Source organism: Cynocephalus volans, chromosome 1, assembly GCF_027409185.1.
Source record: "Cynocephalus volans isolate mCynVol1 chromosome 1, mCynVol1.pri, whole genome shotgun sequence".
NCBI classification, from domain to species: Eukaryota; Metazoa; Chordata; class Mammalia; order Dermoptera; family Cynocephalidae; genus Cynocephalus; species Cynocephalus volans.
Window position 1 is genome coordinate 17562334 of NC_084460.1, and position 61500 is coordinate 17623833.

General features: G+C 46.0%; 1 protein-coding gene across 1 annotated transcript; it reads left to right on the forward strand.

Annotated features, from left to right (window-relative positions):
- The first annotated feature begins 18226 nt into the window (after positions 1-18226).
- On the forward strand, positions 18227-53961 carry JAG1 (jagged canonical Notch ligand 1). Its single transcript, XM_063090202.1, has 26 exons — positions 18227-18728; positions 19178-19483; positions 27980-28031; positions 33278-33532; positions 35371-35431; positions 39333-39463; positions 39730-39849; positions 40304-40417; positions 41647-41760; positions 42393-42506; positions 42923-42969; positions 43304-43477; positions 43928-44078; positions 44925-45089; positions 45590-45703; positions 46234-46347; positions 46448-46561; positions 46726-46842; positions 47324-47351; positions 47799-47884; positions 49057-49170; positions 49767-49876; positions 49971-50204; positions 50400-50531; positions 50776-50926; positions 51770-53961. The coding sequence occupies exons 1-26, from the start codon at positions 18648-18650 to the stop codon at positions 52225-52227; spliced, it is 3657 nt and encodes a 1218-aa protein (XP_062946272.1). The 5' UTR covers positions 18227-18647; the 3' UTR covers positions 52228-53961.
- Positions 53962-61500: the final 7539 nt, after the last annotated feature.

Sequence of the window (61500 nt, forward strand, 5' to 3'; positions counted from 1 at the left end):
GGGGTGGCTCATTGTGGAGGACAGGGTCGTGGGTTCCTTAAACCAACCCATAGCCTACTACTTAATACCTATAGTGATATTGGCTCTCGACCAACATTTGTTTCTTCCTAGGGAACAGTTCTCCTTGGAAGACTGAAGCAGACTATAGACAAAACATAGAGAGGAAATAAAAAGCTCTCTGAATGGGGAAGACAGGAGCCATTCTCCCACATCCTCCAAATGCCTCTTTGACAGAGAAACAGGATGTGTTCCCCAAGGACTTTATGAGACAGTCAACCTCTTGGGACAGCAGTGACCAGGACCCTCTCTTTGGAGGGTTAGCCAGAAGGATTCAATCTGGGAATCCAAACAAACTTGGGAAAACAATAGACAGGACCAGGAAGGAATGGGAATTATTTGTCTGTTTTTAATAGAATCCTGCCTTCAAATTGCAGCTTTGCTCTAGGGGGGGAAAAAAAGTACAGTTTTCTTTAAAGTTACACATGAACAATTTCTGGCTTCAAAAGATAGAGATCAAAATCAACTCCAGTTGTTGCCTAAGAACCACCTCTTTTGCAAGGACACCAGGCCTTACTCAACGTAGGCTGCCTTGGGACAGGTAGAGAGCCCACAAAATGAGACTGGTTAAGTAAGACAGTTCCACACTGAGGCTTCACAGCTACTCAAGCAATTACAAACCCAAATACGAATTAAGGTGGACCTGTTTTCTCCAAACTCTGGGCTGTTCTGATTTCTCAGATTAGCCATCCATAGGAAAACCTCTGAGCCTCTGACAAACAACAGAACCTTACACCCGCTTCAGTTACCAAACCCCAAAAGTCCATGTGTTGGAAAAAACCAGGACTATTGTTAAACAAGAGGGCTTTGTTTTGGCAGAACATTTAGATTACACTTCGCTCCTTAGAAAAGGCATCTATCCACGTTAAAAGTGCAAATTATGAGGACCAGAAAGAAAGTGAGGTAGGGTCAAACCAAATTGACAATTTTCTCCTGGTGGATCAAGGAGAAACCAAAGGATCCCTTGAGGAAAGTTTGGTTTTGAGACTCAAACTTCAAAGGAAGCTCAACAGAATGGACAAGATTGTCAAAAAGATCATTACAACATCTTAGAATGTAAAAAAATAATAATACATTCATTTTTAAAAAAGAAAAATTTAATTTTACATAAAAAATACAAGATTTATGTGGCAAAAACAATGAAACTTTGGAGAAAGAAATAAAAAATAACCCAAAAAATAAAGAAAGATCATTAAGAGGAGGGGAATTTCTTCCTTCTCAAAAATCCCCTAGGTGCAAAGAAAGAGATCACTGGCATACAGATTTTAAATTTACAAAATTTTGTAACATATCTCACCCTCATCTTACACCTTCTTATCTCACATGCTTAGATGGAACACCGTAGACAATGGAAGATTGTTGACACTACACATTGTTTTCCACAAAATCTCCTCCAAAAGGACAAACATTTGAGTCCTATTAATAAACTTCCACTGGGAAACCCCATCTGAAGCCAGAATCCCAACTAACATCCCCTAGAGACTGTACTAAAGTTTAATCCCTCCCCTAGGAGATAAGCAACGGCACACACTCAAGAATTCTGGGGGGAGGGGGAGGGAGGTCAGGGCTATTTCACGTGAGGATCTCAGACTAGCATAGCAGCAGTACCTGGGTGCTCTGGCCCCGCCCCAGACTTGCTGAATCAGAATCTTGGTAGGGGGAGGGGCACAAATCTGTTTAATAACTTCTCAAGGTGACTCTTTTGTATACATACATGCACTAAGCTACAGGGATCTTAGGGAACTCTCCAGTAGCTCTTTGAGAGGTCAGCCCCCGTAATATTTATTACTGTAAATATTAATTTACAGAAAGCCCCCAGCCTTTCTGTAAATAGCAGAAAAGGCATTGCAGGAGGACAGGTAGAAGAAAGCAGGTGCCTAGAATCTCAGAATGCAAAGAGAGGTTGGTAATTTCCACCTGTGCCTTGGTCTGAGGCCATAAAACCAACAAGGGTCCATTACGTTTGATCTTTGGAGGAACAGGAGACCCTTCCCGCCACCCTTACATTTCTCCTTTGGCAGTGCAAAGGAAGAGCGGGTTCAAGGGCCAGAAAACCTAAAGAACAGCTTCAAATAAGAGCGGGCTCTTCACCAATTTTAGACCATCTTGACTTTGCCCTCAGCTGCCATCCAACTCTACTGTTTATGACCTACCAACAACTACACACACGCACACACACACACACCCATATCCTCTTTCTCCTTATGCATCTCACTCCTCTTTCCCAGGTACATTCACTCCAACGGAGGACTCAGCTCTCCACCTACCCCCATCCACTCTGCTATTCCCTCATGCAAAGCCACGCTTCCTCCAGGAGTCTGTTACTGTTATCCTAGATGCTTCCATTTCAACTCAAATCAACTTGAGTTTTTAATTGAGCAACTATTACATATAACCTACTGGCCCATTCCCAGGCTAAATTCTATTCCTTTCCTCTGAAAACACAATACAAACACAGACTTCTTCATAGATAAATGAAGCTTCTCAGAGCTCAAATGTGCCAATCACGATGTCTTTTGTAAGAGCTCCTTTGGCCTTAGTTTCTGGGATATTTTTATCTTTTTTAGTTCCCACTCTATTCATTCAGAAGAAACTTTACTCATTTCTTATTCCCCTATACCCTTTGATTAAGGTTGACTTTAGGTCTCCAACCTATAACAACAATGACGGCCATGGTGATGATAATAGTAATGGCAATTCAAACACGTGGGGAGCTTACCATGTGCCAGGCATTGAGCTAAGTACATTATTAAATTTTCCCAACCATCCTATAAGAAAGGTACTATTATTGTTTCCATTCTATAGATGGGGAAACTGAGGATTAGAGAGGTTAAATTACTTGCCCAAGGTTACAGAGCTAATCAATAGCAGAGCTGGGATTCTAAACCAAGTCCATCTAAATTTTATTCTTTATGCTTGATTGCCTCTACATTTATAAGGGGAAATAAATGTGAAAATAATTTTAACCTGTGAGGCATTACCACAAGAAACACATTTTTCTAAGGACCCTCCTTCTCTGATTCCTCCCTTATTCAATCCCATCCTCCCCTGGATAAGTGTCGACGTGGCATTTTCTCAGTTTCTCTCTTACCCCAACTCCAGATCTCAGTCTCATGTATCCTAAAGCTTCCTCTCACCTATCTTTCCTGGACCATTGCACCGCGAGGCACACATCGGATGGGCCATCTGTGGAAGGGAAGGCTCTGGTAATGTCATTATTTCATTCACTTGCTTAGTGCCTGGTTTATGCAGCTAGAGCAGTGGGTTTCAACTTTGGCAACACATTGGAAGATTTAAACAGTCTCAGCACCTGGGCTGCAACCTAGATGAGTTAAATCAGGATCTTGGACGGTAAGGGCTGGGCATCACTAATTTTTAAAGTTCCCCAGGTGATTCCAACAAACAGCTAAGGTTGTGCATGTTGACAACAAGGTTCCATATCCTTGCTACTGCTCTGATACCATTTTTTCATGTACTCTACAATTACAAAGCCCTCCAGGATAGCCTTCACATTTGTGTTTTTCCAGGATGCCTTCTGGACCAACCTACATTCAGTAGAAGTTTAATAAATATTGCCTGCCAGGGGATTGAGATTTTTCATGGGGTTCTGATAATAATTTTCCTTATAAGGAAGTCACCCTTAATTAGCCACCTGGGATCATTTATTCTCCAAATACTGCTCAGGTCCTGAAACAAAACAAGAAGGAATTTATCCTTTGAATGTGGATGAAGTTTCCCATGCTCTTTTGCTTCCTCTGTTACTGTAGGATGGAACTCTTATTGGGAGTCTTCTCCCAGCCTGGAAAGACCTGAGAAGGTCTGAGAGCACGTTGCTAGTAATGCATAGCAGTGAGTTCTGGAATAAAAAGAGAATAGATGTTATGTTCACTCTGCATAGAGCTACACAGTATTAAATGTGAAGCTCTATATTAAATGTCTTAAAATTAAAGAACGTAGCTATAAGAGCTTATACTTCTTAGTGGCAAAATATGTGGTCGCGATTTGCAATAAGGTAAAATGGCCTTAGAGTTTTCTTTTTCCATGTCTAGAATAAAGTGTAAAAAATCTAGTAGATCCTTAAGCTGAATGACGCTTAGGTGAAAGGTTACTCAGCCCCCCTCAAATCGTCTCTACCTTGCCTCTGCTCTTTTGCTATCTTTTCTGAAGTGAATGCACAGTAAAGGAAAACCCAAATGTTACCTTCTCTTGAAAACCTTATTTTAACCACTTTCAAACAGGGGTTGTGAGTGGAAGCTTCTAGATTAAGGAAGAGTCAGCTTCCTGAACAGAATGTCAAATCATGTGACACCCTTCATCTGCTTTCCAACATATGAATTAAGCCCAGGTTTACCTCTGCCGACCGCACCTCAGTGAGAGAGAGCGAAGAGGATTTTCACCAGGATTAAATGATATGAATAGCCTTCAGGTTTCCACCAGGGGCAGAGCTGGGGGTGGGGGGAGCGGAGTGCTGCAGCAGCTGCTGCTCAGAGGAGAGAATAAAAGATTTGCTGGAGCTTTGTGACTCGGTGTATCTGCTGAGAATTGATCTGAGAGCCTTTCTGATCCTCCTTTTGAGGGGAGGGGAAGGGCTTCTTTTCAAAGTCACATTATCTGGCAACAAAGCCTAAACCAGGAGGGTGGCATTTTGGGGATTGCACACTTGCTGGGGAGAGAGGTGGGCTCAAAGCCGCCTTCAAGGAGAAGGCACAAGGGCCTAACAGATGGGACTAAAGGCTGGGAGGGCTTAGGGGTGATACATCAAGTTTCTCTGGCTTTCCCAGAACCTCTGAACCAGCATTCACCCAGGTGGCTCGTGCTCATGGCAGCTACTGCTCTGAGATCCCTGAAGTGAAAGGTGAAGGGTGTCCGTACATTGTGTGTCCAGGGACTGGGGGAAGGGTGTGGCTCATGCAGCTCAGAAAGATCACGCATCCATTGCAGGGGTCAATGCAAAATGGTGCAAACAATTTGGAAAAATGGTTTGGCAGTGTATTATAAAGTTACACATACACTTCCCATATGACCCAGCAATCCCACTCCCACATATTTACCTAAGGGAAATGAACAAGTATGTTCACACAAAATCCTGCACACAAATGTTTATAGCAACTCTATTTGTAACCAATAAGAAATGAAACAACCCAAAGGCCTCTCAGCTGGGGATGGACAAGAAAACGGTGGCACATCCCTATAATGGAATACCACTCAGCAATAAAAAAGGATCAAACTGTCAAAACACACAGAAACATGGATGAATGGCAAATGCACTATGCTAAGTGAAAGAAGCCAGACCCAAACGGCTGCATACTGTTTGTTTCCATCTATGTAACATTCTAGAAAAGGCAAAGCTATAGGATATAGGGGCAGGGGTTTAGTACCAACAGGCAGCATGAGGGGACTTGGGGGATGAAGAAAATATTCTTTGTCTTGATTATGGTGGTGATTACATGACTGCATGCATTTGTCAAAACTCAGAACTGGACACCAAAAGTGAATTTTACTATACATAAATAAGGAAAATAAATTAGTAATAAGAGCACCCTGAAAGGTATGAAGAGGGGCTTAAGAACTCCGTCCTTCTAGCTGCTTTCCCTATAATTCCACACATCCTTTTCCTATCAGAGGTAACTAGGAGGGCACTGGATCGTTCTAGATTCCCTCCACATACTCCTGCATTTGAACAGGTGACCTTATCTCTTAGTGGCTTCCCAGAGCAGATTGTAGCAGGGCACAGACAGTGGGTTTTCTCACTCTAGCCGCCCTACTTCCTTCCTCTCAGCTCAATTCCTTTCTCTCAAGAAGAGTCTAAGACCTTGGCATCTCTCCTCGGGCTCATTCTTTTTAATACAGATTCCCCTTTGTTCCCTTTTCAAATTCTTCATTGGGAAAATGAAAAGCAAATTGTGCTGAGTGTGTGGCATGTGTAAAGGACCATTCAGGACCTCCACTTCCTGCCTTCGGACACCCCAGGCTCTGCACCAATGCTAATGGGGTTGAGCATTACTTTTCCAGGTGTGGTCTGAGACTGGTAGCCTAAGCATCACCTGGACGCTTGTGAGACAGAATCTCAGGCCTGTCCTAGACTTGTAGAATAAGAATCTGCATTTTAGCAACGTGTCCAGGAGACTTGCACGCACATTAAAATCCAAGAAGTCCTGTTTTAAGTATCCCTCTGAATGCCAATAATTTTGATCCACACTAGCCCTAACCCTGACTCTGCTTACCTTGTGTCCTACATCTAGATGAGTAGTTGTAAAAGCAAACGACATTTCTGAGCCTCAGTTTTCTCATCTGTAAAATGGAGACATTGATATTAACTTTATAATGTTTCTGCGGGGGTTAAAGTATAAAATGTAAGAAAGCAGTGCTACCGTATCTGGCATATAACATCTCAGTTGCCCCACCCCACTCCTCCACCAATCCAGCCAGTTCAATACTTGGGGCCAGAGCATAAAGCCAAGTCCCAAATCTGGTGAGTCATTTGAAGGAACTAAATGAGCTGGGGGTGAATGGTCAGAGAGAGAGGCAGATGACCTTTGTAGTTCCCTATTTTCAGGGTATACTAGGGTCAGTGACTGTCAAAGTTTGATCCTTGAAATAGCATCATATAGGGAATTCGCTAGAAATGTCCAGTTCCAGGGTTCTACCTTAGACTTACTAAGTGGAAGCTAAGTGATGGAGCCTAGCAGTCTATAGTTTAACAAGTCCTCCAGGTGATTCTGATACTACTTGCTAGTGGGACATTGTCAATAACACCAAAAACCTGCTATTTTGACTTTTGTTGAAGTCCATATATAAAGAAGCAATGTTTAGAGAGGTTTGCTAGAAAAGTAAGCCATTCCTTTGGCTTCTAGGTTACTGATTTTTTAATTCAGTATTAAAACACCATGTTGTGTGAAAACATGTCTGTTTTGATTGTGATGTTTATTGCCAGAAATTCACAACTAATTAGTTCAACAAATTCATTCAGCAAATAATAATAGTGTTCCTGTTATGTGTCAGGCACTGGTCCAGGCTCCACAAATAAAACAAAACCTTCTTAAGTGATGCAATTATCACCAGTAATTGGTTGGTTAATCAAAAATGTTGGTTAAAATGAAATTATAAAACATGGCACACAAATGTTTTACTTTAACATAAAGCATATTTATTTGTTCATCTTTTTTTTTAACTAGGCAATGATTTATTTCATCCACCCCATAGATATTTTGTGATGATAGAATGAGAAAAGGTATATAACAGCACCAGCATGGTATATGACACATAGTAAGTGGTCAAAAAATGAAAGCTGTTATAATCATTAATCTAGGCTATAAAGGTCAAAAGAATTTGGAATTTTGAATAATGGTGTTTCAATCAGGGTATCCAGGGTAGTAGAACCAATAATATGTGTATATGGAGGAAGACAGAGAGAGAGGAATTCATTTTAAAGAATAGGTTCATGACTGGTAGGCTCAAAGTCCAAATCTAATGGGGAAGACTGGCAGACTGGAGGACTCAAGAAACAGTTTGAGTCCAAAGGGCACCATGCCAGAGACCAGGAGGGGGCTGACGGTGCAGGTGAAGTCAAAGGCAGTCTGCTGGCAGAATCCTCGCTTGCGAGGTAGTTACTCTTTTCGTTCTGGTCAAACCTTCAACTGATTGGCTAAGACCCACCACATTATGGAGGACAATCTGCTTTACTCAACCTGTGCTATTATAAACGTAAATTTTATCCAAAAGCACCCTCACAGAAACATCCAGAGTGATGTTTGACCAAACAGCTGAGCACCATGGCCCAGCCACATTGACACATCAAGAAGTAGGACTTGGAATCATTATGTTGATTAGGAAAAAAGCAGGTGTCAAACAAAGGCCAATAAAGACTTTTTAAAAAAAGCAAACTTTTTCTTTAAGTTGCCAGTATTACATCTTATCACATCCAAAACACATCATTTTATAATTTTTATTCTTAAATTGGGATGAAAGTTAAAAGATACTTGGAAAACAGTCTAAATGCAGAATCCTAGATTTTTCAGATTTTTTTTTCTATTCTTTTAAAGTTGTTTTGGTGACATCCGTTGAACAAAAATTTAGTTTAGCTACTTACATTTATTTTTATCGAGTTATATTCAACTTAGTTTGCATAGAAGCAACATATTTCTTTTAACATTCATATTTCATCGGTTTATGTAATATTGAATTAAATGATGTCATTATAATAATATGTACAATTGGACGGGTTGGGGGACCCACTCAACCAACTATTGGGAAGTATCACATCCCACCCCTCTTTGGAACAGGATTGCTTGGGAGCGTGAGAACTCTGTCCATTAACTGTAAGAGTTCTCCATGCTATGTGGAGCAGTCAGTATTTATTTTAAAAAAGGAATGAGAAACACTGATCAACCCAGTGATTAGATTAAGTAAAGGTTGGTTATAAGTTTATTAAAGTCGTTTAAGGGGAAGCTACAAATAACTTATTTTTTAAGATAATTTGGAACAGACTCAAGATTATTCCTATAATAATGCCACTTTAACTCACAGTTCAGCTTGCTTTCTCAAGTGGAGGCCATTGAGTGAAAGCTGTTCATCCTAGGCTATGCATAACTCACAGTAGTTTGCTAGTGGCAATATCACTCATTGAATGCTTGCAGATTGACATTTCATGATTTTGTTTTCTTTAAATTTTACCCATAGAGGCTGTATCAGTTATCTATTACCACAATAGTGATGCATAACAAACCAACTCCAAATTAAAAGAAACCAGTTGTTATTTCTCACAAGTCTATGGGTTGGCTGGAAGGTTGGGCTGATCTGGGTTCATTAGGCAGATCTCAGCTGGGCTTGCTCATGTGTGTCAGTTGATAGGTCAGATAGAGGATGATCTCTCCTGGGACTACTCAGTTCTCCTCCAAATAATTTCCCATCTTCCATTTGGTTAGTTCAGCTTGTCCCACAGCAATGGCAGAGTTCTGAAGCAAGAGGGAGAATAAAAACGTGCAAGACTTCTGGAGGCCCAGGCTCAGGGCTGGTGTGTTGTGACCTCTCCTTTGCTGTGTTGGCCAAAGTCATGAGGCCAGCACAGATGCAAGGACTAGGGAGATGGACTCCACCTCTTGATGGGAGAACATGCAAAGTCACATCCCAAAGGGCTATGGATCTGGAGCTGCAGGTAAAGAATTGGGGCTATTTTTGCAATTAATCAACCCTAGATGCATTTCTAATTATGAGAGAAGGAAAGGGTAGATGAAGAAATCTTGAGAAGTTAATTTAAACTCCCTGAACCTGAGCTTATACCCTTATCCCCTTATCACTAGTATCTGTAGAGTCGAAGTCTGGAGGAAATCAAGACATTCAACATGAAGTCTAGTATCTTTTGATATCAAATTAGCTATATTATCATTTGTTCATATAAGATTTACATTTTTGAGAAACCCATATGGCTGATTTCCCTACTTATGTTCTTAAAAAAGACTTTTACATGTCCTCTCTTATCAAAAAGGGCCTTTATCCCATTAGTTTTCCTTCCCAGAAAAAGTTACTGTTTCATCAGAATCTGACCATTTACATGAGAGTAGATCTCAGTTAAGAAAAAGAGAGAAAGAAAACCACTAGATTGCTGTCCTGGGTGATCACAGCCATGTAAATGGTGGAGCATTAGTGGCTCAGAAAAGCAATGTACTTAGAGCCTATATTAGGCCAATCTTTGAACAGGGCAGTTTATGAAAGTTTTTTGAACAAGAACAATTAAATTCTTAAGAACTAAATTTGGTCATTTCTTACACATGAGTTTGTTCAGGGATTTAATAAACAGTTGCTGGGCAGCTATTAAAAACAAAACAGGCTGGCGTGAAGGCAGTGAGTCACCCCGATTGTTCACAGCAGATACAGATTGAACTCCTGCTTTTACTCTTTTCCCCCTTCTCACCACTGCATTTGACTAGTTTTTAAAAAAACAAACTGCACTGTATAGTTAGGGGTCATCTTTGAATTAAGCAAAACTATCAAAAACACATATATCAGGGCCATATTATATTTCCTCCCTTACCACTGTCCCACCCCGCTTTCTCTGAGTTGTGCTCTGGTGTCAAAGTGCCTCAATTCTCAGTGTGTATCATTGTAAGAAACAGGTGCATGTCCTCAGCATTCCATATATGTAAGACCCAAAGCCTCCTGAATATTCATAATTATACCAGTATACCACACATGTCAATATCTTCCGTAACCAAATGTCGGCAAAATCTTCGCTTCATCTGAAGGACTAGCCTGTTGACTTCACATGGATAGAACTAATCTTGTAGCTGACAATGTTTCCTTGGGTACTTTGTCAGAGAGCTTAGCAACCGATTCTCAACTCAAGTGGCTGTGCTTGACTCGCCTGTCTCCATTTTATTTTATTTTTCTCTCTGATCTTGATGGTCCATCTTCCACTCTATTTTCCTTGGTCCTGGTATTTATTTACTTATATTTATCAGTTTGTATATTTTACCTGAAAGTTGACTGAGATTTTTTTTTAAATATGCTGGTATATAAATATGTACTTGGATAAATAACTGTGAGAAATTCCCATTATGTCACTGTGCTGGGACAATCAAATGCAGATTTGATTAACCAATATTTTTATCCAATGATACAATATTGCAATCATTCAGTGGAAAGATCACTTGATAACTTCTACCTAACTCTAGACTATTTCTGTATTAGTGGGTTAGATCAGGGCTTCTTAGACCTTAATGTGCATGCAGATCACCTGGGGATCTTGTGAAACTGAAGATTCTGATTTAGAAGGTCTGGGCTGGGGGACTGAAATTCTGAATTTCTATCAAGCTCCCAGGTGATGCCAATGCTGATGGTCCTCAGACTGCATTCAGAATAGCAAGGGTTAGAGTATAAAACAAGACAAGCTCTATGACATTTATTGTTGACTTATGCAATGCAGCCATTTGGTAAGTGCATGACTGATCCTTGAGAAGGCAGTTCAGGATGCAGATGGGTCTGTGCAAAGTTGTCACCCCTGTATTCCATGTTCTGCTAATCCTCAGAGGCAATAATATCACATTTTTCTAAAAACTGGCTCCTAGAATCCCTTTGTTTATAGAACTAAATTCCCACCCTGTCCATTTATTTTGCCACGGCCTCATAGAGATTGAGGTTCCCAGGAAATCACCTACTTCAACCTCCCATCTAGGACAGGGACACTCCCTCTCTCCTGCTGTGAACAAACATTCAGTGGCAAGGACTCACTAGCTCCAAGGGAGCCTGTCACATTAAGGAACAGCTCTTAACAAAAACAAAGTTTGGGCTGGTCCAATGGTAGTGGGTTATCAGAATCTATTAACATTAGTGTCACTGAAGTTGATATACAATCACCCACTGCTAAATCTGACTGCTTAAAAAAAAAAAAAATTGTCTTTCTGCTGAATCAAAATCAAGTTCCTTGTAACCTCTCCACTGAGCCTCGCCTGCCATTTGCAGCAGTTCAAGTCACCTCCCTCTTACTCAAGCCAGACTTTCCAACACTGCAGGCAGCTACTTTTCCCTCTTCCCCAATTACCCCTCCCAAGTCTTTCTGTTGCTCTGCTTGAAGGTCTGCACTTTTAGACCTTTCGACACCCTTTTCTGGCCCAGTTAGTCAATATTCCTCTTAAAAATGGTGCCTAGTATATATACTCTAAAGATTGAAAGCAGGGTCTGGAATAGATATTTGTACTCCCATGTTCATAGCTGCATTATTCATAATAGCCAAAAGGTAGATACAACTCAAGGGTCCATCAATGAATGAATGGATAAGTAAAATGTGATCTAAACACACAATGGAATATTATTCAGCTTTAAAAAGAAATCCTGACATCTACTACAACATGGATGAACGTTGAGAACATTTTGTTAAGTGAAATAAACCAGTCACAAAAGGACAAATACTGTATGCTTCCACTTGTATGAGGTACCTAGAGTAGTCAAATTCTCAGAGACAGAAAGTAGAATGACAATTTCCATGTGCTTGGGGCTGGGGGTGGAGGAAGGAGAGTTGTTATTTAAAAGGCGAAAGATTTATGCGATCTGAAGAGAAACCAGAGTATAGAGAGTTGTTATTTAATTGGAATAAAGTTTCAGTTTTGCAAGATGAAAATGTTCTGGAGACTATTGCTCAACAGTGTGAATGTACTGAACACTACTGAGTTTAAAAATGGTTAGTATGGTAAATTTTATGTTATGTATATTTTACCACAATTAAAAAAAACAATAGTGCCCAGAGCTGTCCAGAACCTTCCAGATGTGTTAAGGCTAGTGCAGAATATGCGGGGGCTATATGATTTCCTGGGATTGCCTACCCCCTACATTTCTACTGATGCAGCCTCAGACCACAAGCCTTAGTAGCTGCCTTGCACTATTAAAGTATATGACGTGTATGGTCTAGTAAAGCCCCTTCTTCACATGGATTTCTGCCAAACTATCCTGAAATAGTGTAATTAATTTCTCTAGTTTTGATTTGGCTTTTTAAAAATATCATCACTCCAGTAGATGAACTAACCATCTTTTGGAAATTAAACTTTTTTCTTTCTAGTCATTCTAAGTTTTCTATGCCTTACTGTTATTTCCAAAGGGAAAAAAAAAAAAAAAAAGAATCTTTGATATTGATCTGAAATCATCTCTGAATGATTCTTATGAAAATCTGTGTATCAGTAAACCTATGTTGTGACTAATATCTAAGGATCTAGAAATTTATAGGCAGTATTTATGCCAATATTTCTGTTCCCAAGCTATATTTTATTTAGCCATCCTTAAGTGCTCTTAGCATAAAACAATAATAAAAACAACTACTTACCTCCCAAATGAAAATTTAAATGTAAGTATTGCAATTTCATTAGTAAAGAAACCACTGGCTTGAGAATAAAAGTGTCAAACACAGACACAGTCTTGTAATTTATCGAGGACCATTAATCCAAACATGAAATACTGGGATTCAAAGCCCTATTGCTTTTGTGCCATTCGCAGGTGCAGTCACCTTTCTTTGAGTCTCGTATTTATGTATGTTTTGAAATTTTTTCAGATAACTAAATATATTTAGCTTTCCTTTTCTCAAGTTCCAACAACTACTTTGATCTTTTTTTCTTTCTTTTTCTTTCTTTCCTTCTTTCTTTCGTTTTTTTTTTTTTTTTTTTTTTTTGACATCTAGAGGCAGATTTGGGTTTGCATTTATTTGGAGAAGCTGAATGCAAATGAGATAAAAAGGTGCTCAGGGAGTGAATTGTATTGTGATAGTATCCAAATACTACCTGCTTCTGGAATTGTAATTTCCAGTCTTTAGGAGATGAGAAGGCTTGTAAGAGCTCAGTCACACTTTGCAATTATAGAAAACTGTTAGTTGCACTTAAATCAGTCAACTGTACAAATGGACCAATTTGGTTAAAAAAAAAAAAATTGCTATCTCACAATACCTATGGGTCAAGTCATTCAGGTGCTATTCACAGAAGAGACAACTCACTAAGGCAGTACCACAAAAGGAGGGTTAGACAATCATTTGTAGTTGTTTTGAGAAGGCCAATTAACAGCATCTTACACCCAGGATTTTTTTTCCCAAAGACTCTCAACTCTAAGAAAAAAAAAATATTTTATAAGTGGGAATTTTTCCGCCCAGCTTCAATAAAACTATAAAAGTTCATGAAAAATACTTGGTTTAAACTCATGGAGCAAAATGAGGATATTAGTCCCATAATTCCTAGATTTTGCATCTTGGGGTTTTGGTGACTTTCTGTGATTAGTTTGTTAAAGGGGATGTGGATCCATAACTTTATTCATCCTATTGGGTTTCTACGTAATGACCATGAGACAGGATTTGGGGCAGGGTGGGCAAAATCACAAATACTTGCGCTCAAAGCAAAACTAAGACAATGTGTAAAACGAGCTCATACAATATTACTGTTGATAATGCAAGAAATTCACAGTTTTGGTTTCCAAAAGGAATTAATTCAGATCTCTTGTGTACATAAAATGAAGCTTTGGGGGAAAAAAATGGCTGGATGTACTAATTTTATGGTTGAGTAAATAAGCTTGTGGCCTGGTTATGGTTGCTGTGGGAACTGTAACTTTATCTTAATTTTTGATTTCTAATTTGTTGTCCATAGGTGGTGGTTGGGTTTTTTTTCCCATGCAGAATGTCTTGTAATGTTGGCTGGCTGGTTAGCTCAGTTGGTTGGAGCACAGTGTTATAACACCAAGGTGAAGGGTTTGGATCCCCATACTGGCCAGCTTTAAAAAAAAAGATAAATAGAAATAATTTCTTGTAATATGGGAGAATGAGATAATAAAAGTATATTCAGATGCTGTATTTCCTTGGGGAGCTGGCTGGGCAGAGTTTATGGGAGGCTTAATCAAGTTTCCGAGGTGGTAACACAGTGGGACAAGAGTCTGTAGGACACAAACATCTCTTGGCTCTGCTGGAGAAGGATAGAAAGATATAATATACGTGGAATAGGATCCATGAACTTGCAGACTTTTCTGCAAGGTTCAAACAAGCATAAAGGAAGATATTAAAGACACATGTCCCTTCCCTATAATTTGGACCTTTCTTACTTATTGGAATGAAGAAAGGAATTAGGAGGAAAAGGAATAGAGGAAAGGAACGACTCCTTTGGTTCACTTCTACAATCTGCACCATCACCATTCCTTACAAACACACCCTCCACTCTGTAGTGCTAAAGTCCAATATTTTGGTGTTGTCCACCATGTTCTTGGCACCCTTCTCAATACCTGGCACATCAATAACTATTTTTCTCAATATTTTGTAATGAAAATTTTCAAATACCTAGAAATTTAAATGCTTGCAGTCAACACCAGTATGACACCTAGATTCTACCAATAACACTTGACTATTTTGCTTGAGCACATATAAACCTATCCAGCTACCCTCTCTAATCCCTTTACTTTTCTATGCATTTTAAAGTAAGTTGCATTCGGGGGGTAGTGAAACTATGCCCTAAATGCTTCATCACTCATATAAGCAACTGGAGGTGAATATTTGTTTACAATTCTTTCTCTTTTGAACATATAATGAAATGCAGCAATCTTAAACGTACTATGTAATGAATTTTGATAAGTGCATACACATGTGTAACCCAAACCTTATCAAGACACAACCTTATCCCACCCTACCCCATGAAATCACTCTTGTGATATTTTTTACCATAAATTAGTTTTGCCTAATCTAGAACTTCATATAAGTGGATTCATACAGGATATAGTCTTTTGTGTCTGGCCTATTTCACTCAGCATATTTTTTTAGATCATCCATATTACTGCATGTAACAGTAGTTCTCAATAAATACTGATTAGCTGATTTTTATCACACTTAACCAGGGATTTCAGTTGATTATATGTATTTAATAGTTAATGTAGCTTGAATGTCTCTTATTGAGCCCTTTGGGGCTTAATGACTCAGTAAAAATGGAGTAAGTTTTGTGGATAAAGAAAAATGAGGTATCATCTTTTTAAAAGTAAAGGCAAAAGATCCAAGGATACTTGTGGTTTGAGACATCCCAGACAGTAATTAACTACAAGACTCTCCTCTTCTCTCAGGTGTAGGTGGGATGGCAAAATCTGGTATTTTTTACAGGAATGTTTTCCTGGAATGTTCACCTACACTTGGAAGGCTACACCCAAGGCAGGAGATGGCTCCGTATTTATTTCAGCAGTAGTTCCCCATTCTCCAGGAGGGGGGCTGAGAACTAGCTGTGAGGAAGTGGAGGACAGAGCTTCCACTCTGTTGTGGTAAACGTGACCGGCTTTTTGTGGGAGGCCCAGTTAGTTGGGAGAGCCCCAACTGAAAATTCTCAAAAGAATCCCCTCTAGCCCACAACTGTCTTTTCTAAAAGTGGGTTCTGAGGTTCGGGAAGGGTGAGGGATTCTGTGCTATTTGACATGACAGTTTTGTGTTTGTGACTTAACATTCCTATTAGGGTTCATCAGGTAGTTGTAACCCCTCAGAAATCTACATTCTTTCCTATTAGTCAAACGGGCTAAATTCACCAGTGATTGGAGCTGACCCAGGTTTACATGCAGCCCAGATTGCTACCTGGAGGCACCTGCAATCTCAGGTAGACCTCCTGGGTTAAGCCAGGTGGTTGGATCTAAACTCCCAACTAAAGCTTCACAAGCCTCCTTCATAAGGGTGTGTGGGGCACAGGGCACAGAAAACAGGTTCAGACATGAACTCCAAGGAGTGTGCATTTTAAGGCTACACCAGCCTTTATGAATTGTTTTTTCAGCACCAGCATTTTGCTTTTAAACCACTATTTAGCACCCCAGCTGAGGAAGACCTCGGGGTAGAAGGGGATGGATAGGAAGTGGAGGAGACTGGTGTTTATGGAAACCCTGAGGACACGTATAGATGGCATTACACTGGACAACTACGTGACTTGTATTTAGGATAATAAACTTGTATTTAGGATAATTGGGGGAGGAGGGGTGGGACATATTAAGAGAAATGCCCAGGTTGCTGCTGGCTGCTAACATGACCAGTTGTAAACTTGTTCTTCTCTAGGATATATTCCTTCCAAAATATAGATTAATTCTCTCACTATCATTAAAATAAGACACATTGCCAATAAGAAAGCACCTTTCTTTGGAGCATTTCTTGGGTTAAGATCCTTAGATTCCCAGACCATCCATGGTACCTTTGAACCAATGTAAACAGGTCAGTTAGCTGCCTGGTTTATTCCCCAGAATGATGAGATCCGGCACTGAAAATGATGTCTATACTGAGCCTCCTCCCGTCAAATGAAGTAACTAGATAACCACACATACCCACCCTTTTATGCTCTCATAACTCAGCATATTGGAAATTTTTTTTCCGGGACCCACTGCAGCCCACAATGTCCCACAGCCCAGGAGGATTTGAGCCCCAAACTGGCAGCTGAATAATCACCCTTTTCTGCAGGACATACCCAACATTAAGAGCCAAAACTTTGTCTACCCTTCGATGGAAATCGATGTTTTCTCAAAGAGGTCCCCTCAAAAGCAGCAGCAAGCCCACTGGGAGAGGGTTTGGCAGAGGCTTCAGCCAGCCCGCGGGTTTCCTTTGACCTTGATTATGACCGGGAGGTCGCTGCTAATTGCCAGGCTTGCCTCGAGGTGGAAAATTAGCCTCGCTTTCCACTGCCACCGTAGAGTGGCAAGTTCTGCTGTCCGCGGCAGTGGTGAGACGGTCTCTTCCAGGCCCATCCCTTGCCACCCAGAGAGCTGCTCGGAGGCCGCCTACAGGTGCAATCCCGGCACTGCGGTCCGGGCGGCGGGACCGCGCGCCAGGAAGGGTGTCCGAACCCCCCCAGCACCACTGCTCGCCCTTCCCAAAGCCAGCACGGGGCCCCGGCGTGCCCGCCGCCCTCTCCCCCCGGTTTCCCCACGCCTCTGCTCTGGCGCGGTTTGGAAAGGGAGTTGGGAGCCCTCCGAGGCTCCGCAGACTCGGATCTGGGAGGGGGCGGGGCGCGGCCGAGGCTTCTAGAAGCTGCGGCAAGCCCGGCTCCGGGAAAGTTTTTCAAAGTTCCCAGCAGCGTCTGCCCAGGTCGCCTCCGCCGGGTGAGCAGACGGCGGCAAGCGCGCCAGCCTCGCCGCCGCCGCGGCCGCCTCTGTCGCTACCGCCGCCAGCAGAGCGCTCTGGGCGGCTCGCTCGCTCGCGGGAAGCGGGCCGGGCTCCCGGCGGGCAGGCCCTCCTCCTAGGGCGAAAGCCGCAGCTGACGCAGGCGGCTCGGAAGGCGGAAGCCGCCCCGCTCCGACCGCTCGGGCAGCGCCGCGGCGCCTACACCTGGGGCTCCGACGGACCGGCAGAGGCGCACGGCCCGAGGGGGCGGCCCCCGCTGGGGTCCCCGGGCGTCCCTGAGCAACGGCCCCTTCCAAGTTCCTCCTCTGGCCCTCCCTTCCCGCCCGGCCTAAGTCTCCCGAAAGTGGGGTCCGCTTGGGGCTGTCTACGCCCCCACGCGCGTCCCCCAGCCCCCTCCAAGATCCTCCTCGCATTCCCCCTCCCCAACAACGTGAGGGGAAGGGGCGTGTCTTCTCAGGACACGCCTCTTATGAATATTAATAGACGCGCATGCGCCTTGCCCAGCGTGCTGGGTAGAGGTGGCCAGCCCCGGCCGCGGCTCCCAGACGGGCTCTCCGGGTCCTTCTCCGAGAGCCGGGCGGGCACGCGTCATTGTGTTACCTGCGGCCGGCCCGCGAGCTAGGCTTGGCTTTTTTTTTTTTTTCCTCTCCCTCCCCCCTTTCCATGCAGCTGATCTGAAAGGGAATAAAAGGCTGCGCATAATCATAATAATAAAAGAAGGGGAGCGCGAGAGAAGGAAAGAAAGCCGGGAGGTAGAAGAGGAGGGGAGCGCCTCAAAGAAGCGATCAGAATAATAAAAGGAGGCCGGGCTTTTTGCCTTCTGGAACGGGCCGCTCTTGAAAGGGCTTTTGAAAAGTGGTGTTGTTTTCCAGTCGTGCATGCTCCAATCGGCGGAGTATATTAGAGCCGGGACGCGGCGGCCGCGGGGCCAGCGGCGACGGCAGCACCGGCGGGAGCACCAGCGCGAGCAGCAGCGGCGGCGTCCCGAGTGCCCGCGGCGCGCGGCGCAGCGATGCGGTCCCCACGGACGCGCGGCCGGCCCGGGCGCCCCCTGAGCCTCCTGCTCGCCCTGCTCTGTGCCCTGCGAGCCAAGGTAGGAGCCTCTCGCCGGACCTCCCTCCCGGCCGTCCTCTCCCTTCCCTCGTGAAGCCTTGAACGCTGGCGGTTGAGCCCCGCGAGCGGACTCGGGAGCCCTCGGGCGCCCGACTCCTCGGCCCAGCCCCTGCGCCCGAGAGGCTGCACCTGGGCTGAGCGTGCCATCTCCCCCTTGGGGAGCCCCCGGCTTCCTAAGGGGGATCCATCCCTCCAGGCTGGGTAGGGGCGCGTTCGCTCCGCTCCTGCCCCCGCAGGCAGTCGTCGGTTTTCTCCCGTACTGGTACATTATGCCCCGGAATCACGTTGAGTCCCTGAAACTAGTTTTGCAAAATTTTTTTCGCTTGGCGCTGAGGGCTCGTCGGGGCGTGCGGGGAGGGAGTCGCTCCCTCCACCCTCGAAGAAAACAACTTTCTCTGGCGCTGACCTTTCTCCCTCCCTCGCCGGCAGGTGTGCGGGGCCTCGGGTCAGTTCGAGTTGGAGATCCTGTCCATGCAGAACGTGAACGGGGAGCTGCAGAACGGGAACTGCTGCGGCGGCGCCCGGAACCCGGGGGACCGCAAGTGCACCCGCGACGAGTGTGACACGTACTTCAAAGTGTGCCTCAAGGAGTATCAGTCCCGCGTCACGGCCGGGGGGCCTTGCAGCTTCGGCTCGGGGTCCACGCCTGTCATCGGGGGCAACACCTTCAACCTCAAGGCCAGCCGCGGCAACGACCGCAACCGCATCGTGCTGCCTTTCAGTTTCGCCTGGCCGGTGAGTGACGGACTCGAGGCCCGGTATAGGCTTGTACCCGCGCTGGCCGAGCCCTGCTTTCCCTTGAGGGGGGATTTAAACAGCCTTGACCTGAAACTCGTTGCTAACGGGGGAAGCCTTTGGAGGTAGCGGGTTAGGGAGCCGAGACTCTGCTTAGACCTCGGCAGGACCGGATGGGGCGGCTCCCATCCCCGCTGCCGTTTGCTTAGAGCACAAAAGTGGGACCCTAAAGGGGAGTGTGGGGCAAAGCTCTCAGGAAGGCCGGCTTAAACTTGCAACTTGAAGGCCCCGGAGTAAGACCCACCCCCAGGAGGTCACTGTGGGAGATCTGTTTGCTTAACCAGTTAAAGCTGATGCGCAGTGAAAGGAGACGGCGCGCAGTTCTGGCCTGCGAACGCCGTCCGAACTGGCACTCTCCCCTTTCCCGTGAGCGGCCGGGACAGCGGGTGTGTCCTTCCTGGGGGGTGGGGGGCGCCTGTTTCCCGCTGCTTCCCGGGAGATTTTGGTGTGTGCAGGGGTGCTCTCCAGGCTGGCCGTGAAGGCCCGGGGGCGGCCGCCGCTGTGGGGCTGTCTCGGGGCCCTCTACCGAGCTGTAGGCCCGGGAACCTCCGCCCCCTGCCGGTCCCTTCCTGCCCCCGCCCAGTATAGCCCTTGTGGCCTCACTTCCAGCGGTTCCCGGGCTCTGGAACAGCTGTGTTTGCAAACTTCCTCGGGAAGGGCGGGCGCACGCCCTCGTCCGGCGGGCGCATGGCCCCCGCAAGCCTTCAGGGGCTGTGCCAAGGCTTGGAAGGGGCGGCCCGCTGGAGGTGGTGTCTGTGGGTTCAAGTGCATGGTCCCTCACCCTCCGCTGTCCCCGGAGCAGCTCGGCGCCCGGGCCCAGCTGGCAAACCCTGCAGCGAGGCCCTTGCAACATCCTAAAATGGGTGGAAGGAAGATGGGTGCGATTGCAGAAAGGGAGGAAAGGGAAATGTAGGGGGTGTGCCCTCTGCCAGGCGCCCGCTGTCCAGGAGGCGTGACTCATTGCCAGGGCTGGGGCTTGGCCCAGCCTGTGCGGGGAGGATGGGTGGTGCGAGGGGGGAGCTCGGTGCCTCAGAGGATTGCTTTCCACCACGTGCTCTTATGGGGTGCGCTCTGCTGCCTCCTATGCGCGGGCTCAGGCTGTGATTCGCAACTCCGCCAGGGGAGAGTGTCTGGCTAGGTCCGTGTGTGAAGCTGGGGGTGGCTGTTAGGTTCGCGTTTACAGGAGCTGGCATTATAAAGTGCCCTCTGCCGTGGGTGAGATAAGACAGTTATCAAAACATGTCATTAGAAGGGGTTTACAAAAAAGCAAAAACATGCTGTGTGAGAGGCTCTTCTCAGATCTGAGAACTGTTTCTGTCCTGGGATTTTATTTTTACAGATTGTTTATCTTGTTTGCTAATCCCCTATTAGGGAGAACTTTAAGCTAAAGAGGTTGGCTACCTTTAAATCGGCTGGGCCCAAGCTGACGGAATACTGACTTGTCCTTGAACATGTGTTTAGAGTTTAGGGGGAAGGGGCCTGCAGGTGGTTCCACCCTCTGCAGATCAGTACTGAGCCCCTTGCTTTTCACAAGACCATAAAAGGAATCTTATTAGTGATGTGAAAAAGCAGCAAGCCTGGCTGAGATTCATTTTGGAGAGTAGGGTCAAGGGTGGCCCGGGTGAAAACAGGGAGGCTTGCTTGCTCCCTAGGCTGGCTGGGGAAAGTGACCTAGAAGGTGTGTCTGTTCTCTTTTGACACTTGGCAGAGAGTCATCAATGGAGAATGAGCGGAAATGGTGTGAGAGCAAGCCAGGAGGTGACTGAGTTGCTGGTGCTCTTCTGTGGTTTCAGGCTCCCACGGGTCACCAACCATGAAGTAGACTCTGGGCTTTTCTAGGATGGGGGACGGCTGGGGCAACACCGAGAATGTGGTTCTTTTGAAGTCGGGCCAAATGCGAGTATCACTCATAAGCAAGTCTCCACCCTGCCACCCCAAAAAGGCCTTCTGTGAAACATAAGCTTTACTTCCCAAGAGAACTTGGAGTTTAGGTGTATTGTTTTAGTTTATTTTTCTGAATGTGGTTGGAGAAACATCACAGTCTGTAACTTTCAACAGTGAGTCCAGGGTGAGTGTACATAACCGAAAGCACTTCGGCAGCTGAGCAAGTATTGACATACATAGCACAGCTTCATTTGGTTCGGCAGTTAGCTGTTCATGAGCGTGCATTTTTAAAACTGATTTCCTTGAATAGGTAATAACTGAACTTGGTACAGAATTAAAGTAGTAACAAGAGGAGGATATATGTTTTTTTAAAAAAAGACAAAACCCCCCAAAACTCCAAACCACCTTGGACTTTTCAGCTATCCAAGCTCCCAATTCCTAGGCAGCCACAAACACCATTTGTGAATCCTCCTAAATTTGCTAACACTGAAAGAACTGTGTGTCAGGATGCAGTGGTAGGTCAGTGAAGGTCACGTACTTCATGTCTTTTGTTTGGAATTATGACCCCAATCCAGCACTGTTCATGTTCTAGAGAGGAAGAGGAGGAAACGATTTGGTCAGATATGAAATACAATCCACATTCCAGTGTGCATGTGAGAAGCTCTGTAGAGGTGGGCTTGCCTCCATATCATATCTGATTACATCCCACTTGGTGTCCATTGCCCCAGCCCTGGTCTTGTGGTAGTTTTTTATTAGTGCTTCTAATTGCCATACCATTGCTGCTCCAAGGGGCTTGACTTGAAGCAACTAGCCTGATTTATGGTTCTCAAATTGAGAGACTGAGTGATAAGAACATCATTGTGGGAGGTAATTGGGCTTAACAAGAAATGATTTGGGAATAACCATCTATAAATCACTGAAATGGTTAATTTGCACCTTCCAAAATTACTCTTAAATCTCAGTAGTGCCTGCTTACTAATCTAATAAACACTACCCGTCACCAAAAGCTTTCTGGGAACCCAGGAACCCCAGATAGCTGCATTGGTGGCCTTAGAGTAAAATGAATCTAGAGAAACTATGGTTTGGGAAGCAATTGGGGTATCTGGCTTCTTAACCTCATATTTAAATACTGTTGACCCTATTAAAAGCCTTGCCGAGATAAACTTTTTTTTTTTTTTTTTTTTAAGGAAAATCCAATGAAATATTCTTGCATACCAGAGGGATGCCAGCTTTGGCCCCCTTCACACTTAAGGCCTGAATTAACAATTGCCAGAGGTGTGGGTAAATCGGCTGCCACGATATTAATCACAGAATGTAATTGACAAGTCTTGCCTTTATGCTTTCTGCCTTATCTGGTGCCTGAGCCTCTGTAGATGTGGTATAGACACATGGAGGGCAGAGGGATGGGGCTGTCATTTGAGCTGGCTTCTTTCTTCAGCCAATATTTGCAACCTGCCTGTGTGGTCAGCATGTGTACAAATAAACAGCACATGTGTGTGTACGTGCTAAGGCAAGGGACTTTCTTCATGTGGAGAAAAGAGCATTTGGTCTAAGAAATCTACCTCAAACTAAAGTGATGAAATGATGTGTCTGCATTGTAAAACCGAGCTTGGGGGATAGTGGAGCTGTGCTTGCTTTGAAAGGATTGTACTGTCTGCAGAAAGGCAGTTCCCCAAATGGAATTCCTAGTCCAGGTACTTGGTTTCTAATACATATATTTTTTTCTCTTGCAGGTGTAACCTTCTGTGTTTTCTTCCTCCTTGTTGTTTTGTATCTTAGCAACTTATTTAAACCTCCAGTACTTACATGAGTTTGCAACCCACTACCTCCACACCCATAATTCTACAGAGACCTAAACATTTTTAGAAGATGGTGAAACTTTTGGCATAGAGGCTTTTGGGGGAGTTGAGTGGGTAAGAAGGAGAAGCAGCAGAAACTTACAGGCATGTAAACTTCCAGAAAACCAGCAATCTGAATGCTGTCTAAAATCTTTACACCAAATAGTGATGCTTTAAGGGATCTTTTGGATAGAAGACATGGGAAATTTAGCATGGAGAAAAAAGTTATCCACAGAAAGAGTCAAAGCAACAAAGGAGTCTTCATGTTCCTAATCTGAAAACAGGAATGCAAACAGCGGCCTTGGCTGGATTCATAGTAGCCACTGGCCCTGTTGTAGAAGGGCCAGAACTTGGTCCCAATGTCAGGCTTTCAAGAGTAGTTATAATGCATAATCGTGGATGTACATACAGTTAGCATTGTAATCTATAAAAGCAAGTATTCCTGAAAATTTTCCCTTTGTAAACTTGAGAGGCATATTCCCCACCTACCCTCAGCCCCCAAGGTTAGGATGCAGGCTATTGAGAGAAATGACACTTGGCTCCAGCTCTTAAGTATGTATTTTCTTTAAAAATTGGAACTAAACAAACAACCTTTTCTTCCAGTTGTTGGAAGATGTATTGGGATGTATGGAAAGTGATGATTCTAGATGGAGAAGGGTCTGGGGTTCAGAAATGTCCCACCTTTACCTGGGCACATGGGACCAAGTGACTGTGTTGCAACTTCCTTGGTGGTTTGTGATCACTGCGTGGATCACAGCAGCCCTTATTTTTATGGTGTCAGTGACATCTATCAGTGGTGTAGTATGTATGCAGGGAAGAAATTCTGCAATGAGGCTCCCAGTGGTTAAAAGGGGGTACGTAAATATTCAAACATTCAGAGTCCTTTACCAGCTCAACCCAGTTTTTATGTGCTTTTGGTAAATAAGTAGAAAGGCTTCTTGTTCGGGCTTGCTCTGTGTGAACTGGACCGTTGTGCTTGGCTGGCTTCTTGGTATTCTATCTATTAACCTCACCACCCTTTTGTAACTGGTGCATTTAATTATCAGTGGGATGCCTTTCAAACAGGTAAGGGTGATGATGGGAAAGGGGGTGGGGGCATCGCATTGAGACTCTCAAATCTGGATATGAGCATTGGGGCCACTTGGTGAGCCTTTGAGGTGGGCTTTGAGAAAATCACCCTTTGTAACCAGATCGGATTCTATTGACATGTCAAACCCTGCAGATGTGATTCCTTTCTATGACCGAAGTCTTAGCTTGGATGCTAGAGCATTGTTGGCCTTTCTCATCTCACCTTGCCAAAACCCTGTGCTACGTGAATTGTGTGTGCAAGTGTGCGCACACATGGAGTCTAAAACCTTTGTTGTTTAATATGTTTTGTGACTGGAATATATTATATGCTGGCCACCCAGACGCAGGCAGGACAATAGAGTTGGCCGAATTGACTGAAATGAGGATTAAGAGAATAATGGGGCCTCTCCAAAAATAATGCTAGTACAGGGCAAGCGACCGGAAGCAACAGTTGAGTCAGCAGAGCGCAGGGCCCTGACAGACCTGGGGCGACTGACCCCACACAATGGCGTGGTGGCGCCCCGGCCATTCCCAGGATGTTCATGCCTCAGGAGGGCCCGCCTGTTGCGGCGGCCTGGGGTCTGGACGCCACACGCGTGCCGTTTGGATGAGGGTTTGTTTGTGTCCGTGAGCTTGGCAGGAGGGGAGGCAGCTGCTTCTCAGGGCTTGGTTTGGCTGCCACTGTTGCCAGGAAAAGGAAGCTCCCAGCAGCCAACACAATTACCTTTGTTTCTTACATCCGCCTTTCTTAATGTGGCAATTAAGTGCTTACCACTCTGCCTAGTGCCAAGGTAACCGCCATGGAGTGGGACAGGACGCAGAGCACTACCCTGGAGTAGCAGCCTAAGCATGGAAGGAGGAAAGAGGTGCAGGGAATGTGGCCCTGGGAAGCTTTGATATGCTGCTCTAGGTAGAATTCCATGGAAATCTCCCAGAAAGCAATTCTGAAAGCTGACCACTCATCTTTGATGCTGCATGAGAATAGGAACCAGCCACTGTGTTGCCAGATTTTCTTGGGCCTGAAGCTGGGCAGGGGCAGAAATATTTCACTTTGCAAATCCAGACTGAAGACCTTTTAATGTCCCATCCCTCCTACTTCGCCCCCAGACTATTATGCTGGGAAAACAAGGAAAAAAGATGAAAGCCAGGTGATTCTTTGTAGGAATCTTGGTTTTATAGTTTGAAACCAAGAAAAACCCAGGTATTTGCTGCTTTGTTTTTTAGTATGAACTTAAATCGGAACAATTTGCTTTTCCAAGTCCTCCAGGACTGGGAACGTGGCCTCTTCTGGGGGTCTGATTTGCAGTGGCTAACTGGGTGTAACTTGGTTGTACTGGGTTGCTGATTTGTGCCCTGGTACCCTGCTTTGGTGGCATGAGGTGGGCGTGATTTGGGAGTTCAGTGTCTGGATATATATGTAGGGATACACAGAGGTCAGGCGTGGGCCTGGGAAAAATTAAAGTTCCCTAGCAACTTATAATCATTGCTAAATTATCTTGATTGTTGATCTATAGTGTGGGGATGGAGTGGGAGGTAAGAGTGCCTCCTAATAGGAGCCTTGGAGAGAATCCTTTTCTCTGAAGGCTGGGCAAGAGGATTCCCCCTGTCCCAGGAGACTAGTCCTGGAACCCTAATCCCTTCTCTGAAACACGGGGAGAGAAGTCCAGCCGCCTGCCCTCACCCCATCTCCTCCTCTGAGAAAGAAGGCAGTTCGTGGAAAATTACAAAGCCAGGCATCCAGCGCTGTGTGTGCTATCCTTTTCCCTCAAGGTGGGGAGGTATAGGTCAGCAGCTCCCGAGGCCTTCCCAGTCCTGGCAAGAATGAGCCTGGTAGATCGCTTGGTCTTCCAAGTTCCTGGGCAAGACCTAAGGATCCCTTTCCTCTTGAGTGTTAAGCAGAATTAATACTGCCACACCAGCTCAGTCCCAGGATGCCTTCCCTTATAGTGGGGTTTGTGGGTATTATGTATTTAGTGCTTGTGCAAGTCTGTCAAAATGCCTGGTATCAACGCATCTAATCAGAGGATTAATTACAACAATATTGTTGAAGTGGAGACGTGGGCCTCAACGTGACCAGCAAATGAAGGGCTTAATTATACAGAATCGGCCACACATCTGGCCTCATGTTGACTTCGCTCTCACCTCAAATCAGAAAAATATAATTTCTTGCTGCTCTTAGGGAAGAGTCCTGTAATTTGTAGGAAGTCCTGGGAAACTTAAGAGGCTGTAAATAAGGTGTAACTTTCACTAATAAAATATTAACGACAATAACAATGAACTTGGACCTATGGCCACTAACAGGAGAGGGCTTGGTATGTGCCCTGGCTTGCCCGGTTTTGCTTGCTTTTCTGAGCATTTTCCCACAGTTATCAGTGAACGAAATGGAATCCTACTCTGCCTTGAGTATGAAACATATTTCGGCTGAATTCCAAAGCAGGGTCTATCACGAGATATTTTTATATGCAGAGAGGACTTGCCATGTTGCTGTGAGAGCAGTAAGCCTGCCTTGAGTTATGAATGAAACTTTTTTTTTTTTTGGCCTTTACCTTATGCCTTTCTAGGCAGCAGTGTATTTCTGGTGGCACAGAGCTATTTAATCAATACATGCTGCTATTTCCAATTTGTCGGTTTCTGCCAGTTGCAAAGCAGGGACGTATAAACAGGTTCAGGTTCCTTTTCTCCCCACTAGCCTCAGGTAAACTTCTCCAGCGCTGAGATAGCAGAAGGTGTAGTTAAACCCTGGTGTTTTTGTGAGACTGACCTCATTGTAAATTAAGAATGAAGATTTGAGTAAAAGTGGGAATTTGCTAATAGCTTGGGTTTTGGGGGGAGGTGGAATTCTGAGATAAGCTGGAGAGATAAAAGGTGCCTTGAGTATAATAGCTGGCATCTTGCCAGTATCCAGGGAATTTGTTCCGTTAGTAGACTGATTATTCCTGGAATGTTAGATCTTATTGACAGATAAGTTCATCAATAGATATAACCCACGGGCGTGCGGTTATTCCGCCCTTTGTGCTTTCTTCCTCAGACTCTGCCCGGCCCACCACCCAAGTGAGGTTGCCTCTTTGTTTTGCACCCACCCCCTCCTGCTTCCTAGAGTCACCTGATACTTGTGGGAGCCAGGATGGTCTCACACAGACAGGGCTTTCAAAGGGGTTCTGAAAAGGAAAAGGGGGCCTCCCTGGGGACCGCCCCACCAGGGCCCAAAGTGTAACCTTAGCAATACCCCCTCAGTACACATACCTGCTTAGGTTAGCTGAGAATAAATTCTTTGTGTGATTTTTTTTTTCCCCCCTCATGCTTTAGGGTTGGGGTCTGGAAAGTTTTGGAAAACCATATGCTGAGTGCTCTCATATAGGGAGATGGTGTTTCCCCAATCAGGACTTAGGGCTGCCTGCATGTGTGATGACCCCAGTGGCCCCTGCCAGGTGAAAGGAGTCACTTGTCAAGCTGGGGAGAGTGCTGAGCAGGAGAAGGCAGTGGGTCTGGGTTGAAACACCCAGGACCTCAATGCACTGGGCCAACAGCATTTTCATTTTGGCTTTATGGTTTTGTTTGGTGGGGGTGTGCGGGGAGGCCAAGAAAGTATGACATTGAGACTTGACCCCTATTTCTGCATCACTAAGTTACTGTTTCTGTCTTGCAGAGGTCCTATACTTTGCTTGTGGAGGCATGGGATTCCAGCAATGACACTGTTCGTAAGTATCAAGTCAACGTGATGGACTTTTCCCTGCATGCGTGTGGAAGCGCAGCCCACCGGGAGAGCTGGATTGTCTCATCAGTGCTTAGGACTTCTACCGCCCTCTGCCATCTGCTTCCCACCCTGCTCCAGTGAATCTGTCAGAGGAATCTATTCCTTCACTTCCCCTAGAATTTCAGCTTGGAATATTAAGTGGCCAGAACAGGCTCCCAGTTAACTCAGTCCTGAATATGGGACCTAGATTATCTTTGGGATAGAGATCTTAATGGTTTTACAACTTTAAAACCTTGTAGACTGCTAAAGGATCAAAGCAGTGACTTTTTAAAAGTCCATTTAAACTTTAAGTGAGCATTTAATCTCTCATCGAAGAGATAAAGCCATAAAGGTGGCGCTGGGCTCTAAAGACCGACCTTGGATTTCATTTGGTGGGCAGGTGAGCTTCAAGCCCGCCCAGGTTTCCCACACTGTGCACGACAAACCTTTCATTGAAGTGGAATTCCAGAGCCTCGCGGGTGCAGCCATCACCCGCCTCGTCCCCTTCTGAAAGATGGCTCTGTTTTCAGCGCAGGCTGCTTTTCAGGACCTGAGGGGTGGGTTTTGGAGGAGAAGCCGTAGAGGCTGTGCATTGAAATGGCAGCAGGCTGGCTGATAAGGCTGTCTTGCTCTTTAATTATAAGTTCAGAATATGTTGCACCTTCAGAGCCCAAACTGTGAGTTACCTTTTTGCCAGCAGAGTTGTCATCAGAAAACTTGATTCACGTTGAAATCTCTTGGTCCGTGCACAAGGAAGAGGTGATCCTGCCGCTTGTCCCTGCCTTCCGTTCTTCTCCGCGTGTCACCTGCCTTTTGCTGCTTTACCAGTCCTTTCTCTGTGTTTTCACTGCTGATCGCATCTTTCCCCTTTTCTCGCCTTACTATTTTACTGAATCTGAGAATGGTGACTGCCCTGCATTGGCACAGTGAGGACCAGGCATATGCTGGGTGGGCAGCTTTCAGCTACCAGTGGGTTATTGGGCCACTTTGGACCATATGATCATTGTGGAGCTCTGGAGCACCAGATGCTCCCAGGCCATTTGGGTCACTCCTCTTGCTTTGACATTTTAGATCCAACTCTAGTGGAAGTCCAGAGTCTGAGCTTTCCTCCCCAGAAGGGTCCTCCTGTCACCCAGTGGGTGGGTGTGTGCGCGCACGCACTGGGCTGGAGGGGTGGCAGGGTAGCTTTGCTAGCCTTGGCTGTGGCTAATGCCAGTCAGGGTCATAGATAGGTATTTGTTCTCCCCTCCCTCCCCTGCCACAAACGTTGAGGGTTGTGTGAGTGTCATGTCACCGTGACCTACTTACAATGGTAACTAAGCATTAGGAAGAATGGGGTGGGGAGAGAGAAAATAGGCTGTACAAATACACTGGTGCAGGCATGGTGTTCTCCTTCCTCTCCCTTTCAGCTGTGAAAACAATCCATCTGCGCAGTGAGCATCCTCAAGATTGATCCTGGCCTGAGTTAAGAGCCAGGCCAAGACACTTGTTAGAAACATGTGTGAGACCCCCCCACACCCACACTCCCCAGGCATCCGCAGGGCCTTTCCTGGGCCTTCCATTGCCCCACAGGTTGGAGAGCTATGCCCTGGGGAAACTGGTGCCTATCCAGAGCTGTCCATGGTTGTCTACATTTCTGGACATCCCCATTTTATGGTTCTGGGGTGTCTCATCTCTTGCACAGGGGGTAACCAAATACCTGGAAGAGGATAAGGAAGACTAACGTAGGAATAAAATTCTTTCAGATCTCCACTTCTGGAGAGCAGGGTTGACCCAAAGTCATGGGGCACCCACTGCGGGTCATTGAAACTCACCTGGCAATCCCTGATGAAGAGGGGTGGTGTGTTTGGTGGGAATGGTTTATCTACTTGCCTCTTCAACCTCTCTTTTGCGGTGCTCCTGAGATATCCCAGGTTCAGCACAGTCTAAACCAAACTCGATATCTTCCCTCTCCAAAAGCAGTCCCTTGCCTAAGGCCCTTTCTGAATGACTAGCACCCATATTTGAACACCTGGGGCCATAAGGTAGAGATCGAGAAAGCGCCTTGTGTACACCCTCCCTAATTCTGCTCCAAGTTCTGAAAATCTTTTCTCTAGCTCTTCACTTAAATCTGGCTGCCTCCGGCTATCTCCCCTGCCACTGCTGTAGTCCAAGTCATCTCTGCTCAGGCCTGAACTCTTAACGGTCACTGCCAACTGGTCCGTCCATATCTACTGTAGTCCAGCTTCAGTGCTTTCCCTATTCTTGTCTTTTCAGAGCATAACATTTGATTGTCACCCTTACTACTAGAAGCCAGCCACCCTGTTGCTCTTGGGGAAGATCTTCATGTGGCCTGCAAGACCCTGCATAGCCCAGCCTGTGTGCCTGCCAGCTTTGTCTTACATACCATGTTGCTGTCTGTCATGCTGTATCCTAGCCACAGCCTAGCAGCTGCCCTTCCATCCTCACATGCATCACTTTCCTCCCTGCCTGAGGGCCTTTGCACATGCTGCTTGCTCCACCTGGAGTGTTTCGCTCCTTAGTTCATCACTCTCACCCTTCCTGATGGACTGCACACCATGAGGGCAGAAGCTGAAGATACTGGGAAGCCCAGATGGAGGTGGCTGCCCTCTGGGACCCAAGCTGTTTGCAAACATCCTAGCTTTGTATGCAAATTAGAGGCAGATGCTTGAGTTTGCGGACTGAGAATTCCCTCTAATATCAGCTCTGTAATGAACCCTCGCGAGCAGAGTCTGGCCCAAATGAAGCTCAGTACTTAAAAAGCATTTTCTAATGCTGGCCCTCTTGTTCTCCAGAATCACTTTTATTACATTTCAGGACTGCGGTATATAAGGGTCCAAGTTTTTCTTCCTCCCCCACAGTAAATGGTTTCAGTTTACTATAATGCTTACTAGATATGTAAATATAAATAGACATGCTTAAGACTATGTTCTTCTTATAGCTTAGCCTTCTCAGCTAAGGCTCTCATCTAGGTTCATGGGTTGGTGTGGTCCTGGGGTGATGCTCAGACTCATTCCTCATTACCTCCTCCTTGGCCTGCAAGGCTGTTGTAGGTGTTTCGTGGTCCATCTTCATGCAGTTGGAGATTGCGGGGGTAGGGGGGGCATGCCAACATCCTTTTCTGATCAAGGGGCTGGACTACCAAGTGAACGACCCCAGATGCACTTATAATGCCCCAAGATGACAGGAAGTGGTGTGCAGGTGGCAGCTCAGGAGAAGCAGGTAGCTAACTTGCTCTCTGTAACCCAGACTTGCTCATGCTCCCTGCCTTGGCAGGCCTGATGTTACTTTTACGGCTCTTTTAGCCCCATTGAGTATACTGACGTGAGCATCTTTATAGCACTTCCTGAAAATAAGTAGAAAGTTTACTGAGCTGCTGAAAATGACACGTCAGTCTGCACTCTTAGGATTGCCCTAGACTCTTGTCTAAATTGTTTGTTGTTGATACCAGCTTGAGAAATTGGAAGCCTTTGAGCCATGGCTAGTGTGTTTAAGTAATTCCTTTATTACGATCTCATAACCACACAGTAATAGGTCACTACACTTTTAACTGAACTAGCAGAGCAAACACAGTTAATGGCAGGACATTTTTGTCATTGTTTGGCATGTGTTTATTTGCAAAAACTGAGGTTTGTAAAATGTTATCTGCAAGTGGTTCAGTGCGTGCTGGGGTGTAAGACCGCAGGTGTGTGGGCTTGTTCAAGGCTTGTCTTGCCCACGTGACAGTTCCAGAACCTCAGAGGGTGAGTGCTGGAGCTGTGTTGGAATTGGAGTGTGTCGATGACGTCGCCCAGGAGTTCTTTCCTCCTGGTCATCTACGGGGCTTGCATAGCTTTGTAAAGGAGCATGGGCCCAGGGCCTAGAAAAACAGTGGTGTGGGTGGGTAAGAATCACAAAGGCATTGCAAGTAGGTACTAACTCTGTCTCTCCAAGGCGGCCTTGATTTTGACAAGGCGGTGAAGGGTTAGTGCTGGCAGGTTTAAGAAAACAAACACAAACTATGCTGGGTGCTGACTTAGTGCCTTGCTGCCTTTTCCCAGGCCTCCCCTGAACTCCTGGCACCTGGTGTCTGGAGCTATTTTTGTACTTGTCTCTTCTCTCAGACTAGATTATAAGTGACCTCAGGGCAGGGACCACTTCTTACTCTTCTGAGACCTGCTTGAGCTCTAGATGTTGATTTTCCTCGGTAAGCATTCCTTAAGGAGCATGACTTAGCTAAAATCAAAAACACCTCAATCTACCTGTCTCCAAAATGGGGTGAATTATTCTCCCATCTGCCTTCTGGGCAGAAAAAGGTGAACTGCATCCAGTTCATGGTGTTGCTATTTAAATACCTGCTTAAAAAGTAGCTGTGTTAACAGTTCTTAGAAAATGTTACTTAATCCACTTCTTGGCTTCCAGTGAAGAGAAGAGTTTTAAAATGGACAAAGATTTTCTAAGCAAAACACAACACTCTAAAACCTCAAAACATTGTGACCTTTTTCTGGAATAATGAAATTTCTTCAAGAGCAACATTCCGTAAGGGGCTACCTTCTGTAATATGTAAGGAGCTTTTGCAAATCTTTGTGGCCAGTGATAGAATAGACAGTTGGCAAAGGAGAAAAACAGGTTCAGTTCTGGTTTTGTAAATATCTGAAAGGGTGCTCATCATCAATTAAGTGCTAATTAAAACAAGAGATACCTCTTTACCTATCAGGCAAAGATCAGAAAGTTTGATTATAGTGTTGACACTGCTGTTGGGAAATGCAGTTTCCTGTGCTAGTGGGAGGACAAGCTTCTCCAGTGGGTAGTTTGGGATTGTCCGTGGACAGAGGTGGGTTGGTTGTGCACGTGCTCTGATCAAGCACTTCCATTCTAGGATATTTCTTACTGCTAGAACCACACATGTAGGCAGATATGGTTCAAGGACGCTCGGTGTGGCTTTAATAGCAAAAGGCCAAACCAACCCAAATGTCCATATGCCAGGGACTAGATAATTACTGCATGGTGTTTCCAGACAGTGAAATACTATGCAGCCGATAACGAGGGTAAATAACTGGTAACGGTGGTTGTCTCTGGGGAGGGCACAACTGTCCATTTTCTGCCCTTTTGTACAACCGATTGAATTTTGTACCATGTGCATATACCTTGAACTTTTTAAAATAGCCGAAATGGTTAGGGAAGTAGGCTCTGATGTGAACGTTAATGTGATTAATCTCTTTTGGCCTCTAGAACCCGACAGCATCATTGAAAAGGCTTCTCACTCGGGCATGATAAACCCCAGCCGGCAGTGGCAGACGCTGAAGCAGAACACAGGCGTTGCCCACTTCGAGTACCAGATCCGGGTGACCTGCGATGATTACTACTATGGCTTTGGCTGCAATAAGTTCTGCCGGCCCAGAGATGACTTCTTTGGACACTATTCCTGTGACCAGAATGGCAACAAAACTTGCATGGAAGGCTGGATGGGCCCCGAGTGTAACAAAGGTGTGTGCATCTTCACGTGTGCCAGGCAGGCTAGCCAGTCCTGAGTGCCTGTCTCTTTTGGTGTCAGATTCTCACCCCACCAGCAGCCAGGTGGCACATTGCTGTCTCGGGCTTGGTGGGACCTGGGCTGTTATCTACGCTTGAAGCATGAAGATGCTGTGGGTGCCCAGTGCAGATCCCCTTTGCTGGCTGCCGGCCCCATCCCCCAGCTGCTGTGAGTGCTGGCTGCAAACAGCTCACAGCTGCTCCTTCTCCAGAGAATTGTCCTAAGCCAAACAGGAGCCGCCCCATACCCCATCCCTCCAGCTCACAGTGAGTGACTGACATGAGGGGTGCAAAGGCTAGGCCCCTTTGCCTTAACGCTGTGGTACAGTTCACACTCCAGAGCTTCCCCTGAGATCAGGCTGAAGGCAGACTCCAGCTGAGACCACATCCCTGCCTGGTCCTCCCCTGCCCCATCCGTTCCCTCAGTCCCTTTTCCTTGTACTCGCATCCCCTTCTCAAGCTCTGCTTCTAACACACTCACCCAAAACAGATGTCCAGTGGGACTGGACTGGGTGCAGTTGATGTCTGAACAGACAATCCTGTAGGAAATTGACAGCCCCTGAGCTCGGGGTGACCTTGCAGCAAGCTTCCGCTGGGCACCTTTGGGGGCCGTGGCATTGAGCGAGGGGTGAGTGGTAGCTTGAGCTTTCCTACTTGTGGAGGACTGAGCCCACCCAAAGTGGTATAAGCTCTGAGTCCTGTGCTGTCTACTGTCCCATCCCCTTCTACTAGAACCCAGTGATTCCAATTCTAGCAACCTGACAGGTAGTTCTAGTTAGCCATATACTATCCCCTTAAGAACAATAATGTACCCTGCTTATTTTACATAATTAGGTAAATTCTTTCATGATAAACTCAAATGAATTTTGAACTATGACGGGCAGGGCATGGGGGGAGAAATTTGCAGGTCTCCTGGGCAATACTGCTTTTTTAAATAACGAGACAAGGGTTTAAAAAGGATGACCCTTCTGGAATTGAAAGAAGGAATTAATCGATGTACTAGGGTACCTCAAAAAGTTCATGGGAAGATTTGTATTATCTTTCAATTCTGTTTTTCCATGAATCTTTTGAAGTATCCTCGTATTTTAAAGTATTTGGTGTTTTGAAAATCCGTAGCAACTACCTAACAAATACTAAATATTAGATAGTTTAAATGTCACTTCAACTTGTTTTGGGTTTTTTTTTTCCCTTTAATGAAGGAAGTAGACAATTGCTTTGTGAGGATACTTTACAAGAGTACCACCAGATCTGGCCACTGGATTAGCCTGCTGAATGGATCCAGCCTGGTTGGCTCTGTTGGCCCCATGGGATTTTTGAAACTAGGCATTTGGTGGGCGGGGGTGGGGGGGTGGGGGTTAAGGAGGCTGGGCTCATCCGGACGTGCCCTGATGAGACAGAGTGGGTGGGATGGGGAAGGATTATCTAGACCTCTTTTTTTCTTTTGGTGAGGGTGGATGTGGGCGGGGTGGGAATTGACCGGATGGTGCTCAAGCCAGTAGCCAGGGTAGCTATTGTTTACAGAGACTGGGTGAAGGTCCCCTTCCCCCATCAACTTGCCTGCATTTTGTCCCCAAACACTATCATGTTGTGAGATCGGCTAGCATGGCCTTGAAGTTTAAAGCTGGATTTGTTATTCAGTCTCCTCCCATCTTCATCTCCTTACAATGGACTTGATATGAGATCTCTTAAAATCGTGGATTTTGTAGGCTTTATGTACTCTGCCATTCTCATGATGGTGGAAGTGCAAGAAAACAAGCAGTGTGCTGACACATCCTTTTCTGTGTTTTTTACAGCTATTTGCCGACAGGGCTGTAGTCCCAAGCATGGGTCTTGCAAACTCCCAGGTGACTGCAGGTAAATGACTAAACTGGTCTTTTGTGGGTTTAAGAAAAAAATTTTTTTTCCCTTAATGAGAGAGAGGGACAGACTTTGTGAATATGCCTCTTTTTCTCTGGAGGACAAGAAAGCCCTTAAAAAAAAAAAATTCAAATAGGCACATCCGAAGCTTATTAAATTATACCAGCTGTCTGATGGAATGCACACACCACTTCCCTCTCAGAAAAAAAGGAAACTCTGACGGGCGTAGCCAGTGACTTCACGTATTAACTGTTTTGTAAATTGATAACACATTTTTATAATCTTCCCTTAAAGTGCTAATGGACTAGATGGAGGGATGTGGGTTTCTTTGCATCTCTCCTCCTTCACCCTGGTCTTTCCTCTCCCTGCCCTCCCCCATTTTTCCCATCAACAGGCGAAAGTCCAGCATTCTTTAGAATGGGATTAGTACAATCTCCTGGCCCCTTTGCAGGCGGGAGCTGGGCCGGTGCTGAGAGGTTAATGGCTGCGCTGGAATCTTGTCAGTTGAGCCTGATGAATGTAGACTTTTGCTGCTGGCCTTTGAAGTCTGTTCTTTTATGGTCCACAAACAATGCTGAAGCCAAACAGAGACCTACCCTGACCGCTTCATGATGACGGTTTTGGAACTTCTTGAAATGTATATTATGCCAATTTGGGAAAGGCTTGTTTCAGGAAATATCTTGGGGTGTCTGTGGCATTTTGATGGAGTCTCACACTTTACTCTCCCTCCTCCCAAATTATAAGGATTAGCAGATTTAAAGTGACATTAAATGGATCCTTTGGGCCTGCCACTTTTGCCCCAAAAGCTACTCTGACTTGAACCAAGGGAAGCTTATGAAACCTAGGTTAAATCAGTGCATCTCAAACAAATATGTTACCTGGGGCTCTTATTTGAGTGTGGATCCTGATTCCATAGGTCTGGGGCGGGCCCAAGTTTCTGCATTGCTAATGAGCTCTCAAGTGATGCTGCTGGTAGGACCATGCTTTGGGAATCGTTGTCCCCAAAATTCAGTACTCAAAGTGTAATTGCCAGAATTAACCAGAGAACTGTTAAAATGCAGGTTGCTGGGCTCCACTTGGGCTGAATCCCAATCTCCGGGCTTACCTCAGTTTCCTGCATTTGACAAGCTTGCCACTTGATTTTGCTGCTTAGTAAATTGGAGGGCTGCTGCTTTAAAGAGAATTATCTGTGGTCGTCTTAATGCTCCTTCCCCTCCGTCTGTTCCCCTCCCATGCAGCTGGGGACACTGAACTCTAAGGCTTGATGCCGAAGTGGGATTTAAGACAGCTGAAAGTAAATAAGCACAGGTGGTCCTCAGGGTCTCTTCCTACATTTCAGAAAGATGGTTTATTTTCTGGAAGGCTGAGAGAGTTCACCTACTAACCCCCGTGGTGGCAGCTGGCTGTCACATTCAACAGCACTGCTGTCAGATGGGGAGCAGGAAATCCACCTACGTTCACTCTCCCTAATTAAGGGTGTTCTGGAGAAAGTCAGTGCCGCAGTGCTATTAGTGACTCGGAGCCTGCTGCCTGCTCAGATGAGTATCAGCGGAGGCTGAACGCGATTTGTGCTACTGTCATCAGAATAAACGGCCACGCAAGGGAGGGCCCTCCCAGCCAGAACAACAGGCTTTGTTTCCAGAGTTTAGCCCTTTCTCTTTCGAAGTGTCACCTCCCACTCCCTGCCCAGACACGCACTGGCGCTCTTATTTACTTAAGGTGCGACTTTCCCACAGATCATTTGCATAGTCTCCCAAACCCGTCCCGTCTCCCCTACCTTGAAAGAAAAGCAAAACAGAACCTTCTAGCTAAGGAAGTTCAGGTTGTGTCCTGCTCCAGAAATAGTCAGATGGCGAGTTACCGGCAGGCTGTTTTTTGGGTCATGTATTACACAGTGGTTATTTCTCACCCACCCCCCTCCCCCACATGAGAAAACTTGGCCGATTTTGTTGTTTCCAAGTAGACGCGGTTTCCCTTTTCCTGGGTGCACCTGCTTATTTCATTGCAAGCCTGCCAATAATATCAAACTTAATTATGAATCATCCTATGAGGAAAGTCACTTCAATTTCTCATGAGAATCTTAATCATATATTATTAAACTGGGATAACTTGGTGGATGCCTCTTTTAGGGTCGGTATTTTTATTTGTTTTCTTTTGAAGTCATCCATGGCCTCTTGTGGTTGCTTTTTTATGCTTGGGGATTGAGCTCTCATTAATTAAGAGGTGAAGCTGGGTCCTCAGCTGCCTCTCCTTGCTTTTATTAGGCGAATTGAAGAGATGTGTAGGGATCCTTAATTTGGAAGGGAATAAGGGAAGACAGCAAGACTGTTTCCCAGTCAGTTCCCTCTTAGTATCTTTCAGGTTAAGAATATCAGCCTTTAACACAACAGCTCCCCCCACCCAACCTCCCACTAACTGTGTGTCTACTTATTTTTTTTAAAAAAATTACTCTTACCTGATGACTTATTTGGTTCTTATTTTACTCCTTTAACATTGTCACTTGTCATTTAGACTGACGTTCCATTTCACATAAATCGGAGTCTAGTGTCTGATCTTAAATCACACGTACTAGTGGTTCTTTGGGTGGGGATAGCTTGTTTTCAGAAGTTAGGAAGCGGTTAGTCAGTATTCTCAGGGGTTAAGTTGATTCTCAGCCATGAGTGATTAGCTGTTAGCTAGATCCCTATAATTTTCCCATGACAAGGATTTGCTAGCCTGCCTCCAGCTTTCTGGAAACTGAAAGCCTTTCTTGTTTGGGGGGTGGGAGGGGGTGGGTGTTTGTTTTCCAGAGTTACAGCTGAGCAGCTTAGGGGGCGGCTGGTTCTGATCATGGCTTTTCCCAGGTCCTATTCTGGAAATATTTTGCGCATCCCACCTCATTTACTCCACCTTCATTCCACGATCAGGCTGGGTAGTGTTTCTGCCTTCTCCCACACTTTTTGTTAAAGCTTGATTTTTTTCCCCCCCTCTGAGAAGGCAATTCAAGTTTCAAGCCCTCTGAATCTAGAGGGGAGAGTGGTTTGAGACCTTGCCCCTCTCCCACCACAAGTGAGGGTTTATGTTTGTGTTTTTGTTTGGGGACCAAAGGTGCCATTTGGCCTCGAAGGAGTCCAATTAACAAGTAGCTCATAAAGGAAACTCAACTCCCCCAATAGTAGATAAACTAAACTGACCTTTTGCTATCTTTTTTTTTTTTTTTTTTCTTTTACAAAATGAGAAATAACTATAAATTAGCCTGAGCAGTCCTGGTAAAGGGTCATAAATTATCTGTGGAATTGGTTGCAAGCACTGTTGCTTTTCTCCCCTTCCCTGCAGAAATGGGTTTAGAGGTCCCAGCCTGGTCTTGGCCAAAGGAGGGTGCCCCTTTCCCTTCTTACTTGCTTGACTTTTATAAAGCGTCATCATGAAGCGGTGTCCTGCCTCCCTTGGTGTCCTGTAGTGTTTCTGTGCACTGGGGTCGTGACTTGCTGTCTAGACAGAGCCAAGCAGGGCTGCAGGCATGGCTTTCGCAGACTTCAGCATAGCTTTTGTTGTCACTGGAGAGTCCTTTCCCTCCATGGTCTGTCCCAACTGGGTCCTGGGGCTGATTTATTCCTTGCCCCCACCCTCAGCTCATTGGTGGAGCCTGAGAAGAGAGTGGCTTTGTGAAGGGCAGCCCCATGCTGGCCTCTCCCCAAACAGCCCTCCTTTTGTCGGGAGTTGGCTGGGGGGGAGGGGAGACCTCTGCCCAACTGTGAAAATGTTTGTTTATAAGGAGCCCCGTGACAAGTCCCCTGACAAGCCTTTCTCTTTTGTCCCTAAAACAGAAAAGGCCAGGACTTTGCAGTCTTCTGTTTTAATCACGCAAATCTCCCTTAACTTTCAAAAGACTAAACTGAGGTGTGCTGTCTGTCCGCAGGTGTCAGTATGGTTGGCAAGGCCTGTACTGTGACAAGTGCATCCCGCACCCGGGCTGTGTCCACGGCACCTGTGTTGAACCCTGGCAGTGCCTCTGTGAGACCAACTGGGGTGGTCAGCTGTGTGACAAAGGTATGCCCATCAGGGATGGGACTCAGGGTGGATGCGGACCTCAGGAAGAATATGAGATCTTGGGGTGGGATGATGGTAACTGGGTTTTCTTGTATTTATTTTTTCCAGGCACTTTTATTCTGAATCTATTTGAATTTGCCTCTAATGCTATAGGATGGTTTTATTTTTATCTTTTGGGTTTATTTTTGAAAGAGGAGTGGAGCTAGAAACGTAATGGGTTAGCAGTTTTTAGTCATCTCTTAACAACTTTGGGATCTTTTTTGTAGATCTCAATTACTGTGGGACTCATCAGCCGTGTCTTAATGGGGGAACTTGTAGCAACACAGGTCCTGACAAATATCAGTGTTCCTGCCCTGAGGGGTATTCAGGACCCAACTGTGAAATTGGTAAGTGGTCCAAGCTGAATGAGATTCCTTTGTTCAATTTTTCTGTATGTTTGGCTTAAATTCATTGAAGGATATGTAAAAAGATGAAAATAGCCTCCAAAGTTAAGACTCGTTATCCCAGCTGTTCTGTGGGTCTTTGACATTTCCTTCAAGTCCCTAAGTTTTTTGGGGGGGTGGGGCGGCGTGATGCTGATTAGCATAGGAGGCGGCATGAGATGAAATGACCCCAGCTCTGTGGTGTCATGGAGTGTGGCTGCAGACAGGTTAGCAAGAAAGACGACTGCCTTTCTTCCCTAGACACAGCAGGGTTATATCACACACAGCTTTTCTTGTTTATTTTTTGGAAACATGCTTGAGCTGGTGGCCAGGGTGTGGGATTTGGTTGCAGGGGGGACAGGGTGTAGGCAACATAAAGTTGGATGTCCCTTGCTGACTGCCATCCTGGTTTTTACAGCTGAGCACGCTTGCCTCTCTGATCCCTGTCACAACAGAGGCAGCTGCAAGGAGACCTCCTTGGGGTTTGAGTGTGAGTGTTCTCCGGGCTGGACTGGTCCCACGTGCTCCACAAGTAAGTCCAGTTTTTGGTCTGTGTCTGTGCTAGAGGATCATTGTGTCAAGATACAGGGTGGCGGGGAGGTGGGGGCAGTTACCTGGGCCTGGCCAGCGCTGGTCTTAGTGATGTGTCTGTTTCAGTAGAGAGGGGTGGGTGCAGTTGGCAGTCCGGTGGCTTGTCCGCTTGGAAGCCTCCCAGTAACTCCTACCCTTTCCACCGAGGTAGCACCTTTGTCCTTGTGGAGTAGCTGCTTCCTTTGCTCGTGCATGCTGGAGCCCTGCCTCCTCCAAACTGGTTATTCTCCTTGCAGCCATGGAAAAGCTGCCTGCAGGGGAGGTTGTCACTCCTGAATTTTGGCATAGGGCTAGGTGGCCCCAGAAGAAGGACTCAGGCTACAGAGTGCCCTTGACTGTGAGATGTGGCTATGTCAGACCCACCTGGGGTGCTTTACAGTGCAGGTCCCATGGATTCCCTCCAGAATTAAGGAGTCTGCAGTCTCTAACAAGCTTCTAGAATTCTGAGGTGCAGGCAGGCCCAAGAACCCCTGTCACCAGCACCATGAGAGCAGCTAAGGATGTGGGTTCTGGGGTCAGCTTGCCTGGACTGGCACTGGAGCCCCTGCCCAACACTGGGACTCTGGCAGGCCATGTAACTCCCCATGCCCTGTGTGAATGGGATGGTGGCACTTCCTGTCTCTGAGGGTTGTTGTGAAGACTTGGAGAGCAAATTCACAAACCGGACCCGGCACACCTCATAAGTATGCAATAAATCAATTGTTAAGAGGGCTCTACAGTCCAGTGCAGAAGTTGGGGGTCATGGCCCCCAAGTGTGTTATTTTGGGAAAACTCTGAGCAAATAAGAGGAATAAGGTTTTCTACCTGTAAAGTTATTTTTTTTTCCTTGCCTTGTCTTAGCTACCTCTAAGCTATTATGAAACTCTTCTTTAAAAATAAAGATTAGGCAGATATAGATGTCCCTGTTACCGTTGGGTTTTCGCTCTGCAGGTATCCAGCTGTCTCTCCCTCTCACTGCTTAGGTTGGGGATTAAATGAACTGGGGCAGTGGGGGATTTAAAGCTAAAATCAAGGCCTTGTCGTCACCGTACCACTTGTCCTGCTGTAGCTTTACTTGGAGCAGGTGTCTGGTTCTTAAGTGAAGGCCCCTCATGTGAGGGTGGTGTTGCATTATCTAATATAAATGGATTGCAATTAAATTGTCAACTCCCTTCCCTTTCTGTTGAACAGATATTGATGACTGTTCTCCAAATAACTGTTCCCATGGGGGCACCTGCCTGGACTTGGTTAACGGATTTAAGTGTGTGTGTCCGCCCCAGTGGACTGGCAAAACGTGCCAGTTAGGTAAGAAAATTCCTACGACTATAATTCCTGTACCAAGGTTGGCTTTGATAATCAGAGCTGTTAAGAAAGATAAGCATGTGGCCAGCGGGGTGAGTTCACGCTCCATCATACTAAGAAGTAATTTATTATCAAGACTCTAGCAGGCCTGGGAGAAATAACTTGAATGCAAATGGACTAGCTCTTTTAGGCCCTGTGGGAAAGTCGTGGGATTCCTTGAACCATGTCAATCGTCTGTCCGAGAAGTGTTCAGCTGGGTTCCAAACGGGGATGATCTCATGAGGAATGAGCTGTCTGCATTCTTTTTGTCACATTTAAATCCCAGCAACTAGGCTGTGCTGGGTTTTACACAGAAATGCCTGGTGGCTTTCTGCTGTTCTGTTGGGGGACGGTTGTTAACTTTCTGGCTATTGGTTATCAATTAGGGTTCATTATTGGATAATGGCCAGGGAGAGGGACCAAATGCTCAAAGTAGCATTTTGGGAACCTAATATTTTTTATTTAGTTACCTTATTTAAAATGTCTCATATTTCAGATGGTCTCTATTGGTGTGGTGTCTTTATTTTTCCGGGGATGGGGTGGGGGGGGCAGGGGTAAAACTTCATTCCTTACTGCTCACTCCTGTTTCCTTTCAGATGCAAATGAATGCGAGGCCAAACCTTGTGTAAATGCCAAATCCTGTAAGAATCTGATTGCGAGCTACTACTGTGATTGCCTTCCAGGCTGGATGGGTCAGAATTGTGACATAAGTGAGTGACTTTGTTTTGACTTTAATTTTCATGAAACTTTGGTATTGAAGGGTTGTGCCAGTCTATACGCGGGCTCCAGCTCTAAGGCTTGAGTAGAAGGAAAACTGTATAGCGGGAATGTTTTTGGAGAGGGAGCAGTTGGCGCAGCAATGAAAACATGCAGTTTATTAGGCTCATTAGCTGCTAAAACTGGCCATACTCTGATAAGGCTGCTGAAACAGTGATGTGAAGTTCCACTCCCTCAGTCTAGAAGAATTAGGGAGGGTCCCCACCCAATGTAATAACCTTATGTCAGGGAAAGCACACAGCAAATCTGATTTGAAACTTTTATCTGTCCTGAGCTGAGAAGGCTTTTCAATTAAGTCCAATTTCAATGTAAATTGCTTCTCTCATATGATGACTTATTTATTTTTTAGATATTAATGACTGCCTTGGCCAGTGTCAGAATGACGCCTCCTGTCGGGTACGTAAATCTTTGCCTAAATCAAACCCTTGATGATTGACAACAAATCTTAAGGTTTATGTGACACTTGGAAAACTGTCCCCGTGAGACTTAAAAACGCAGGTGAAATGGGAGTCTCTGGAAGTTTCACTAGGGCTCATGTTACCCCAGCCTCTGGGGAGTCATTTTGAAGGCAGGAGTGTAGAAATTCCTCTAACCCATATTGAGAGGCTTGGCATTTGGCTATTTCGGTGAATCAGCCGAACCACAACAGTTATGCTAAACCACTGAAGCCCTGTGTTGGTGCAATACAAAGGAAAACAGCATCTCTCTCTCTCCCCTTCTCCTCTTCCAGGATTTGGTTAATGGGTATCGCTGTATCTGTCCACCTGGCTATGCAGGCGATCACTGTGAGAGAGACATCGATGAATGTGCCAGCAACCCCTGTTTGAACGGGGGTCACTGTCAGAATGAAATCAACAGATTCCAGTGTCTGTGTCCCACTGGTTTCTCTGGAAACCTCTGTCAGGTGAGTGGTTACAAAAGCCCAGATGGCCAAATTCATATGGCAGAGCCTTCTCCTCCCTCTCCCTTCCCCCTACTCTTCTCTTGGCTCTTGTGTGTCTGGAGTCTTATGACATCTGTTAACATCCTATTGATTAGGGAACCTGCTAGACAAATGCTGGTGGAAGAGATATTGACGAATGATTGCCTCAGTGTCTGGAGCCCGCCCTTTTTCTGGCTTTGTGTTCTGTTTTGTCTCTCCAGCTTGGCACACTCTCTCCCACTCTGCCCTGCTTTTTCAAATGCTTACCTGGACTGTGGCAGTCCCTAGGGCAATAAGATGTATTATACAGGGTGTCCCCTAATAGAAGCAGATAAAAGGGGCAGATTCCAGTGTCTGCTACTCCAGAGAAGTTATCACTACGCTTTGTTTTACTTTGATCCCTCCCCCTTGCCCTGCTCCTGACATCTGCAGCTGGACATAGATTATTGTGAGCCCAATCCCTGCCAGAACGGTGCTCAGTGCTACAACCGTGCCAGCGACTATTTCTGCAAATGCCCTGAGGACTATGAGGGCAAGAACTGCTCCCACTTGAAAGACCACTGCCGCACGACCCCCTGTGAAGGTATCTCCCTCCCCTGGGACCTGGCTGTCTCCAGACTTTCTTCTGACTTCCCTATTAGCCATTGCCCCCGATACTCTCAGAAGTGGTGTACAGGTGAGGAGAGCTTCTAGATTGAGACTACCTTATCTGACCATTTAGGGAAGCCAGACAGGTGGAAATAATCTATTCAGGTCCACCAGTGGAAGGGCCGAGTCTATAAGTAGTCCGGGGTAGAGAACGTGAAATCCATTTATCATTCCCCTTCTGGGGTGGGCTGATTTGCAAAGCCACCGAGACAGACTCCTTAGAGCAGCACTGTCAAAATGTTCCTTATCTGTACTGGTGGGTAGGGTAGCCACAGACCATTGAGGCCATTGAGCATTTAGAATGTGACTGTACAATTAGAAACTCATTTTATTTAATTTTAGTTCATTGAAATGTAAATAGCCACATGCGGCCCAGGGCTGCTGTATTAGGTGGCACAACCTTAAAGCTTTTTGTACTTTAGGCTCGCTTAAGTAAGATTGAGGAAGAAGGTAGAGCTGGTTCGTTTTCCTTAGCAAACATTGACCAAATTGGGTAGATGTCAGAGGTCAGATAGAAGGGGCCCATGAGCATGAGGACTTCTTGGCTACACAGGGAGAAAAATGTTTTTAAAACTCCCTCTGCCTGGAGTCTCAGCCTTGCCTGTCATAGGTGAACATAGCACATGCCGGAGTCTTGGCCCCTCGGGTGCCTCTCCATTTCTTACCCTCATTAGCCAAAGGGTGCCCATCTCCAGAAAAGTGGGCTTGGCTTAGGTCCTTGGCTCAGGAATGCCATGTCTGTGGGTCCGTGCTGTGATCTGATCCCGAGCCTGTCTTCTAGTGATTGACAGCTGCACAGTGGCCATGGCTTCCAACGACACGCCTGAAGGGGTGCGGTATATTTCCTCCAACGTCTGTGGTCCCCACGGGAAGTGCAAGAGTCAGTCGGGAGGCAAATTCACCTGTGACTGTAACAAAGGCTTCACGGGAACGTACTGCCATGAAAGTAAGACCCCTCATTGGGGAATGGGGCACGTGCTCCCCATCCTGCCTCTGCCCAGCTTGGGATCATTCAAGTCTGAGTTATCTTAATCAGAAACAGTAAGACTAGGGAGACAGGTATAGGTTTATCACGACACCTGGTATCTAAGACTGAGATCATGTTCGATTTATCAGACCACTGTGATGCCTCTGAGCTGCCACATCTAGTTTGGAATATTCTGGAATCTTAGTAGTTTGGGTGGTCCCTCTTTTCTGTAGGAGTTTCTTACCCACTCCTAGCAAGGAGCTCAGCATGTGGAAGGCATTAAATAAAATGGGCAAGGCAGTCTCTGGAAGCCTCTGCTTGATAAGCCACTTGTCTAATTCGAGAAATTGGAAACTCCTGATGGAGTTGAGAATGTTGGTGCCAGGTGCGTTTCCTCAGGAGGCAGCCGTGAAAGCCTCGGAGCGGTGCTTGGCTGCGGCAACACTTGTCCTTCAGTTCCTTTTTTCTTCCTTTCACAGATATTAATGACTGCGAGAGCAACCCCTGTAGAAATGGTGGCACTTGCATTGATGGCGTCAACTCCTACAAGTGTATCTGTAGTGACGGCTGGGAGGGGGCCTACTGTGAAACCAGTGAGTCTGTGGTCCTTTTGGGACTGACAGCTCTGGGATGTGGGCAGGGTGAGGGGTGTGGGAGGCTCTCACTTCAACTTGGGAAGCCTTTCTTTGTCATGGAAATCTCAGGAAGTAAGTAAGACCCCCAACAGTTTCTGCAATGGGACGGCATGGCTTGTATCTCGTTTGCATTTATTAATGCTGATGACAGCTGGTGGGGAGGAACTGAGGAGGAGCTATAGAATTAGTGTAATTAAGATAATAAATATCCCTGCTTACGTGGAAAGTAATCTTTGTTTTTAATTTCTATTCATTTTGATTTTAATTTCCGTGGGAGTTCCAGAGGCCTGCCTCTTGTCTAACTTGTGGCATTCAAAGTAACCCAGTTAGGAGCTCCTTTATTCCTGGAAGAGGGTGATTGTGAAGTTCTGGGACTGTTCAGCTCTTCTGGGAACATGGGTTGGATGGAGCAGTAGGAAAGTCTTGGCTTTTATGTGCGATGAGCAGTCCTGGAGCTCTTCTTCAGCTGGGTGTTTCTTTGATTCTAGATATTAATGACTGCAGCCAGAACCCCTGCCACAATGGGGGCACCTGTCGCGACCTGGTCAATGACTTTTATTGTGACTGTAAAAATGGGTGGAAAGGAAAGACCTGCCACTCGCGTAAGTGGTGGGCGATCCTGGGTCCTGTCTCTAGGACCCCCTCTTTCTCTTCTGTGGGAGGAGGCTGGCTGGGGCTCACACTAAGATGTTCTTCCTCCAGGTGACAGCCAATGTGATGAGGCCACATGCAACAATGGTGGCACCTGCTATGACGAAGGGGATGCTTTCAAGTGCATGTGTCCTGGTGGCTGGGAAGGAACGACCTGTAACATAGGTAACTTTCTGCCCCACGTGGGATTCGCCTTGGGTGTGGCCACATGAGCATGTCTGCTGGTCAGCTCCTGGAGCTTACAATCATTTCCCTGGGTCTGGTTCTTGCCCCTCCAGGCTGTTTCTGGATCCTCAGGGAATATGGTCTTATCTGCTCTTGTCTTGTAGCCCGAAACAGTAGCTGCCTGCCCAACCCCTGCCATAACGGGGGCACCTGTGTGGTCAATGGCGAGTCCTTCACGTGTGTCTGCAAAGAAGGCTGGGAGGGGCCCATCTGTACTCAGAGTGAGTGTCCTTCCCCTTGAACTCTCCCAGGGCTGCTGGAGCCCATCCTGACACCCTCGGGGACTCACAATCGAAACCAGAAGCAGAGCTGTTTGATGTCTGCTGTGGCACCATTGGGGCCTGTATTAATGACTTGATGGGATGCAGCCCTGACCTGGGCATGAGAAAGTCGCCAGTGAGATAAGTGGACACAGATGGTGTCTCGGTTCCAGCTCTAGGTCTGACCAGCCGCAGTCTGTCTCCTTCCATTCTCACCCTCGCCTTCCAGCCCCTCCCAGGGCTCGTCCTGCGTACATGTGTCCCAGGGCAAAGGAGACCAAGTGTGGCGCAGGCCTGCTTCCAATTTAGCAGAGGTTTTAAGTGTATTTTGCTGGTGTTAACCACGGCCTTATCGTTGGGGTATTATGGAAATAAGTAGGATTTTTACTTAGGACTAAGACCGCTTTCCCTATTGAAGACCTCCGTTATTTTTTCTTTGCAGATACGAATGACTGCAGCCCTCACCCCTGGTAAGTATGACCACCTTCTAACCCGGCACTTGTCGGCTGTAACATGCATGGGAGTCACCTGGGGATCTGGTTTAAAATGCAGGTCCTGATTCAGGAGGCCTGGGGAGGGGCTCCAGATTGCTTTTCTAACAAGCTCCCAAGTGATGTGGCTTCTGCTGCTCTGTGGACCACACTTTAATTAGCCAGGTTGTGTCTTCATTTAGAGCAGTGATTCTCAACCTCGGCTGCACACTAGAGTCACCTGGGGAGCTTTTTAAAAATCCCAATGCCTGGGCTACAAGCGAGGCCCATGCAGTTAGACTCTCTGGGAGTGGGACCCAGGCATCAGTATTTAAGTTCCCCAGGCCAGGAGTGAGGGTCGCTGACTGTAAATGGCTACGTGTGATTGACAGCCAGAGCCATGGCCTGGGAGGTCGGTAACCGAGGCAGTCTTTGTTTTTTCCTTAGTTACAATAGTGGCACCTGTGTGGACGGAGACAACTGGTACCGGTGTGAATGCGCCCCAGGTTTTGCTGGGCCCGACTGCAGAATAAGTAAGAACCATCCCTGTCTGCTTTCCTCGTGGCTTTCCTCCCCCATTCCCCTCCTCGGCCTGAGACTTCTCATCTTGAAAAACAATTAAGGCCTCAGTTCCCTTTAAGTGGTCCTGACAAAGCAAGGAATCTCCCCCTTCTAGCTGGGATTAAGATGCGCCTGGCTGGATCCTCCCAGGTAACTACTGGTAGTTCCTGGGTGGTGTGGCCTGCCTTGTTTTAGGGGAGAGAGTGCCAGCCACAGAATTTGACTATTGATCTATCTACAGTGGGGCCCTGAGGAGAGTGGCTGTTGTTCCCTGTGACTAACATGAAACTGTGCGCAAGTGGACATTGACCACAGCTGCGCTGGTGTGGGACAGCTAACACAGATGGGAGGGACAGGACTGTGGCTTCTGAAAGCTGCTCTGTGATAGGTTTGAGTTCCTGGAGAAATGATCAAAACACAAAAGTGGGGGCAAGTGATGCAGTTTTTCAGCAAACTTAGTTTGTTCTTTTTCTCTACGTTTTTTTACATTCCCTTTATTTTGCCAAAAAGAGTAATGGAATAGTTATGTTTTTGTTCTTGGCCTCAAATTGCTTGAAATTTTACTGGTACTTGAAATCCCCAAGTCTGGTATTGACTGGATTTCAGCACTAGACCGGGGTAGGTTGTGTCTGTTACATGTTTCTAAATCAGGTTGGCAACCTGTAGCCTGGGGGGGGAGGGGGGGGCACTGCCTGTTTTTACAAATAAAGTTTTATTGACACACGGGCACGCTCATTTGTTTACTATCTGTGGCTGCTTTCACGATATACCACCACAGAGTTAAGTAGTTGTGACAGAGGCTTTACGGCCTGCAGAGCCTAAAATATTTACTCTGATCCTTTTTGGGAAAAGTTTGCCAGGCTTGCTGTACATTGTCCTGTCAGAGAACAAGGAACTTAATTAAAAATTGTTGCCTTCCAAAATGGTTCTCAGCTGTTAGAAGTCAGGGTAGTGGTGATCTTTGTGGGTCAGTGCCTAGTAGAGGCTTTTGGCATGCTAATCTGTTTCTTTGGTTACATGAGTGGAAGTTCATCAACTTATACTTATGATTTGCATGTTTTTCAATCTGTATGTTATGTCAGTAAAAAAACTTCGACACTGCTACCTTCCACTGTACCCTAACCTTGAAGTCCATTTCTTCTAGACATCAACGAATGCCAGTCTTCACCTTGTGCCTTTGGGGCAACCTGTGTGGATGAGATCAATGGCTACCGATGCATCTGCCCTCCAGGGCACAGCGGTGCCAAGTGCCAGGAAGGTATGTGTGCCAGGGCCAAGCTGCTCATGTCTCTTATGGGGGTGAACAGGCATCGCGGTCACCATTTTGACTTCACAAGTGGGTGCTATGCTTGAGGAGAGAGCACACAGTGGGATCCCCCTAAAACAGGGTAGCTGTTGGTTTTAGTCCACTTCTACTGCATTAATGCCATGTTACAAACCATCCCCAAACTTGGTGGCTTGCAGCAAGCATTGAGTTTTGCTCATAGGTGCGCAGCATGGGCAGAGTGATCGTGTTATAGGTTGGGTTCAGGTTGCCGAGCAGCTATATAGCTCTATTTGGGCCATGTTCTTTTCGTGGCAAAGGGCAAGCATGCAAGAAGCAACAGAGAAAGCCCGGTTATAAGCTCTGCTCATGTCACATCTGTTGACATAGCATTGGCCAAAGCAGGTTACGTGGCCAAGCACAGAGTCAGGGGCAGGCAATACATGTGCCCATTGTTGTGGGAGGAGCTACCATTATTTGGCAGTGGGCGTGGGTCTAACTGTCTCATAACAGGGTGTGAAGAATTGGGACTCGTGATCCACTCTATGGAAAAAAGAAGCTCCTTCCACTCATGCGTCTCCACCTGTCAGTTTCAGGGAGACCCTGCATCACTGTGGGGAGTGTGATACCAGATGGGGCCAAATGGGATGATGACTGTAACACCTGCCAGTGCCTGAATGGAAGGATTGCCTGCTCCAAGGTAGGGCATGAGGGCTGCTGCAGTTCCCATGTGTCCTGGAATCGTGGGTATGCGTTCCTGCTAAGCTGTCAGCTCCTGTCTTTTCTCTATCCAGGTCTGGTGTGGCCCTCGACCTTGCCTGCTCCACAAAGGGCACAGTGAGTGCCCCAGCGGACACAGCTGCATCCCCATCCTGGATGACCAGTGCTTTGTCCGCCCCTGCACTGGGGTGGGTGAGTGTCGCTCCTCTAGTCTCCAGCCGGTGAAGACCAAGTGCACCTCTGATTCCTATTACCAGGATAACTGTGCGAACATCACATTCACTTTTAACAAAGAGATGATGTCACCGGTACGTAACAACTTCTCTTCTAATTGGAGATGGTGTGAGTCTGTAAAGGAGTGTTTCGAGCTAGATGCTACTTCTCCTTAGCCTAAATTCCTGTCTTACAGGAAAGGGAGGCTTGAATTTAGCCCAACTAAGAGAACATCAGCTTTTTTTTTTCTTCCAATATCTTACATGTGCCAATTTTTAAAAATCATTTAGGGTCTTACCACGGAGCATATTTGCAATGAATTGAGGAACTTGAATATTTTGAAGAATGTTTCTGCGGAATATTCGATCTACATAGCTTGTGAGCCTTCGCCTTCAGCCAACAATGAAATACATGTGGCCATTGTAAGTATAAGTCCCATTCCCACATAATTATTTGACTACAAGGCAGTTAACAAACTTCAGTTAACCATATCAAAATGGAGCAAATACATTGAAATAAAGCTTTACATACAAGGGTATTTTTAAAAGTTCATGGAAACATTTATATTATTAATTCCTTTTTCCACGAACATGTGTGTTAAATTTTGAATAAAGGCTACCAATGAGTGTTCCTCTAACTACTCTGATAATTCTTTTCTTTCCCTAGTCTGCTGAAGACATACGGGATGATGGAAACCCAATCAAGGAAATCACCGACAAAATAATAGATCTTGTTAGTAAACGTGATGGAAACAACTCACTTATCGCTGCTGTTGCAGAAGTGAGAGTTCAGAGGCGTCCTCTGAAGAATAGAACGGGTAGGTGTCAAGTGGGAACAGTCCCCATTTGTGCTGACTGTCAAATCGATCTCATCACACCATTCAGTAAAACCACCAGCAGGGGCATTACCTGACAGTGCCTCCTACACTCCTCCAGAGGAGCCCCCAGTTTAGGAAACAGAGGCCAGCTTTACAGGATCGAGGTCATATGGCCAGTGCGGGCAGAGCTCTACCTGTTCCTTTTTTCCTGCCTGCAAGCTGTGTACTCTTGCCCACAGGCGCCCCTGCAGAACAGGTATTGTGTCCTGATTTGTTGCAAAGCCCTAAAGCTGTGCCTTGAGCTCAAAGCTCTGTGAAGCCTGTCTTGGCATTTTGGTGTCGTGGGGTGGCCACTCCTGAGCACAGGGAGGCACTGGCTTATAGATGGCTTGATAGCCCTAGCAGGATCTCCAGACTCCCCTTTTGAGGATCTGGAGCATCATCGTTCTAGCTAGGTGAGAAGTTGGGCACGTGACCATTGGGACTGTCCTTGCTCAGATCGGGTCTGTGATCGTTCTGAAAACTCACTCCTATGCTGAGCTGCTTAAGTAACCAAACTCCACTCAACTTAACCAGACACTGCTCTCTCCTATGCAGTCGGAGAGCCTTGCCGCTCTACCTGGTCTCTCCAGGGACAGAGGTGTCAAGGTCTCCATGGGCCCTTACCCCAGCACTTATCAAGCTGTGAAGTGACAATATGTAGCTATGAAAAGGGACTTGTCCACATGGTGTTCCTCTTAGGGTCTAAGGACAGGAGAACCACTGTTGGTCTACTTGTTGCTGTGATGGCGTGCTGTGGGGGGTTAATTTTGAGGGTTAATTGATTTTGTGCGTGCCCTGCAGACTTCCTGGTTCCCTTGCTGAGCTCCATCTTGACCGTGGCGTGGATCTGTTGCTTGGTGACGGCCTTCTACTGGTGTGTGCGGAGGCGGCGGAAGCCCAGCAGCCACGCTCACTCGGCCTCTGAGGACAACACTACCAACAACGTGCGTGAACAGCTCAACCAGATCAAGAACCCCATTGAGAAGCACGGCGCCAACACGGTCCCCATCAAGGATTACGAGAACAAAAACTCCAAAATGTCTAAAATCAGGACACACAACTCCGAAGTAGAAGAGGACGACATGGATAAACACCAGCAGAAAGCCCGATTTGCCAAACAGCCGGCATACACGCTGGTAGACAGAGAGGAGAAGCCCCCCAATGGCACGCCGACAAAACACCCGAACTGGACAGACAAACAGGACAACAGAGACTTGGAGAGTGCCCAGAGCTTAAACCGGATGGAGTACATCGTATAGCAGACAGCGGGCACCGCCACCGCTAGGTAGAGTCTGAGGGCACTCGGGGCTTGTAGTTCTTTAAACTGTTGTGTCATTCGAGTCTGAGGCTGTTGTTGACTTAGAAACCCTGTGTTAATTTAAGTTTTGACAAGCTGGCTTACACTGGCAATGGTAGTTTCTGTGGTTGGCTGGGAAATCGAGCGCTGCATCTCACAGCTATGCAAAAACTAGTCGAAAGTGCCCTGGTGTACGTTCCCTTGCAGCCGACCCGTGGATCAGGCTCCCAGGAGCTGCCCGGCCCCTAGTCCTTGAGCTCCCACTCCTGCCAGATGTCCTATGGTGATGCAGTCTTAGGATCATAGTTTATTTATATTTATTGACTCTTGAGTTGTTTTTGTATATTGGTTTTATGATGACGTACAAGTAGTTCTGTATTTGAAAGTGCCTTTGCAGCTCAGAACCACAGCAACTATCACAAATGAGTTTATTATTTATTTTTTTTATTGTATTTTTGTTGTCGTCGTTGGGGGAGGGGGGATTTTGATGTCAGCAGTTGCTGGTAAAATGAAGAATTTAAAGAGGAAAAATGTGTCAAAAGTAGAATTTTTTGTATAGTTATGTAAATAATTCTTTTTTATTAATCACTGTGTATATTTGATTTATTAACTTAATAATCAAGAGCCTTAAAACAGCATTCCTTTTTATTTATATGTACGTGTTTAGAATTGAAGGTTTTTGATAGCATTGTAAATGTATGGCTTCATTTTTTTGAACTTATTTTCTCATTACGTGTTGCCTATAAGCCAAAATTAAGGTGTTTGAAAATAGTTTATTTTAAAACCATAGGATGGGGCTTCTATGCCTGGAGTACTGACGAAATTTTTTTTGTACGATGTCAGATGTTTAAAACACCTCCTATAGCATAACTTTAAAACACGTTTTAAGGACTGACTGAGGCAGTTTGAGAATTAGTCTAGAACAGGTTTTTTTGTTTTTTGTTTTTTTCCTGCTTTAGAATTGAAAAGAGACAGGCAGGTGATCTGCTACAGAGCAGTTCAAGGGAACAAGTTGAGCTATGACTTAGCCAAAGTATGAGTGGTTGAATATCATTAAAAATATCAATTGTGTGAAGTTGGAAGCACACCAATCTTATTTTGTAAATTCTGATTTATTTTCAACATCCATATGTAATACTGAACCACTTGTAGATTTGATTTTTTTTTTTTAATCTACATTTAGGGAGTATTCTAATAAGCTAGTTGAATACTTGAACCATAAAATGTCCAGTAAGATCACTGTTTAGATTTGCCCTAGAGTACACTGCCTGCCTTAAATGAGGAAATCAAAGTGCTATTACGAAATTTAAGATCAAAAAGGCTTATAAAAACAGAGTAATCTCGTTGGTTCACCATTGAGACCGTGAAGATACTTTGTATTGTCCTATTAGTGTTATATGAACATAAAAATGCATCTTTGTGTTGTTCCTGGCAATAAATTTTGAAAAGTAATATTTATTAAATTTTTTGTATGAAAACACGGAACAGTGTGGCCTCTTCTAAGCTTAAGTAGTCCCCACCCGGCTTTACTCTGTGCCTTTGCCACCCCACTGAGTCCGTTCTGACAAACGGGGTACAGCAGCCCATGCCTGACTGCGGCACGGATGAAGAACTGAAAGCCTTTTAACCACAAAATTCATCTGAAGTTCTCAAACACCGTGGGGCTGCTGTGAAGCTGGAGCTGTGGGAGCCGCATCTTGGGGAGTCCTGATTCCCTTGTTATTTGACAGCAAGTGTGAATACTGCTTGAATAAACACCACTGGATTCATGGCCTGTAGTCTGGAGGTGAATTGTTTGTGAGCACTCACGGGAAATGCCCACCACACTAAAAGGGTTTTAAAGGGTTTGGAACTGGTGTTCGGGGATGACAGAGATTTAATGCTTTCTTTTTCCTGGCTACTTGGACTAGTGGTGATGTCCTGTCGTCACAGAGCACACCCTTGCGGCTTCTGCATGCTTACCTATTGGGCAGTTTCCTCGCTGCGCAGGAGTTGTAGTTACAAACTTTTGGTCTTGGGGCCCATCTACTCATGACCTTGTTCCCAGGGTGTGAGTGTTCAGCTGGCCTCACCATGTAGCCTTGGGGTGCCAGGTGTCAGCCTTCCATGAGGTTCCAGAGTTGGGCTGCCTGCTCCTGTAAAGGGCAGGAGAGCTATGGTTCTCTCACTTGTGGCTGCTGGAGGCCAGAGGAGGTTCAGGACCCTGCCTCCACATTGTGGGGTGAAGTGAGGGGAGCTTTGCCTCAGGCACCTCTGCAGTGAGAGATGAGCCATGGTGAAAGGCACATGGACAGCTTCCGGCAGCTGTGCTGAGTCACCAGGAGTTCCCTGCTTCTGCTTAGGAAGTCGAAGCTTACCCTTTGCAGAACTGTCCCCCAGCGCTTCCACATTCAGGCCCATCGGCCCACCTCCAGTTTTCGTAGTATAACTAACTCCAACTGGCACAATGTACCTTGAATGGAGGAAAACCTGAAGGGGATTGGTTTTATTTTTTTTGTTCTTGGGAAACTATTTTCTTTTCCTACTGGGCTAGGAATCATGTTCTCTGATGGGCACCTTGTTTAAGAATGGATGACAGGCTTTAAGTGTCCGTGGCTCCTTGTGTGTGAGCAGAGGCCATTGAGGGACTCGGAGTCCGTGACAGCCCCAGGAACAGTCAACAGAGTGCTTTGGCTTATTGGGGAGGCAGCCTTGAAGAACCTGGACAGTAATGAGGCTGGATTCCCATGATATCTCTCTGCCCTAGTGTAGCAATACCTTGTAACTAACCTCTGCAGGTAGACAGCTGGTTTCTGCAAAGTGGGGTCAGAGAGAGGGAGAAGTACAGATCCTACTAGCCAGGAGACAGTCTAGTTTAGTGGAGTCAAACACCATCCTGAAGCAATACCTTGTTCTCGTGGTTTGTAAACTTGGATCCTGCAGGACCCCAGAATTCCTTGGGTAGCTGCCAAATGCTTTTGTGCCAAGAAAAAAGTTTAATGAGCCTCTGCAATTCTTTCATTCCAGGAGAGAAGTGGTCTTGAAATTCACGGCTGTTGTCTTAACGAGCCTTCTGTCTGGGACACTCTTGGTAGTGGGAGGGCATAGATCAGGCTCCTCTGTGCACAGCCTAAACCCAGGACCTTAATCGTGAAGGATGGTTTTCCCCTTTCTCCAGAAAGAATGAAGCAAGCAACAGGTTAACCTAGGGTCAGGGGAGTGGAAAAGAAGGAACTCAGTGCCTTTACCATTCCCCATGGATGTTCTGAGCCCTCTTTAAAGGGGCCCTAGAAGTGAATTTTCGGACCAGAAACTTGGTGAACTAGAACTCTAGCATTAGAATATATCATGAAACTAGGAAAAATATTAACTTCACACTAGGTGTTTTAGGGAGGGACACTGTCCTGATAGTCTAGTTATAACAATATAGAATTGGAATAGAAAACGGGGGGAAGATACATCTTAATTGACTAACAGCCAAGTAGACTAAGTGATGATCAGAAGGATGATTTGCAAGCGGGTTTCTCTTAAATGCAGATTCCCAGGCCCAACCTATGCCCCTATTAGATCACACACCAGAAGTGGGGCCTGGGAATATGTATTTTCAAACTCTATCTTCCCCAGTTTTCCCTGGCTTATGTACAGTAAAATTTGAGAATAACTCTACTAAAGTACAAGCTCTTCATTAATTACAATGTTTTCCTCCTTGTTAAGCTGAGTTAAATAGCCCGGAAGCCAGTTTGTTGCTAAATTGCCACCTGACATCATTTTTAAGTAAAATAATTACACTGCCCCTTGAGCAAGTTGTGGTCTAAGTGCTTCATGTTTATTAGCTGATCTGAGGGGTCAGAGAGTCAAAGTTAACTTACTTAGTAATATTTCTTAGGTAGCAAAGAGCCAAAGGAACCAGAGCGTGGGTTTCCCATCTTTCTAAATAGCTTACACCTGTCTACCCAAAAGTGAGCAAGTGTGCAGCTAAAACCCAGTTGCCTTTAAAGAAAAATAAAAAAGTCCTACAATCCTACAGGGGTTTGAAACTTGGGCTGAGCAATGTTCCACTATTTCCGTTTTGACTATGGGTCTCTTTCTTGCCTCTACTGGGAATGAGAAACAGGCGTTCAGAGGTTCCTGGTCTGGGAAGACATACAAGCACATGGGTTATGGGAAGCCTCCTCCTGCTAATGTGTATTTATACTTTGTAAGCTCTGATTCATCCAAGCGCTGGAACAGAAATCTGCTTCCTGAGGTTCTGTTTTTAAATAGATAGTTTGCAAAAACAACAATTATTTTTCTTAACATTTTTTTTCCGCCCCACAAGCAGCTAAACATCCCGGCTCAGGCTATGTCAGTCTCCAGCAACGCCAACAAACAGCTCGGTTATCTAAGGTAGAAGAGTGCCCCAAGGCAGTTCTTTATGGTTCTGGCCCCAGAAGTCTTAAAAACAAAGTTTAGAAACCATTAGGACAATCCTGTTGCATCACTTCAAATCCTCGAGATATTTCTGGCTCTATTAAAAATAACGAATTTCCCTTTGTGAACAATTGCCTTCCAATGTTGTTAAACAGCAAGTTGGGGGGTGGGGGGAGTGATGCTTGCAGGGCTGCAGTGGTACTGTTGCCTGGCAGCTGAGAGGCCTAAACACCTGCATGGCACTCTGAAATCATGTCAAAAGGGCGCGGCTCTCTTGCTACCTGTAATACTTGCTCTTGCATGCCGGGCACAACCTTACTGGCTTAGAGTGTGTTTCTTTCAAGTCCAAGACAGCTTTTACAAGTCTCAAATTATGTATCATTACACATGGGTCCAGTATTAACCTGTGATGTGCAAGTTGGGAAAATTAACTTGGAGAGTATTGGGTCTTAAATCCAATGAACGTTGAATTGAGGTCTGCCAGCTGCCTCTCAGCCCACCCCCCTGCAAATATCCACACCAGGGCACCCAAGGGTTGAATTATCCAGAGAGCAAATGCAGATGCCAGCAACATGAAAGTAACAGCTTTGTTTTAAAGAGAAGCTCTCCTGACAGGGCCGGTGAGGCTGTCCATGATCCCAGAGGGAAATAGAGTTTGCAGCTGGCATCCTAATGACTACTCAGGCAACCAAAAGGATTGGCCTCCTTTCTGTTTTGCACCTGAAGAGTGAAAAGCCGTTTTATTTCATCCTTGCTGAGATATATGCAGTTGAAAAGCCTTCATCTTAGACTCACTGGCTATTAATGCAATTGGGGACCTCACCGATGAAAGGATCCAACCCCCCACTATTTTCCCAGAAGGGGAAACTGAGGCCTAGAGATGTTCAGGGACTTGCCCGAGGTCACACAGGGAGTTAGCAACAGCCAGGACTAAAACTTGGGGATCCTACTTCCCAGGCTGCTGTGTTTCTTGCCTCTTCTGGGAATTTGCCAGGTTTATGCTGGGATCCTGCCTTGGGCATGATTTTCAAAAGCGAAGCACTGGGGGATCAGCGTTTAACGAAACGGATGCAAAGTCTCTGGGGAGGCCTCAGGAGACTGCTGCAAAGACAGTGTCGCCTGAGCTGGTTTTGCCTAGAAAATGACATCTTTACAAATCCGGGCCAGATTAAAGCCCTTTCTCTTTCCAGGTTGTTCCTTTGTGCTTGGGAAGTTTCAGGTTTCCTTTTTAGTTTCTGCTTCATAGAATTATTAAATGTATCTCAGGAAAACAGGTTCAGAAAGGAAACTGAGAGCTCCACCAGGTCCTTCTCCTCCCTGCGCGTGCGTCTAGACGCACGCGCACGCACGTCACGCACACGCTCCCTTCACCGGCCTTCTCAGGACCGCAGTGCTGCCGTCCTTGCCTGAGAAGCAGTGACGAGGGTCGTGACCTGTGTCAGGCGATTGCAGTTTTGATGAGGCACACTCCCTTGTTTCTTAATCACTCTCTTCCACCAGCAAGTTCCTTCCAGGTTATCGGGAAAGAATCACCTGAGCCTTTAACAAGACTAAAACCCAAATGACTCGAGCGCGTCGCCGCAGCCAGCGTGCTGCTGGCAGACACCTAGGAGCTCCAGGAACCGCCTGTGGGCAGCTCCGCTTCCTCCGCCCGACACCCCAAAAAGGCTGCTCCCCCGCTCCCACCCCACCCGGCGCTGGTGGATTAGCAGCGTTACCCCACAAGTCCTCTCTAACCTGGCTGTCGTGTCAGGGTAGGCCGGAATGACATGTTTTGCAGAAGTTTCCTCTACACGCAGGCACCCACACTGAAAGACACGGAAAGCCCCATCCTGCAGTCAGAAACATAAACCCTCCAAGTTCAGGACGGGAACAATCAGGTGCCCTCAGGGGGCTCTCTCTGGCTTTGCAGTGATGTTTTACCGGAAGTCTTTTTTTTTTTTTTTTTTTTTTTAAGAATTCAAGGCACAAAGCAGACAGGAAGAGCGCGACCGTGAAACAGCATATAGGTCTTTGCACAAAACAGAGGAAAAAGTGCGTCTGGGTCAAGGAAAGGGAGAGGGAAGGAGCCAGGAGGAAAGAGGCTGAGGCTCCACCGCAACCTCCGGCTTTGCCCACATCCACGCCCCGTTATTCCTCGGTCGGACCGTGTAGGTGTAGTGCGCTTACGAAAGAGGGTCTGAACATTTCCTCCAGAGCGTTCAGCCTCCTGTGGGTCCGACCCGTCTCTTGACTGTTACTTTCACCTTCCTGGGGTGCAAAGCCAGGCTAATGAGGAGTGCTCTAAGGCACACACTCTGGAACCAGATGCCCTTGATTCCAATGGCAGCTTTTCCTTTCCAATTCCTGGTTTGGGATTTTCTGCTTGTGTCGCCTGGCCTAACAACAGAGTTTCTGGGCTTTGGGGTTGGACAGACCTGGATTCTAGGCTCTGCCACTTACGAACTTGGGAAAGTTTCCTTAATTCTTTGTGCTTCAGTTTCCTCAGCTGTCATGGTGACAATGTGCGCCATCGTTAGTATTCACGAAAAGGGCTGCAGAAGAAGACAGACCGCTGCTCTCAATATTTTAAGAAACTTATGGTATAAGTCCATTAAAAGACTGAAGAATTCAGCTCGATTCCAGTTCCAGTCTCCTTTCTCACAATTAAACTGGGCCCCTGTCAGAGAAGAGCTGAGGGCTGTTGAATCTGGTGGTATGCAAAATTCCATGATGGTCCCCAAAGATTCCTGGCCCTGTTTATTCAATCAAACACTAATCCAGGTACGACTGTGAAGGGATTTTGCAGATGTCATTAAAGTTCCAAATCAATTGGCTTTAAAATACAGATTATCCAGATGAGGCTGACTGTATTACAGGAGCTTTTTAAAAGCAGAGAGTTTTCTGTGGCTGTTCATAGAAGAAGTCAGAGAGATTCAAAGCATGAAAGAGATTCAATGCGAAGTAGGTTTCTCCATTAATGAAATAGAGGGGACCACGTGGCAAGGACCTGAGAATGGCTTCTGAGAGATCCCTGGCCAACAGCCAGCAGGACAATGGGGACCTTGATCCTTCAACTACAAGGAACTGGATTCTGCTAACAACGTAAGGAAGCTTGGAAGCAGATCTTTTCTCTAGTTGAGCATCCAGATGAGAATGTAGCTTGGTTGGCCCCCTGATTTCAGCCTTATAGACCCTGAGCAGAGGACCCAGCTAAAAGGTGTCATAAACTGTGAGATAATACATTTCTGTTGTTTTAAGCCACTAAATTTATGGTAATTTGTTATGCGGCAATAGACTGGAGCAGTACCAGGCTATGTTGCATGTAGTGCTGTATTTAATCGTGACTATACAAATTGTCGGCTTTTTCTCTGATCAATTCAGTGCCTGCTACCAGTGTAACAGAAAGAAAAGCTCATTCAAGGCAAGAATGAACTACAGGACTGAAAAAAAAAAAAAAAAAAGCCTTGGTGCCTAATTAAGTTCTACAACAGTGTGTGGTCTGCGAGTGTAGATAGCTGTCTACAGCCTGCAAATAATGAGAACACAGTTCTCTCTTCTATATCCCTGCTTCCCCCTCCCCCACAGTTTTATAAAATTAGTGCCAAAATGAGTTAAGCTCAGGTGCCTGGCCTTGGAGGACTCCAGGAATACAAACTCTTGGGCCAGTTTTCTCTCCATGTGATAATGTTTGACTCCTGTTTTCTTGATGAGGTTTTCAGTGGGTTGGGCATTTTAGAAATAATTTGTAATGCCCCTATCCCCACTCCCACTAGGGAGCCTTTCCCTGCAAGGAAGTTGCCTCCTTGGCTGTAGTCACTGCACAGTGGTCATTTCTTCTGGACTGAGTAAAGACTAGATGTCAAACCCAGTTTTCCCTCTAACCATGTCCTCTCACCTAGGATTACCCTCATTTGGTGAGCAGCTGGCCTAGGCAGATATACATAGCTGATAGCAGAAAGTTAAGTTTTCTCTCAGGTTCAGCAAGCTTTTCTAAAATATTAGGACCTGGAATTAGACCTGACAAACATGCAAAACAACAGCCAAAGTCATTTCTACAACCAGGGCCCAGAAGAAAATGAAGTTTGATAAGCCAATACCAAGAAATATTATCGTCCAGGGAAAGCAAAGACAATTTGCTGTAGAAAATTGATGGAGAATCTGCTTGTCTTTAATTCTGTATAGAAATTTTAGATGAGATCTACAAGGTTCTTCCAGCTGGAGATTCTTATTAGCATCAAAACAAGAACCCCAACACCAATGCAGTTCTCCTGCATCTCTGGCATAAAAAGCTCTCCCTCTGAGAAGTACTTTCAGATTGATGGGGTACTTTTCGCTGGAGAGCCACGCTTTTCTAGAAGCCCCAGCATCTGCCCATGCAGTCTCCACTGTTCTCTAGATGGTTACCATGCTGAGCAGAACAGCACTGGGAAAAGGCTCACCAGGGAAGCATTTTGAGTAGAATATACACATAAAGCAGTGCTGCTGTTTCACAAGCCTCTGGCATCCTTACAAGAAGGCCCTTCCAGGCTCCTCCTACTGGGATACATCCCAAACACCCAGCCCAGTCTCTCACATCCTGGCTGGAGGTCACCCTGATTTACCATTCCACCTTCTCCTTCTGACAATAGGAATGGATGGGTTTGGGAAAAAGCCCGCTGCGTTCTTCTCACCAGTCAAGCATGTTAAGGAGGAATGAAAAGACCTCGAGAGCCACTGGGCCTAGAAAAATTCCCAGTCAATCCATCACCTGCCTCTTCTGGAGCAGGGACTGCAGTCTATCCACAGTTCCAGGGACAAATGGAGAGAGGGATGTGAAGCAAGGAGTGGAAATACGAGCTGTGTCTGTGGGTACATCTTTGTGCGC

Coding starts and splice junctions, on each gene's coding strand:
- JAG1 (XM_063090202.1), top strand. CDS start 18,648: ATGCGGTCCCCACGGACGCGCGGCCGGCCCGGGCGCCCCCTGAGCCTC. Junction 19,484..27,979: donor CTTTCAGTTTCGCCTGGCCG/GTGAGTGACGGA, acceptor TCTGTCTTGCAG/AGGTCCTATACTTTGCTTGT. Junction 41,761..42,392: donor TGGCAAAACGTGCCAGTTAG/GTAAGAAAATTC, acceptor GTTTCCTTTCAG/ATGCAAATGAATGCGAGGCC.